A 69,337-nucleotide genomic window follows, 5' to 3' on the forward strand; every position below is an offset into this window, starting at 1 on the left:
GTGTGGGCTGTGAGGTGTGTAACATGTTAGTATGTCTGGTCAGCTCTCTGTGTGGGCTGTGAGGTGTGTAACATGTTAGTATGCCTGGTCAGCTCTCTGTGTGGGCTGTGAGGTGTGTAACATGTCTAGTATGTCTGGTCAGCTCTCTGTGTGGGCTGTGAGGTGTGTAACATGTTAGTATGTCTGGTCAGCTCTCTGTGTGGGCTGTGAGGTGTGTAAGATGTTAGTATGTCTGGTCAGCTCTCTGTGTGGGCTGTGAGGTGTGTAACATGTCTAGTATGTCTGGTCAGCTCTCTGTGTGGGCTGTGAGGTGTGTAACATGTTAGTATGCCTGGTCAGCTCTCTGTGTGTGCTGTGAGGTGTGTAACATGTCTAGTATGTCTGGTCAGCTCTCTGTGTGGGCTGTGAGGTGTGTAACATGTTAGTATGTCTGGTCAGCTCTCTGTGTGGGCTGTGAGGTGTGTAACATGTTAGTATGCCTGGTCAGCTCTCTGTGTGGGCTGTGAGGTGTGTAACATTTTAGTATGTCTGGTCAGCTCTCTGTGTGGGCTGTGAGGTGTGTAACATGTTAGTATGCCTGGTCAGCTCTCTGTGTGGGCTGTGAGGTGTGTAACATGTTAGTATGTCTGGTCAGCTCTCTGTGTGGGCTGTGAGGTGTGTAACATGTTAGTATGTCTGGTCAGCTCTCTGTGTGGGCTGTGAGGTGTGTAACATGTTAGTATGCCTGGTCAGCTCTCTGTGTGGGCTGTGAGGTGTGTAACATGTCTAGTATGTCTGGTCAGCTCTCTGTGTGGGCTGTGAGGTGTGTAACATGTCTAGTATGTCTGGTCAGCTCTCTGTGTGGGCTGTGAGGTGTGTAACATGTTAGTATGTCTGGTCAGCTCTCTGTGTGGGCTGTGAGGTGTGTAACATGTTAGTATGCCTGGTCAGCTCTCTGTGTGGGCTGTGAGGTGTGTAACATGTCTAGTATGTCTGGTCAGCTCTCTGTGTGGGCTGTGAGGTGTGTAACATGTCTAGTATGTCTGGTCAGCTCTCTGTGTGGGCTGTGAGGTGTGTAACATGTTAGTATGCCTGGTCAGCTCTCTGTGTGTGCTGTGAGGTGTGTAACATGTCTAGTATGTCTGGTCAGCTCTCTGTGTGGGCTGTGAGGTGTGTAACATGTTAGTATGTCTGGTCAGCTCTCTGTGTGGGCTGTGAGGTGTGTAACATGTTAGTATGCCTGGTCAGCTCTCTGTGTGGGCTGTGAGGTGTGTAACATGTTAGTATGTCTGGTCAGCTCTCTGTGTGGGCAGTGAGGTGTGTAACATGTTAGTATGCCTGGTCAGCTCTCTGTGTGGGCTGTGAGGTGTGTAACATGTTAGTATGTCTGGTCAGCTCTCTGTGTGGGCTGTGAGGTGTGTAACATGTTAGTATGTCTGGTCAGCTCTCTGTGTGGGCTGTGAGGTGTGTAACATGTTAGTATGCCTGGTCAGCTCTCTGTGTGGGCTGTGAGGTGTGTAACATGTCTAGTATGTCTGGTCAGCTCTCTGTGTGGGCTGTGAGGTGTGTAACATGTTAGTATGTCTGGTCAGCTCTCTGTGTGGGCTGTGAGGTGTGTAACATGTTAGTATGTCTGGTCAGCTCTCTGTGTGGGCTGTGAGGTGTGTAACATGTCTAGTATGTCTGGTCAGCTCTCTGTGTGGGCTGTGAGGTGTGTAACATGTTAGTATGCCTGGTCAGCTCTCTGTGTGGGCTGTGAGGTGTGTAACATGTTAGTATGTCTGGTCAGCTCTCTGTGTGGGCTGTGAGGTGTGTAACATTTTAGTATGCCTGGTCAGCTCTCTGTGTGGGCTGTGAGGTGTGTAACATGTTAGTATGCCTGGTCAGCTCTCTGTGTGGGCTGTGAGGTGTGTAACATGTTAGTATGCCTGGTCAGCTCTCTGTGTGGGCTGTGAGGTGTGTAACATGTTAGTATGTCTGGTCAGCTCTCTGTGTGGGCTGTGAGGTGTGTAACATGTTAGTATGTCTGGTCAGCTCTCTGTGTGGGCTGTGAGGTGTGTAACATGTTAGTATGTCTGGTCAGCTCTCTGTGTGGGCTGTGAGGTGTGTAACATGTTAGTATGTCTGGTCAGCTCTCTGTGTGGGCTGTGAGGTGTGTAACATGTTAGTATGTCTGGTCAGCTCTCTGTGTGGGCTGTGAGGTGTGTAACATGTTAGTATGTCTGGTCAGCTCTCTGTGTGGGCTGTGAGGTGTGTAACATGTTAGTATGTCTGGTCAGCTCTCTGTGTGGGCTGTGAGGTGTGTAACATGTTAGTATGCCTGGTCAGCTCTCTGTGTGGGCTGTGAGGTGTGTAACATGTTAGTATGTCTGGTCAGCTCTCTGTGTGGGCTGTGAGGTGTGTAACATGTTAGTATGTCTGGTCAGCTCTCTGTGTGGGCTGTGAGGTGTGTAACATGTTAGTATGCCTGGTCAGCTCTCTGTGTGGGCTGTGAGGTGTGTAACATGTTAGTATGTCTGGTCAGCTCTCTGTGTGGGCTGTGAGGTGTGTAACATTTTAGTATGCCTGGTCAGCTCTCTGTGTGGGCTGTGAGGTGTGTAACATGTTAGTATGCCTGGTCAGCTCTCTGTGTGGGCTGTGAGGTGTGTAACATGTTAGTATGCCTGGTCAGCTCTCTGTGTGGGCTGTGAGGTGTGTAATATGTTAGTATGCCTGGTCAGCTCTCTGTGTGTGCTGTGAGGTGTGTAACATGTTAGTATGCCTGGTCAGCTCTCTGTGTGGGCTGTGAGGTGTGTAACATGTTAGTATGCCTGGTCAGCTCTCTGTATGGGCTGTGAGGTGTGTAACATGTTAGTATGTCTGGTCAGCTCTCTGTGTGAGCTGTGAGGTGTGTAACATGTTAGTATGCCTGGTCAGCCCTCTGTGTGGGCTGTGAGGTGTGTAACATGTTAGTGTGTCTGGTCAGCTCTCTGTGTGGGCTGTGAGGTGTGTAACATGTTAGTATGTCTGGTCAGCTCTCTGTGTGGGCTGTGAGGTGTGTAACATGTTAGTATGTCTGGTCAGCTCTCTGTGTGGGCTGTGAGGTGTGTAACATGTTAGTATGTCTGGTCAGCTCTCTGTGTGGGCTGTGAGGTGTGTAACATGTTAGTATGCCTGGTCAGCTCTCTGTGTGGGCTGTGAGGTGTGTAACATGTTAGTATGTCTGGTCAGCTCTCTGTGTGGGCTGTGAGGTGTGTAACATGTTAGTATGCCTGGTCAGCTCTCTGTGTGGGCTGTGAGGTGTGTAACATGTCTAGTATGTCTGGTCAGCTCTCTGTGTGGGCTGTGAGGTGTGTAACATGTTAGTATGTCTGGTCAGCTCTCTGTGTGGGCTGTGAGGTGTGTAACATGTTAGTATGTCTGGTCAGCTCTCTGTGTGGGCTGTGAGGTGTGTAACATGTTAGTATGTCTGGTCAGCTCTCTGTGTGGGCTGTGAGGTGTGTAACATGTTAGTATGTCTGGTCAGCTCTCTGTGTGGGCTGTGAGGTGTGTAACATGTTAGTATGCCTGGTCAGCTCTCTGTGTGGGCTGTGAGGTGTGTAACATGTCTAGTATGTCTGGTCAGCTCTCTGTGTGGGCTGTGAGGTGTGTAACATGTTAGTATGTCTGGTCAGCTCTCTGTGTGGGCTGTGAGGTGTGTAAGATGTTAGTATGTCTGGTCAGCTCTCTGTGTGGGCTGTGAGGTGTGTAACATGTCTAGTATGTCTGGTCAGCTCTCTGTGTGGGCTGTGAGGTGTGTAACATGTTAGTGTGTCTGGTCAGCTCTCTGTGTGGGCTGTGAGGTGTGTAACATTTTAGTATGTCTGGTCAGCTCTCTGTGTGGGCTGTGAGGTGTGTAACATGTTATTATGCCTGGTCAGCTCTCTGTGTGGGCTGTGAGGTGTGTAACATGTTAGTATGTCTGGTCAGCTCTCTGTGTGGGCTGTGAGGTGTGTAACATGTCTAGTATGTCTGGTCAGCTCTCTGTGTGGGCTGTGAGGTGTGTAACATGTCTAGTATGTCTGGTCAGCTCTCTGTGTGGGCTGTGAGGTGTGTAACATGTTAGTATGTCTGGTCAGCTCTCTGTGTGGGCTGTGAGGTGTGTAACATGTTAGTATGCCTGGTCAGCTCTCTGTGTGGGCTGTGAGGTGTGTAACATGTCTAGTATGTCTGGTCAGCTCTCTGTGTGGGCTGTGAGGTGTGTAACATGTCTAGTATGTCTGGTCAGCTCTCTGTGTGGGCTGTGAGGTGTGTAACATGTTAGTATGCCTGGTCAGCTCTCTGTGTGGGCTGTGAGGTGTGTAACATGTTAGTATGTCTGGTCAGCTCTCTGTGTGGGCTGTGAGGTGTGTAACATGTTAGTATGCCTGGTCAGCTCTCTGTGTGGGCTGTGAGGTGTGTAACATGTTAGTATGCCTGGTCAGCTCTCTGTGTGGGCTGTGAGGTATGTAACATGTCTAGTATGTCTGGTCAGCTCTCTGTGTGGGCTGTGAGGTGTGTAACATGTTAGTATGCCTGGTCAGCTCTCTGTGTGGGCTGTGAGGTGTGTAACATGTTAGTATGTCTGGTCAGCTCTCTGTGTGGGCTGTGAGGTGTGTAACATGTTAGTATGCCTGGTCAGCTCTCTGTGTGGGCTGTGAGGTGTGTAACATGTTAGTATGCCTGATCAGCTCTCTGTGTGGGCTGTGAGGTGTGTAACATGTCTAGTATGTCTGGTCAGCTCTCTGTGTGGGCTGTGAGGTGTGTAACATGTTAGTATGCCTGGTCAGCTCTCTGTGTGGGCTGTGAGGTGTGTAACATGTTAGTATGTCTGGTCAGCTCTCTGTGTGGGCTGTGAGGTGTGTAACATTTTAGTATGCCTGGTCAGCTCTCTGTGTGGGCTGTGAGGTGTGTAACATGTTAGTATGCCTGGTCAGCTCTCTGTGTGGGCTGTGAGGTGTGTAACATGTTAGTATGCCTGGTCAGCTCTCTGTGTGGGCTGTGAGGTGTGTAACATGTTAGTATGTCTGGTCAGCTCTCTGTGTGGGCTGTGAGGTGTGTAACATGTTAGTATGTCTGGTCAGCTCTCTGTGTGGGCTGTGAGGTGTGTAACATGTTAGTATGTCTGGTCAGCTCTCTGTGTGGGCTGTGAGGTGTGTAACATGTCTAGTATGTCTGGTCAGCTCTCTGTGTGGGCTGTGAGGTGTGTAACATGTCTAGTATGTCTGGTCAGCTCTCTGTGTGGGCTGTGAGGTGTGTAACATGTTAGTATGTCTGGTCAGCTCTCTGTGTGGGCTGTGAGGTGTGTAACATGTTAGTATGCCTGGTCAGCTCTCTGTGTGGGCTGTGAGGTGTGTAACATGTCTAGTATGTCTGGTCAGCTCTCTGTGTGGGCTGTGAGGTGTGTAACATGTCTAGTATGTCTGGTCAGCTCTCTGTGTGGGCTGTGAGGTGTGTAACATGTTAGTATGCCTGGTCAGCTCTCTGTGTGGGCTGTGAGGTGTGTAACATGTTAGTATGTCTGGTCAGCTCTCTGTGTGGGCTGTGAGGTGTGTAACATGTTAGTATGCCTGGTCAGCTCTCTGTGTGGGCTGTGAGGTGTGTAACATGTTAGTATGCCTGGTCAGCTCTCTGTGTGGGCTGTGAGGTATGTAACATGTCTAGTATGTCTGGTCAGCTCTCTGTGTGGGCTGTGAGGTGTGTAACATGTTAGTATGCCTGGTCAGCTCTCTGTGTGGGCTGTGAGGTGTGTAACATGTTAGTATGTCTGGTCAGCTCTCTGTGTGGGCTGTGAGGTGTGTAACATGTTAGTATGCCTGGTCAGCTCTCTGTGTGGGCTGTGAGGTGTGTAACATGTTAGTATGCCTGATCAGCTCTCTGTGTGGGCTGTGAGGTGTGTAACATGTCTAGTATGTCTGGTCAGCTCTCTGTGTGGGCTGTGAGGTGTGTAACATGTTAGTATGCCTGGTCAGCTCTCTGTGTGGGCTGTGAGGTGTGTAACATGTTAGTATGTCTGGTCAGCTCTCTGTGTGGGCTGTGAGGTGTGTAACATTTTAGTATGCCTGGTCAGCTCTCTGTGTGGGCTGTGAGGTGTGTAACATGTTAGTATGCCTGGTCAGCTCTCTGTGTGGGCTGTGAGGTGTGTAACATGTTAGTATGCCTGGTCAGCTCTCTGTGTGGGCTGTGAGGTGTGTAACATGTTAGTATGTCTGGTCAGCTCTCTGTGTCGGCTGTGAGGTGTGTAACATGTTAGTATGTCTGGTCAGCTCTCTGTGTGGGCTGTGAGGTGTGTAACATGTTAGTATGTCTGGTCAGCTCTCTGTGTGGGCTGTGAGGTGTGTAACATGTTAGTATGTCTGGTCAGCTCTCTGTGTGGGCTGTGAGGTGTGTAACATGTTAGTATGTCTGGTCAGCTCTCTGTGTGGGCTGTGAGGTGTGTAACATGTTAGTATGTCTGGTCAGCTCTCTGTGTGGGCTGTGAGGTGTGTAACATGTTAGTATGTCTGGTCAGCTCTCTGTGTGGGCTGTGAGGTGTGTAACATGTTAGTATGTCTGGTCAGCTCTCTGTGTGGGCTGTGAGGTGTGTAACATGTTAGTATGCCTGGTCAGCTCTCTGTGTGGGCTGTGAGGTGTGTAACATGTTAGTATGTCTGGTCAGCTCTCTGTGTGGGCTGTGAGGTGTGTAACATGTTAGTATGTCTGGTCAGCTCTCTGTGTGGGCTGTGAGGTGTGTAACATGTTAGTATGCCTGGTCAGCTCTCTGTGTGGGCTGTGAGGTGTGTAACATGTTAGTATGTCTGGTCAGCTCTCTGTGTGGGCTGTGAGGTGTGTAACATTTTAGTATGCCTGGTCAGCTCTCTGTGTGGGCTGTGAGGTGTGTAACATGTTAGTATGCCTGGTCAGCTCTCTGTGTGGGCTGTGAGGTGTGTAACATGTTAGTATGCCTGGTCAGCTCTCTGTGTGGGCTGTGAGGTGTGTAACATGTTAGTATGCCTGGTCAGCTCTCTGTGTGTGCTGTGAGGTGTGTAACATGTTAGTATGCCTGGTCAGCTCTCTGTGTGGGCTGTGAGGTGTGTAACATGTTAGTATGCCTGGTCAGCTCTCTGTGTGGGCTGTGAGGTGTGTAACATGTTAGTATGTCTGGTCAGCTCTCTGTGTGGGCTGTGAGGTGTGTAACATGTTAGTATGCCTGGTCAGCCCTCTGTGTGGGCTGTGAGGTGTGTAACATGTTAGTGTGTCTGGTCAGCTCTCTGTGTGGGCTGTGAGGTGTGTAACATGTTAGTATGTCTGGTCAGCTCTCTGTGTGGGCTGTGAGGTGTGTAACATGTTAGTATGTCTGGTCAGCTCTCTGTGTGGGCTGTGAGGTGTGTAACATGTTAGTATGTCTGGTCAGCTCTCTGTGTGGGCTGTGAGGTGTGTAACATGTTAGTATGTCTGGTCAGCTCTCTGTGTGGGCTGTGAGGTGTGTAACATGTTAGTATGTCTGGTCAGCTCTCTGTGTGGGCTGTGAGGTGTGTAACATGTTAGTATGCCTGGTCAGCTCTCTGTGTGGGCTGTGAGGTGTGTAACATGTTAGTATGTCTGGTCAGCTCTCTGTGTGGGCTGTGAGGTGTGTAACATGTTAGTATGCCTGGTCAGCTCTCTGTGTGGGCTGTGAGGTGTGTAACATGTTAGTATGTCTGGTCAGCTCTCTGTGTGGGCTGTGAGGTGTGTAACATTTTAGTATGCCTGGTCAGCTCTCTGTGTGGGCTGTGAGGTGTGTAACATGTTAGTATGCCTGGTCAGCTCTCTGTGTGGGCTGTGAGGTGTGTAACATGTTAGTATGCCTGGTCAGCTCTCTGTGTGGGCTGTGAGGTGTGTAACATGTTAGTATGTCTGGTCAGCTCTCTGTGTCGGCTGTGAGGTGTGTAACATGTTAGTATGTCTGGTCAGCTCTCTGTGTGGGCTGTGAGGTGTGTAACATGTTAGTATGTCTGGTCAGCTCTCTGTGTGGGCTGTGAGGTGTGTAACATGTTAGTATGTCTGGTCAGCTCTCTGTGTGGGCTGTGAGGTGTGTAACATGTTAGTATGTCTGGTCAGCTCTCTGTGTGGGCTGTGAGGTGTGTAACATGTTAGTATGTCTGGTCAGCTCTCTGTGTGGGCTGTGAGGTGTGTAACATGTTAGTATGTCTGGTCAGCTCTCTGTGTGGGCTGTGAGGTGTGTAACATGTTAGTATGTCTGGTCAGCTCTCTGTGTGGGCTGTGAGGTGTGTAACATGTTAGTATGCCTGGTCAGCTCTCTGTGTGGGCTGTGAGGTGTGTAACATGTTAGTATGTCTGGTCAGCTCTCTGTGTGGGCTGTGAGGTGTGTAACATGTTAGTATGTCTGGTCAGCTCTCTGTGTGGGCTGTGAGGTGTGTAACATGTTAGTATGCCTGGTCAGCTCTCTGTGTGGGCTGTGAGGTGTGTAACATGTTAGTATGTCTGGTCAGCTCTCTGTGTGGGCTGTGAGGTGTGTAACATTTTAGTATGCCTGGTCAGCTCTCTGTGTGGGCTGTGAGGTGTGTAACATGTTAGTATGCCTGGTCAGCTCTCTGTGTGGGCTGTGAGGTGTGTAACATGTTAGTATGCCTGGTCAGCTCTCTGTGTGGGCTGTGAGGTGTGTAACATGTTAGTATGCCTGGTCAGCTCTCTGTGTGTGCTGTGAGGTGTGTAACATGTTAGTATGCCTGGTCAGCTCTCTGTGTGGGCTGTGAGGTGTGTAACATGTTAGTATGCCTGGTCAGCTCTCTGTGTGGGCTGTGAGGTGTGTAACATGTTAGTATGTCTGGTCAGCTCTCTGTGTGGGCTGTGAGGTGTGTAACATGTTAGTATGCCTGGTCAGCCCTCTGTGTGGGCTGTGAGGTGTGTAACATGTTAGTGTGTCTGGTCAGCTCTCTGTGTGGGCTGTGAGGTGTGTAACATGTTAGTATGTCTGGTCAGCTCTCTGTGTGGGCTGTGAGGTGTGTAACATGTTAGTATGTCTGGTCAGCTCTCTGTGTGGGCTGTGAGGTGTGTAACATGTTAGTATGTCTGGTCAGCTCTCTGTGTGGGCTGTGAGGTGTGTAACATGTTAGTATGTCTGGTCAGCTCTCTGTGTGGGCTGTGAGGTGTGTAACATGTTAGTATGTCTGGTCAGCTCTCTGTGTGGGCTGTGAGGTGTGTAACATGTTAGTATGCCTGGTCAGCTCTCTGTGTGGGCTGTGAGGTGTGTAACATGTTAGTATGTCTGGTCAGCTCTCTGTGTGGGCTGTGAGGTGTGTAACATGTTAGTATGCCTGGTCAGCTCTCTGTGTGGGCTGTGAGGTGTGTAACATGTCTAGTATGTCTGGTCAGCTCTCTGTGTGGGCTGTGAGGTGTGTAACATGTTAGTATGTCTGGTCAGCTCTCTGTGTGGGCTGTGAGGTGTGTAACATGTTAGTATGTCTGGTCAGCTCTCTGTGTGGGCTGTGAGGTGTGTAACATGTCTAGTATGTCTGGTCAGCTCTCTGTGTGGGCTGTGAGGTGTGTAACATGTTAGTATGTCTGGTCAGCTCTCTGTGTGGGCTGTGAGGTGTGTAACATGTTAGTATGCCTGGTCAGCTCTCTGTGTGGGCTGTGAGGTGTGTAACATGTCTAGTATGTCTGGTCAGCTCTCTGTGTGGGCTGTGAGGTGTGTAACATGTTAGTATGTCTGGTCAGCTCTCTGTGTGGGCTGTGAGGTGTGTAAGATGTTAGTATGTCTGGTCAGCTCTCTGTGTGGGCTGTGAGGTGTGTAACATGTCTAGTATGTCTGGTCAGCTCTCTGTGTGGGCTGTGAGGTGTGTAACATGTTAGTATGCCTGGTCAGCTCTCTGTGTGTGCTGTGAGGTGTGTAACATGTCTAGTATGTCTGGTCAGCTCTCTGTGTGGGCTGTGAGGTGTGTAACATGTTAGTATGTCTGGTCAGCTCTCTGTGTGGGCTGTGAGGTGTGTAACATGTTAGTATGCCTGGTCAGCTCTCTGTGTGGGCTGTGAGGTGTGTAACATTTTAGTATGTCTGGTCAGCTCTCTGTGTGGGCTGTGAGGTGTGTAACATGTTAGTATGCCTGGTCAGCTCTCTGTGTGGGCTGTGAGGTGTGTAACATGTCTAGTATGTCTGGTCAGCTCTCTGTGTGGGCTGTGAGGTGTGTAACATGTTAGTATGCCTGGTCAGCTCTCTGTGTGGGCTGTGAGGTGTGTAACATGTTAGTATGTCTGGTCAGCTCTCTGTGTGGGCTGTGAGGTGTGTAACATTTTAGTATGCCTGGTCAGCTCTCTGTGTGGGCTGTGAGGTGTGTAACATGTTAGTATGCCTGGTCAGCTCTCTGTGTGGGCTGTGAGGTGTGTAACATGTTAGTATGCCTGGTCAGCTCTCTGTGTGGGCTGTGAGGTGTGTAACATGTTAGTATGTCTGGTCAGCTCTCTGTGTGGGCTGTGAGGTGTGTAACATGTTAGTATGTCTGGTCAGCTCTCTGTGTGGGCTGTGAGGTGTGTAACATGTTAGTATGCCTGGTCAGCTCTCTGTGTGGGCTGTGAGGTGTGTAACATGTTAGTATGCCTGGTCAGCTCTCTGTGTGGGCTGTGAGGTGTGTAACATGTTAGTATGCCTGGTCAGCTCTCTGTGTGTGCTGTGAGGTGTGTAACATGTTAGTATGCCTGGTCAGCTCTCTGTGTGGGCTGTGAGGTGTGTAACATGTTAGTATGCCTGGTCAGCTCTCTGTGTGGGCTGTGAGGTGTGTAACATGTTAGTATGCCTGGTCAGCTCTCTGTGTGGGCTGTGAGGTGTGTAACATGTTAGTATGTCTGGTCAGCTCTCTGTGTGGGCTGTGAGGTGTGTAACATGTTAGTATGCCTGGTCAGTTCTCTGTGTGGGCTGTGAGGTGTGTAACATGTTAGTATGCCTGGTCAGCTCTCTGTGTGGGCTGTGAGGTGTGTAACATGTTAGTATGCCTGGTCAGCTCTCTGTGTGGGCTGTGAGGTGTGTAACATGTTAGTATGTCTGGTCAGCTCTCTGTGTGTGCTGTGAGGTGTGTAACATGTTAGTATGCCTGGTCAGTTCTCTGTGTGTGCTGTGAGGTGTGTAACATGTTAGTATGTCTGGTCAGCTCTCTGTGTGGGCTGTGAGGTGTGTAACATGTTAGTATGCCTGGTCAGCTCTCTGTGTGGGCTGTGAGGTGTGTAACATGTTAGTATGTCTGGTCAGCTCTCTGTGTGGGCTGTGAGGTGTGTAACATGTTAGTATGCCTGGTCAGCCCTCTGTGTGGGCTGTGAGGTGTGTAACATGTTAGTGTGTCTGGTCAGCTCTCTGTGTGGGCTGTGAGGTGTGTAACATGTTAGTATGTCTGGTCAGCTCTCTGTGTGGGCTGTGAGGTGTGTAACATGTTAGTATGTCTGGTCAGCTCTCTGTGTGGGCTGTGAGGTGTGTAACATGTTAGTATGTCTGGTCAGCTCTCTGTGTGGGCTGTGAGGTGTGTAACATGTTAGTATGCCTGGTCAGCTCTCTGTGTGGGCTGTGAGGTGTGTAACATGTTAGTGTGTCTGGTCAGCTCTCTGTGTGGGCTGTGAGGTGTGTAACATGTTAGTATGCCTGGTCAGCTCTCTGTGTGGGCTGTGAGGTGTGTAACATGTTAGTATGCCTGGTCAGCTCTCTGTGTGGGCTGTGAGGTGTGTAACATGTTAGTATGTCTGGTCAGCTCTCTGTGTGTGCTGTGAGGTGTGTAACATGTTAGTATGCCTGGTCAGTTCTCTGTGTGGGCTGTGAGGTGTGTAACATGTTAGTATGTCTGGTCAGCTCTCTGTGTGGGCTGTGAGGTGTGTAACATGTTAGTATGCCTGGTCAGCCCTCTGTGTGGGCTGTGAGGTGTGTAACATGTTAGTATGTCTGGTCAGCTCTCTGTGTGGGCTGTGAGGTGTGTAACATGTTAGTATGCCTGGTCAGCTCTCTGTGTGGGCTGTGAGGTGTGTAACATGTTAGTATGCCTGGTCAGCTCTCTGTGTGGGCTGTGAGGTGTGTAACATGTTAGTATGCCTGGTCAGCTCTCTGTGTGGGCTGTGAGGTGTGTAACATGTTAGTATGTCTGGTCAGCTCTCTGTGTGGGCTGTGAGGTGTGTAACATGTCAGTATGTCTGGTCAGCTCTCTGTGTGGGCTGTGAGGTGTGTAACATGTTAGTATGCCTGGTCAGCTCTCTGTGTGGGCTGTGAGGTGTGTAACATGTTAGTATGCCTGGTGAGCTCTCTGTGTGGGCTGTGAGGTGTGTAACATGTTAGTACAGTGGGGCAAAAAAGTATTTAGTCAGCCACCTATTGTGCAAGTTCTCCCACTTAAAAAGATGAGAGGCCTGTAATTCTCATCATAGGTACACTTCAAAAAATCAAGAAAATCACATTGTAGGATTTTTAATGAATTTATTTGCAAATTATGGTGGAAAATAAGTATTTGTCACCTACAAACAAGCAAGATTTCTGGCTCTCATAGACCTGTAACTTCTTCTTTAAGAGGCTCCTCTGTCCTCCACTCGTTACCTGTATTAATGGCACCTGTTTGAACTTGTTATCAGTATAAAAGACACCTGTCCACAACCTCAAACAGTCACACTCCAAACTTCACTATGGCCAAGACCAAAGAGCTGTCAAAGGACACCAGAAACAAAATTGTAGACCTGCACCAGGCTGGGAAGACTGAATCTGCAATAGGTAAGCAGCTTGGTTTGAAGAAATCAACTGTGGGAGCAATTATTAGGAAATGGAAGACATACAAGACCACTGATAATCTCCCTCGATCTGGGGCTCCACGCAAGATCTCACCCCGTGGGGTCAAAATGATCACAAGAACGGTGAGCAAAAATCCCAGAACCACACGGGGAGACCTAGTGAATGACCTGCAGAGAGCTGGGACCAAAGTAACAAAGCCTACCATCAGTAACACACTATGCCGCCAGGGACTCAAATCCTGCAGTGCCAGACGTGTCCCCCTGCTTAAGCCAGTACATGTCCAGGCCCGTCTGAAGTTTGCTAGAGAGCATTTGGATGATTCAGAAGAAGATTGGGAGAATGTCATTTGGTCAGATGAAACCAAAATATAACTTTTTGGTAAAAACTCAACTCGTCGTGTTTGGAGGACAAAGAATGCTGAGTTGCATCCAAAGAACACCATACCTACTGTGAAGCATGGGGGTGGAAACATTATGCTTTGGGGCTGTTTTTCTGCAAAGGGACCAGGACGACTGATCCTTGTAAAAGAAAGAATGAATGGGGCCATGTATCGTGAGATTTTGAGTGAAAACCTCCTTCCATCAGCAAGGGCATTGAAGATGAAACGTGGCTGGGTCTTTCAGCATGACAATGATCCCAAACACACCGCTCGGGCAACGAAGGAGTGGCTTCGTAAGAAGCATTTCATGGCCCTGGAGTGGCCTAGCCAGTCTCCAGATCTCAACCCCATAGAAAATCTTTGGAGGGAGTTGAAAGTCTGTGTTGCCCAGCAACAGCCCCAAAACATCACTGCTCTAGAGGAGATCTGCATGGAGGAATGGGCCAAAATACCAGCAACAGTGTGTGAAAACCTTGTGAAGACTTACAGAAAACGTTTGACCTCTGTCATTGCCAACAAAGGGTATATAACAAAGTATTGAGATAAACTTTTGTTATTGACCAAATACTTATTTTCCACCATAATTTGCAAATAAATTCATTAAAAATCCTACAATGTGATTTTCTGGATTTTTTTTTCTCATTTTGTCTGTCATAGTTTAAGTGTACCTATGATGAAAATTACAGGCCTCTCTCATCTTTTTAAGTGGGAGAACTTGCACAATTGGTGGCTGACTAAATACTTTTTTGCCCCACTGTATGTCTGGTCAGCTCTCTGTGTGGGCTGTGAGGTGTGTAACATGTTAGCATGTCTGGTCAGCTCTCTGTGTGGGCTGTGAGGTGGGTAACCAAGCAGAATCCCTGTCCTCTGTCAAATGGATGAACCCACTTAGCAAATTAGCAGCCTTGCCCCTATCTCTCCGGACACACACACACACACACACACACACACAGCGGCCGGGATGGCAAAAGGCCAGGCTTGAGAGCCTCACCATGAGGGATAGAAACATGTAGAGGCCTAAGCGGAGAGGAAGGAGAAGAAAGAAAGTGGGATGTGTAGGAGGGCAAGACAGTATGGAGAGCCCTGGGTGCAGATGTAGAGGACAGGGGTCCCCATGGAGGGACCAGCCGTGGGGCAAATTAGACCAAACCAGCATCCAGTCGGTCAGTGGGACCCAGGCAGGGGGCAGGTTCTGCCCCTGGCATGCATCCTCTCATTGGGGTCACCTAGCAGCCTGCTACACCCCCTCTAGTTCTTCTGAACATCTATTTATCCCCTTTCAGGAGAACTCAACTATCCTTTATAGGACCAGACCACAGGATGTTGAAAACAACAACTAAAGGATCCAAAATGTTGTAGCCATGGGTTACCAGACTGTGACATCAGGGCTGTGTGTGTGTGTGTGTGTGTGTGTGTGTGTGTGTGTGTGTGTGTGTGTGTGTGTGTGTGTGTGTGTGTGTGTGTGTGTGTGTGTGTGTGTGTGTGTGTGTGTGTGTGTGTGTGTGTGTGTGTGTGTGTGTGTGTGTGTGTGTGTGTGTGTGAAAGAGAGAGGATGAGAGCTTCCCCGGCCCTGCTGCACAGACCCCAGTAGCCATAGGGAACACAACAGGGAGTAATGGACGAGGAGGATCAGATTGATTAAGCGATTTTAGGAGTGATACAGCAGATTAACCTGCTAATTAATGTTTAATTTGAAGGCAGATTTAGATCAAATGTGAGAAAGCCAAGGCCTTCAGCTTGCTTTGTTCATTGGCTTCAATGTCTTGGGTCCTGGGTTATAATCAGCGTCCAAAATGGCACCCTATTCCCTACAAAGTGCACTACTTTTGACCAGAGCCCAGGGCCTTGGTTAAAAGTAGTGCACTATGTAGGGAATAGGGTGCCATGTGGGACGGTCCCCAGCTGTTGGTTTTATGAACTGTATTATTATGACAGCGGATCATCTCACTAACAACTACAGGCCCCTGCACTGCTGCCTACACATCATTAGCCATCCATCTGTCAGGATACTAACAGGTTTGCACCAACGTGGCCAATCAATGCTCACTTCACTGCATTCCTATTCACCAGAGTCGGAGGGGATACACAGCGCACCTACGCACGCACGTACGCCCACATGCACACACACACACACAACACTCTGCAGACATGTACCCAGGGCATCGGAGGGGAGGTAGAGATAAAGGGCTGGTGCCAGTAGTCAATTGGGGATTACAGAGGATGGAGGGATGGAGGGAAGGAGGGATGAAGGGATGGAGAATGTGTGAAAGCAGTGAAGTCACTCACACTACCCCAGAGGCACAGAGCCTCACACACGCAAGCAAGCACTCAGGCAGGCAAACACACTCAGGTCAAGTCACAGGAATATATGCATGCCCAGTTGCACAGCACACACACCTACATACTGTATACCAATACACACATTCTGAATGGACATGACAATATGGACCTGGAAATGAAAATAGTGGAAAATAACTTCACAAGTTGAAACGGGTGAAAACTCCATTCGGTCATTGGGAAAAACTCTATGGCAGTGGGGACAATGGACTGCGGTGAATGATCTGCCTCCCTGTGTAACCCTATCTGAGGAGGCAGAGGAGGGGGAATACACCAGTGGTTGGTTAATGGGAAGGTCATTTAGAGAGAATCCCCCAGGTAGGAGGCTTGTCCTGGCCCTGACACGGCTCGTTTGTCACAGTTCAATAACTGCCACTCCAGGGAGCCCCTGTGTGGAGGCTGTGTGTGTCTGTGGACCCATTGGCCTGGGTAGGACATGACTACACAGCTGATTTCTAGTGCTGCCTGGCCCTCCATTAGAGCCCTCACACGGGGTCCCACACGCAGACAGACATGCTCACACGGACCCTGGGCTGCAGGAATCAGTAGCCATAGCTAATAGGCTGGATAAATGTCAATTCCCATATTCATGCAGACTGGAAGGATTAGAAACTTTGAGGATGATGTACACTGTTAGAAAATAAAGCGTTCCAAAAGGGTCCTTCAGGAGAACCCTTTTGGGTTCCATGTAGAACCATCTGTAGAAAGGGTTCTACCTGGAAGCAAAAGGGTTCTACCTCCAACCAAAAAAAGGGTCCTTCAAAGGGTTCTCCTATGGCAGGGGTGGGCAAGCATTTTGGCTCGAGGGCCACATCGGGATATTGAAATTCAATGGAGGGCCGTATTTTTTGTGGGACCAATTATTTGTTAAAATCAATTTGCGGGGGCCTCCCGAGTGGTGCAGCAGTCTAAGGCACTGCATCACTGTGCTTGAGGCATCACTACAGACCCGGGTTCAATCCCAGGCTGTGTCACAGCTGGCAGTGACTGGGAGACCCATGAGGCGGCGCACAATTGGCCCAGCATCGTCCTGGTTAGGAGAGGGTTTGGCAGGCCCGAGATTTCCTTGTCCCATCGCACACTAGCAACTCCTGTGGCGTGCCAGTCGCACACAGGCTGACACGGTTGCCAGGTGTACAGTGTTTCTTCTGACACATTGGTGCGGTTGGCTTCTGGGTTAAGTAAGCAGTGTGGCTTGGTTGGGTCGTGTTTTGGAGGACGCAAAGCTCTCGACCTTCACCTCTCCCGAGTCCGTACAGGAGTTGCAGCGATGGGACAAGACTACCAATTGAATACCATGAAATTGGGGAGAAAAAATGTTTACAAAAAATATATACATATTTGTTTTTGTAAATGTCTCGCGGGCCGGATTGAAGTGCCGGACACGGCCCGCAGGCCATACTTTGCCCCCCCCTTGTCCTATAGGGACAGCCGAATAACCCTTTAAGGTTCTAGATAGCACCTTTTTTTCTAAGAGTGTAGAGAAGGGGCAAAGCTCCATCACTAAAACCCTTGGGATTATTTAGGGTCCGATGGCATTATTGGTAATAAATGAGTTGATGACAAACAATACAGAGTAGTTGAAAATGTTAACTTGTAAGCCCAATACCTCAGGCCTATCATTTTGTCAGACAGAGTGCTATAATTCTAGTGCTGAACTGTGTATTGATGGGAATGCCCTCTGTAACCTGTCTCTCTCTCTGGGTAGATAACAGTAACTAGGTGATTCCCCTGCTAAGAGAGAGAGAGAAGCTTCGGATTTTCACAGATCTTATTGATCAGGAGGACAGTGAGAGACTGAGACACCACACAGCTATCCTTTCTCACTCTGAAAATCAATAGGCTTTCATGTGTTTGTTCATCCATGTGTTACCATGTCCTCAGTCACACATGCCCAGGGCACAATTTCGACATAAAACTGAGATTTAGGTTTTGGGTCGATTTTCTGTCTAGTGGGATTTGGTGGACCTATACAGTATTTTATTGTCGGTTAATGCTTAGTGCCATGAGGAGAGCAGAAAAGGTATGTGTCTCCCTCTTGTGGTCATATTGTGAAACATTAATTTATTGTAGCCCTAATCTGAATAAAGTATGTTTATTTGCACTACCTCTTTGAAATTAGAAAAACAATACTCCATATTCCAGTGTATAAATGCAACAAAAAAAAACAGTTATTGGGGACAAGTACCTTAATGTGATACTAAGGCCTATACCAATGGGCAAAGATGTAATGAAATGAAAAATGTATCAAACGTATACATGCCTTACTATGTCCAGTCCATGGGATGTCCATTCTGAAGGATGACGCAGTCATCTTGTCATAGGTACGAGCGTAGGCTAAGCCTATTTAGCAAGTCGTTGAAAAAAATACACATCAGATGACCAGAAAATAAAAATCAACGCTCTCAATTCTTGAATCGAACCTCGACATCATTCTGCCTCTTGGTTTACCTCCCTTCCCTTTGATGGCATTTTACCTGCATGGCCCTTTTCAATAACTTGAATATTTAACCACAACATGTAGGCCTAATGTTTAAAGTTGTCCTGCTACGTTGTTTCAACTTTCAAGGTGATGGTTTATGTATCTCCCTGAGTACACCACTAGAGGTCGGTATTTGTTAGCTGTTAAAGTTCAGTTAGTTGTCTGATGTTCACAGGTGGATATGATGGCTTTTACAAGCAGCAGTTAATTGGGAAAGCACTTACTGTGTAGGCATGTCAAACATATTATTAAACATAAATAAAAAAAACTATATTTATACAGATATTAATTATAATACATTTTAATGTATTTGTTGAACCTTTATTTAACTAGGCAAGTCATTTAATTTAGAACAAATTATTATTTACAATGATGGCCTACCCCGGCCAAACCCGGACGACGCTGGGACAATTGTGCGCCACCCTATGGGAATCAGATCACGGTCAGATGTGATACACCCTGGATATAATCAAACCAATGGCTATTCTTCATGAGCAAGGGCACAATCTGTGCCCAATATAGTATGTGAATCCGTTTTAGGTCTGAAATTCTATATGATCTATTATTCAAATAATAATCAAAACTGTAGTTATCTACATATCTCAGCAAGAGGCTGTGTCTGTGGATAGTGACATCACAGGGTACTTCTTCCTCATTCAAGACCAATTCAAAGTTCAACAGTGGTATTGCAGTTATAACAGCTGAGGTATTCTGGAGTTGTCCTTCATATATATGTATATACTTTTTTTTGGATCTCAATAAGGAATCTGTTAAACTGAAGTGGTTTATGTTTTTTGGAAACGTTGATAAAGAGGATATTAACATTCAACTTTGAGGAAGTGCATGTATAACACAGAATGACTCCCTTGCTGTATAAAGATGCCTTTTGGGTAAGTTCCCTCAGTCTACTACCATTGTCTCTTGATGTCCTGCGTTGGTGTGTGTAACTAGATAGTCTGCTGATAACTCATTTAAAATCTCTCTATCCAGAAATATTAGTATTTTGTTCATTCTCAGTCATTTACAGACTTGAAAGTGTAGTGAGCCTTTTAAAGCAAACAGCATTAGGCTTCTAAAATGTGACAGTTGTCTGACAGAATATGATGTCCACAGTAACGACATGCCAATGAAATTTGGAACTGAACTGAGTGCTGTGGGAAAGCTGGAAAGGTCTGGGTTCAACTCTTACTGCTAACCCCTTAGATATGCACTGTAGGATAGGCACTGTAGGATAGGCACTGTAGGATAGGCACTGTAGGATAGGTACTGTAGGATAGGCACTGTAGGATAGGTACTGTAGGATAGGCACTGTATGATAGGTACTGTAGGATAGGCACTGTGCTTTCACCACAATTTCCACATCTGTTATATTCTGTTTAACTTGTGAGGTATCATAGTATTTTTGCACAGATGTTCCCTGAGGTGTTGTTTGCTTTGGCTCCCTTCCTGCTCACGGTGGTTATGAATTTAGCCCTCTCATTGTCCAGATAGATTTGCATCCAAGGCAACAGTTGATAATCTACCTGTCATCTTCAGACATGAAAGAGAACATATTAAATGGGTTTCTATTATGCTGTCTGCAACTAAAAGTTGTTCAAAGTGAATATTCTATGGTCCTCTGGACAGTCCTCTGACTATGTTGTCTGTTTGTAAGTACTGTAACAAGGTATGACGCAATGCACATTTCAGTGAAACGTAATATCAATCTTAAATGCTTTGTGAATTTCACCAGGTTCATATACCATGTTGTAAAGACACTAGACCCCATTCTATGGGAACCAATCCCTAAACAAGTTCCAACTTCTGTGAAATCTAACTGTTCAGTATGTGCCACTAAATACAGAGACAAACCACTGGGCAGTTTGAGTCAAACGTTTATTTTGTAACTATTGTTGTGTAACTGGATTACAACACCTCTCTTTCTCTCTCTGTAGGGAGTTGATTTCACTAATCATCAGGGCTATGAGGTTCTGATTCAGAGACTATGTGATGGCAGGCGGATGTGCAAAGATGTGGAGGAACTGCTGAAAATGAGGTAGGGTTTCTCTGACGTCATTAAAACTTCATACAAAATGTACGCAGTGATTGCACACCGAATCGGAATGTTCATACAACTCAAAGATTGGTCTACACTCTACAAAACACAGCACTTTTAAGTCTGCCTGTTTGTCTGTCTACAGGGCCATGGCAGAAGAGAGGTATGGGAAGGATCTGGTGACAATAGCACGTAAAGCTGGGGGGCAGACAGAGATCAGGTAAATGGCTGGTTACGTACATATATCAAATCAAATCAAATGTATTTATATAGCCCTTCTTACATCAGCTGACATCTCAAAGTGCTGTACAGAAACCCAGCCTAAAACCCCAAACAGCAAGCAATGCAGGTGTAGAAGCACAGTGGCTAGGAAAAACTCCCTAGAAAAGCCAAAACCTAGGAAGAAACCTAGAGAGGAACCAGGCTATGTGGGGTGGCCAGTCCTCTTCTGGCTGTGCCGGGTGGAGATTATAACAGAACATGGCCAAGATGTTCAAATGTTCATAAATGACCAGCATGGTCGAATAATAATAAGGCAGAACAGTTGAAACTGGAGCAGCAGCACGGTCAGGTGGACTGGGAACAGCAAGGAGTCATCATGTCAGGTAGTTCTGGGGCATGGTCCTAGGGCTCAGGTCAGTTGAAACTGGAGCAGCAGCACGGCCAGGTGGACTGGGGACAGCAAGGAGTCATCATGTCAGGTAGTCCTGGGGCATGGTCCTAGGGCTCAGGTCCTCCGAGAGAGAGAAAGAAAGAGAGAAGGAGAGAATTAGAGAACGCACACTTAGATTCACACAGGACACCGAATAGGACAGGAGAAGTACTCCAGATATAACAAACTGACCCTAGCCCCCCCCGACACAAACTACTGCAGCATAAATACTGGAGGCTGATATAGAGATGATATGTTTGGACCATAATACCTACTATGCACAAGTTAGCCAAAATGCTGTCATAACAGATACAAATAACATTGGGGGGACATCGGCCCAAATCAAATGTAATGTTCTTTTTTTTTCTTTAAATAATTTGCCAATACCTGGTGTGGCACGCCTGCTACTTGCTTATATGCCACAACCACTTCACAGGGAATATAATAGGTAGTCAATAGAACAATAGTGGTATTTAGAACATAATAATGATAGAGTCAGGTTTCAATGCCATTAAGTCACACATTCTAGCCCTCGTGGAATCATTTCCAACAGAGAGAGAGAGAGAGAGAGAGAGAGAGAGAGAGAGAAAATGTGTGTGTGTGCATCCTCAATCCAGTTTCCTGTTCACACAGTTAATCTTTACACCATTGCTAATAAGCCAGTCATGTGACATGGTAAAGTTGGACGAAGAGAAGAGACCAGACAAGGAATCAGTGGTTAAGGATAAACATCATAATTTACTGAGAAACGGTAGCCGCAGGATCACAGTACACTTGAAACAACAAACACTAAGTCTTGAAAACTCACTCAGGAAACAAATGCACACAGTAAACAATTCAAGCTTCTGCAAAGGACAACAGAAAACACACCTCTTAACAGGAAAATCGCCTTGGGTCAGGTTCTCGTGTCTGAGCTTGTCGGACCGTGGTCTCAATACTCCATATCACAGAGTCCACAATGCGGGAGCTGGGGATGATGGCCTGGAGTCCCTCTCCTCGTTAGAGGTATCGTGTTGGTGGGACAGGGCGCCTGCTTTCTGATTCTTGGATCCCGGGCGATAGGCTAGTGTTAAATCGAACCTGTTAAAAAACAGAGCCCACCTAGCCTGGCGAGCGTTCAACCTCTTGGCTTCTTGAATGAGCTCACAGTTGCCTACATTGTAGTTACGTTCTACTGGCGAGAAAGGCGCGTGGGTGCAGTTTCTTGTCCTCTTCGTTCTGCTGTGAAAGGACCACCCCTGCTCCGGTGTCCGAGGCGTCCACCTCTACTACAAAGGGCAGAGTAGGATCAGGATGAACGAGGATGGGTCCAGAGGTGAAACATCCCTTAAGCTCTATGAATGCCCTGTCAACCTCAGGAGTCTAGCAAAAATGGGTCTGGGACTTTAAAAAAAACAATGTCAACTTTATTTAACTAGGCAAGTCAGTTACGAACAAATTCTTATTTACAATGACGGCCTACCCCATTGACATGCGGGTTAGGACAGTGAGAGGCGCTGCCACTGCACCAAAGTTGCTTATAAAACGCCTGTAAAAATGGTTTAACCCGAGGAACCACTGGGCCTGCTTGAGTGAGGTGGGACGGGGACAGTGGGCGACCGCCTCAACCTTTTTGGGGTCCATTTGGATGCCTGTGGTAGAGATAATGTGACCCAGGAAGGAAACTTGGGATATGTGGAACTCACACTTCTCCATGTTGACATATAGTTGGCTCTGCAGGAGGCGTCTCAGGACTTGGTGGACGTGCAGTATGTGTTCTGGAAGGGTTTTGGAGAAGATCCGGATGTTGTTGAGGTAAACAAAGAAACCGATTTGAGTGTCATTGATCAATGCTTGAAAGACTGCCGGTGAGTTCGATAATCCGAAGGGCATTATTAAATACTCATAGTGTCCACTAGGGGTGTTAAAGGCAGTTTTCCACTCATCTTCCTGATTCTCACCAGATTTTAAGCATTGCGGCGGTCCAATTTGGTGAAGAATTGGGCCAACTCCAAGACGGCGGACATCAGTGGTAACGATTCTTGATCATAATCCAGTTCAGCCCTCTATAATCAATGCAAGGACGCAGGCCTCCATCCTTCTTACCCACAAAGAAGCCTGCACCAGCTAGGGATGTAGAGGGGCTAATGAAACCTGCCTCTAGCGACTCCCAGATGTAATTGTCCATGACTGCGGCTTCAGGGGTTGAGAGATAGTACAGATGGCCCTGGGTAGGTGTGGAGCCGGGTAGGAGTTCTATGGCAGTCGTATGAACGATGTGGAAGAAGGGTGGCGGCTTGCCTATTACTGCAGGCCTCAGGGAGGTCGAAGTATTCAGGAGGGAGAGTGGAGAAGTCTTGGACTTCAATGGATGCAGGAGGACACTGCAAGGCTCTTGGTGGGGGTCTTAGACATTTATTCTGGCAGTCCTTACCCCAGTCTAGTAGGTGTCCCTTGGACCAGGATAATAGTGGGTTATGTAGTGCTAACCAGGGGTACCCTAGGATAAGGGGGTTCTCAGGAGCAGTGATCAAAAGAAAACTGAGTCTCTGAGTGTTTCACCCCAGCCTGCAGTAGAATGGGCTTGGTCTGATATTCCACCTGACCGGAGCAAATGGGCCATACATTGAGGGCTTGAATCTGCAGAGGGATGGGACACTTCACGCAGGTGATTGGTAATTATCTGGTGTAGTCCTGATCAATAAAATTATATGTGGTCCCGGAGTCCATGAAGGATTGAATCTGGTGCTGACGGTTGTCCCAGTGGAGGGTTGCGAGTAGTGACAGACGGTGACTGAGAGGTAGCTGCACAGCTCGTCAGGCTCTCCCCTTGTCCTGGCGTTTCTCGTCAGCTCTGGACATATAGCACGGAGATGGCGATCCTTATTGCCAGTATTATCAGGGACTCAAGGTCCTCTCCCAGTTCCCAAGAGGCCAGTTCATCCTTGGAGTTAGACAAACCCTGGTGGAAAGCAGTTTCCAGGACCTCCGTATTCCACACACTCTTGGAGGCGAGGTTGTGGAACTCAATGCCGAAGTCAGCAACTGGTCTGGCCCCTTGGCAGATGTTGAACAGTCGGCTGGCTGCTTCTCTTCCGCCGACTGGGTGGTCGAAGATTTGTAACTCAGCAATGAAGGCTAATCTGGAGCTGCAGGATGCTGGCTGCTGTTCCCACACTGCCATTTCCCACGCCAGGGCCTTGCCCGAGAGTAGAGAGATGATGTAGGCGATCATGGCCGATCGGTGTGGAACGAGGAGGACTGTAGCTCAAACACCAGAGAACACTGAATGAGGAAGGAACCCCTTGCATCCTCCTGGGTGGCCGTCATACCACTCGGGGGCTGGGATCTTGGGTTCCCGGTGCAGGTTCCCTGGAGGAACTACGGTATCATCTGTAGCACTGGGCGACATTGGCCCCTCTTGGGTTGAGGTTGGACTGTGTTTGGAGGGAGTCGGTAAGTGCCTGGAGGGTCTCTGATATTTGGGAGATTTGTTCTTGCCACCCCAGCAGTGCTCCTTGGTGGGTTACAACATTCTTGATCTGGGTGATCTCGGCTGGGTCCATGTTTGGTGCAGAAGCTTGCTGTGACACGGTAAGGTTGGACCCAGGTGAAGAGAAGAGAACAGACGAGGAATCAGTGGTTAAGGATTAACATACTTTACTGAGAAACGGTAGCCGCAGGATCACAGTACACATGAAAAAACAACAAACACTAAGTCTCAAAAACTCACTCAGGAAATGAACGCACACGGTAAACAATTCAAGCTTCTGCAAAGGACAACAGAAAACACACCTCTTTTAACAGGGAAATCATGATGAATAAATCGGACACACCAGAGTGTCGTTAATGTCTATAGGACGGTCTCTGCTGCCCTCTGGTGACAGGTGGAACCATGACAAGTCATTGATATCTAGATACAGTTGAATGCAGTGATTTGGCAATCTGTTTATGCATACTGTGTTTAACTAGTATTTAGTATGCTACACTACCTGTTATTGATAAATGCATCATTCCTATTTTTTCAGCACTCTGAAAGCCTCCTTTGATCAACTTAAAACACGTAAGTTTATCCTGTCTACTGCATCGTTCACAACAAAGCCCAATGACAGTTTACTAAAATAACTGTTTTCTTTGACAGAAATTGAAAACATCGGGAATCTGCATATCCAGCTATCCGGAATGTTACGGGAAGAGATCAAGAAGATGGAAATATTCAGAGAGCGGCAGAAAGAACAGAGGAGGAAGGTTTGAAATGTGTTATTGAGTGCTTATTTCATTTTGAAAATCCATTTTGAAAACCTGTATTTATGAGGTGCCAGTAAATTTCAACCATGTTGTTTATCCTCGTTCAGTTTGAGGGGATTATGGAGAAAGTTCAGAAGATGAAGGTGTCCTTATACAAGAAGACCATGGAGGTAGGCATACTATTTACTCAGGGAATAACATGCTTACTTAGTAAGTCAGCTTAAGTACAGAGGTACATACACAGAGGGTAATAGAACAGTCTGAAAGTGGGACTTTATCCACACGGTTAGAAAAAAAGGTATCTAGAATTTAAGGGTGCTTCGGATGTCCCCATAGGAGACAGGTGGCAGGTTGTCTAGCATTTAAGAGCATTGGGCCAGTAACTGAAAGGTCAGTGGTTTGAATCTCAGAGCAGACTAGGTGAAAAATCTGCCTACGTGCCCTTGAGCAAAGCACTTAACCATAATTGCTCCTGTAAGTCACTGAATAAGAGCATCTGCTAAATGACTTAAATGTAAAATGAGTATCCTTTGAAGAAGCCTACGGGTTCCTGGTAGAACCCTTTTGGTTTCCATGTAGAACCCTTTCCACAGAGTGTTCTACATTGAACCCAAAACGATTCCACCTGAAAACCAAAAGGGTTCTAGCTGGAACCAAAAAGGGTTCTCCTATGGGGACAGCCAAAGAACCCTTTTGGAACTCGTTTTTCTAAGAGCGCAGTGTAGAGTTCATACCCAGAAAAGAGGAAGGCTGAAATTACACCCAGTAGACCTAGCTACCTCTCAGAGATGGGTGAGCTACCCAAGAGAGAACATACATCACAGTGCAATTCTGCAAGAGGAAGAGGGTAGGAAACAAAGTATAGACACACACACTCACACACCAACCACAGACTTTGGCCCTATTATAGTGGGGGAACTGGTAGGATAACACAGGCCTTGAAAATGAACATTTTGGTCTGCATCAATACATATCTCACCTCTCATAGTCCTATGATTTATGCTCAATTATAAACCAGATGATTAGAGCCCTGATGGCTGGTATTTCAAACCGTACGGGTATGACAAAAACATGTATTTTTACTGCTCTAATTACGTTGGTAACCAGTTTATAAAATATGAATAAGGCACTTCGGGGGTTTGTGGTATATGGTCAATATATCACAGTTAAGGGGCTGTATTCCAGGCACTCCGCGTTGCATAGAGGGTAAGAACAGTCCTTAGCTGTGGTATATTGTCCACATATCACATCTCCTCGGGCCTTATTGCTCAAATATACATAAACTTGGGCCTATTTTTGTGAGTATCATTACAGTATCATACTTACACCCTGTATAACATCCTGTATACAGTGCCTTCGGAAAGTAGAACCCTTGACTTTTAAAATTGATTAAATTGTTTTCTTTCCCTCATCAATCTACACACAATACCCCATAATGACAAAGAAAAAAACGTTTTTTACACATTTTTGCAAATGTATTAAAAATAAAAATCTGAAATATTACATTCACATAAGCATTTAGACCCTTTACTCAGTACTTTGTGGAAGAACCTTTGGCAGTGATTACAGCCTTGAGTATTCTTGGCTATGACGCTTGGCACACCTGTATTTGGGGAGTTTCTCCCATTCTTCTCAGCAGATCCTCTCAAGTCAGGTTGGATGGGGAGTTTGAGTTAAGTTTTTTATTTTTACAGGGACAGTGCACATTAATCAATGTTTCAGTAAAAGTGCCGGTTTTAGCCAGCCGGCTAATTTTCAACCGCAGTCCCTGCACAGCTATTTTCAGTCTCCAGAGATGTTTGATTGGGTTCATGTCCGGGCTCTGGCTGGGCCACTCAAGGACATTCAGAGACTTGTCCCAAAGACACTCCTGCGTTATCTTGGCTGTGTGCTTAGGGTCATTGTCTTGTTGGAAGGTGAACCTTCATCCCAGTCTAAGGTCCTGAGTTCTCCCTCGATTGGCTGGGCGGCCAGCTCTATGAAGAGTCTTAGTGTCCAAACTTCTTCCATTTAAGAATGATGGAGGCCACTATGTTCTTGGGACCTTCAATGTTGCAGAAATGTTTTTGTACCCTTCCCCAGATCTGTGCCTCGACACAATCCTGTCTCAGAACTCTACAGACAATTCCTTCAACCTCATGGCTTGGTTTTTGCTCTGACATACACTGTCAACTGTAGGACCTTATTTGACAGGTGTGTGACTTTACAACTCATATCCAATCAATTGAATTTACTACAGGTGGACTCCAATCAAGTTGAAGAAACATCTCAAGGATGATCAGTGGAAACAGGATGCACCTGTACTCAATTTAGAGTTTCATAGCAAAGCGTCTGAATACTGTTTTTTATTTTAATACATTTGCAAAAAAAATTCTACAAACATGTTTTCACTTTGTAATTATGGGGTATTGTGTGTAGATTGCTGAGGATATCCTTTTTTATTTAATCAATTTTAGAATAAGGATGTAACGCAACAAAATGTTGAAAGGGTCAAGGGGCCTGAATACTTTCCGAAGGCACTGTATAACCCTATCCTATGTGTCACGGCCGTCGTTGAAAGGAGACCAAGGTGCAGCGTGGTGAGCGTACATTTTCCTTTTATTTGTTAAATGTCGCCAACAAAACAACAAACGAAGAAACAACCGTGAAGCTTACAGGGTTATAGTGCCACTAACAAAGATAACTACCCACACTGAAAGGAGGGAAAAAGGGCTACCTAAGTATGATTCCCAATCAGAGACAACAATAGACAGCTGTCCCTGAGAACCATACCCGGCCAAAACATAGAAATAAAGAAACCTAGAAAACAAAACCTAGAATGCCCACCCAAATCACACCCTGACCAAACCAAAATAGAGACATAAAAAGGCTCTCTCAGGTCAGGGCGTGACAGTACCCCCCGCCCCCAAAGGTGCGGACTCCGGCCGCAAAACCTGAACCTATAGGGGAGGGTCCAGGTGGGCATCTATCTGCGGTGGCGGCTCTGGTGCGGGACGTAGACCCCGCTCCACCTCTGGCTCACCCCACTTTGGTAGCGCCTCTGGTGTGGGGACCCTCGCCGCTGACCCTGGACTAGGGACCCTCTCTGTGGGCCCTGGACTGGGCACCCTCGTTGCAGGCCCCGGACTGGAGGCCGTCGCTGGAGGCTCCGGACTGGAGACCGTCTCTGGAGGCTCCGGACTTGAGAATGTCGCTGGAGGCTCCGGACTGAAGGATGTCGCTGGAGGATGTCGCTGGAGGCCGTCGCTGGACGGTCCGGACTGGAGGCCGTCGCTGGAGGCTCCTGGACTGGAGGCTCCCGGACTGGAGGCCGTCGCTGGAGGCTCCGGACTGGAGGTTGTCGCTGGAGGCTCCGGACTGGAGGCCGTCGTTGGAGGCTTCGTGGCATGACTCCTCACTGGAGGCTTCGTGCCATGACTACTCACTGGAGGCTTCGTGCCATGGATCATCACTGGAGGCTTCGTGCCATGGATCATCACTGGAGGCTTCTTGCCATGGATCAGCAATGGAGGCTTCGTGCCATGGATCATCACTGGAGGCTTCATGCCATGGATCATCAATGGAGGCTTCTTGCCTTGGATCATCACTGGAGGCTTCGTGCCATGGATCATCACTGGAGGCTTTGTGCCATGGATCATCACTGGAGGCTTCGTGCCATGGATCATCACTGGAGGCTTCGTGCCATGGATTATCACTGGAGGCTTCGTGCCATGGATCCTCACTGGAGGCTTCGTGCCATGGATAATCACTGGAGGCTCTGGGATCAGGCACAGGACTCACCAGGCTGGGAAGACATACAGGAGGCCTGGTTCTGGGAGCTGGCACAGGGCACACTGGGCCGTGGAGGCACACTGGAGGTCTCGAGCATAGAGCCTGCACAACCCGTCCTGGCTGGATGGTTACTTTGGCCCGGCACGTGCGGGGCGCAGGCACAGGACGCACTGGGCTGTGCAGACGCACCGGAGATACAGTGCGCAGAGCCGGCGCAGGATATCCTGGGCCGTAGAGACGTACTGGTGGCCAGATGCGCTGAGCCGGCACCCTCCGACCTGGCTGGGTGCCCACTCTAGCCCGGCCGATTCGGGGAGCTGGAAGGTAGCGCACCGGGCTGTGAACGCTCACTGGAGACACCGTGCGCTCCACCGCATAACACGGTGCCTGACCAGTACGATGCTCGCCACGGTAAGCACGGGGAGTTGGCTCAGGTCTATAACCCTACTCTGCCAATCTCCCCGTGTGCCTCTCGGGCTTCCTTGCTAGCCGTGTTCCCTCGTAAAGATGGGCCCCTTTACCAGCTGCCTCCGCCTTCCTGGTAGCTTCCACCTGTTCCCATGGAAGGCGATCCCTTCCGGCCAGGATCTCCTCCCATGTCCAGGATCCTTTGCCGTTCAAGATGTCATCCCATGCCCAGTCCTCCTTTTTACCATGCTGCTTGGTCCTTTTGTGGTGGGTAGTTCTGTCACAGACGTCGTTGAAAGGAGACCAAGGTGCAGCGTGGTGTGCGTACATTTTCCTTTTATTTGTTAAATGTCGCCAACAAAACAACAAACAAAGAAACAACCGTGAAGCTAATCCAACGCTCTAACCCTGCCGCCCTGAAGCCAGAAATACATATTGACCTAAATGTTTGCTTAAACTGCTAAGTGAGGACAGCACCATTCACCATTTTGACATTGCATACAGTTGCATACAGTTTTACAGAGATCCAACATTGCTACTGTTTTAATTGATTGTTACATAAAACATGACACCACAGACCACTGTGGCTGCTTCAATGATGATTCCCTGAATGTCTCTTCTGTCCATCTCCAGTCTAAGAAGTCCTATGAGCAGAAATGTAAAGAAGCAGACGAGGCAGAGCAGCTTGCTGACAGGAGCACCACAGCCACAACAACAAAACAGTCTGAGAAGGTAACACCACCTCCCCAAACCCTGGAACTATACAAACACACAGCCCCCAAACAGTCTGAGAAAGTAACACCACCTCCCCAAACCCTGGAACTATACAAACACACAGCCCCCAAACAGTCTGAGAAGGTAACACCACCTCCCCAAACCCTGGAACTATACAAACACACAGCCCCCAAACAGTCTGAGAAAGTAACACCACCTCCCCAAACCCTGGAACTATACAAACACACAGCCCCCAAGCAGTCTGAGAAAGTAACACCACCTCCCCAAACCCGGGAACTATGCAAACACACAGCCCCCAACCAGTCTGAGAAAGTAACACCACCTCCCCAAACCCTGGAACTATACAAACACACAGCCCCCAACCAGTCTATACAAACACACAGCCCCCAAACAGTCTGAGAAAGTAACACCACCTCCCCAAACCCTGGAACTATACAAACACACAGCCCCCAAACAGTCTGAGAAAGTAACACCACCTCCCCAAACCCTGGAACTATACACACACACAGCCACAACACCAAACCAGTCTGAGAAGGTAACACCACTGCCAACCCTGCAATTATACACATGTAATACGCCTCGTTATTCAGTGCATTCAGAAAGTATTCAAACCCCTTCACTTTTTCTACATTTAGTTACGTTACAGCCTTATTCTAAAATTGATTCAATTATATATATTTTTTACTCATCAGTCTCTACACAATAATCCATAATGACAAAGCGAAAACAGGTTTTCATAAAATGTTTGCAAATGTATTAACAATAACAATAGAAATACCTTATTTTAATAAGTATTCAGACCCTTTGCTATGAGACTCAAAATTGAGCTCAAGTGCATCATGTTTCCGTTGATCATCCATTGTAGCGTTATACCCAAGAAGACTCTGTCTGTGATCATTATCAAAGGTGCTGCAACAAAATCCTGAGTAAAGGATCTGAATAGTAATGTAAATGTAATATTTAAAAATAAAATGTTTTTTATAAATTTGCAAAAAGTGTAAAAACCTGTTTTGCTTTGTCATTATGGGGTATTGTGTGTGGATTGATGACACAAAAAAACAATGTAATCCATTTTAGAATAAGGCTGTAACGTAACAATGTAATCCATTTTAGAATAAGGCTGTAACGTAACAATGTAATCCATTTTAGAATAAGGCTGTAACGTAACAATGTAATCCATTTTAGAATAAGGCTGTAACGTAACAATGTAATCCATTTTAGAATAAGGCTGTAATGTAACAATGTAATCCATTTTAGAATAAGGCTGTAATGTAACAATGTAATCCATTTTAGAATAAGGCTGTAACGTAACAATGTAATCCATTTTAGAATAAGGCTGTAACGTAACAATGTAATCCATTTTAGAATAAGGCTGTAACGTAACAATGTAATCCATTTTAGAATAAGGCTGTAATGTAACAATGTAATCCATTTTAGAATAAGGCTGTAACGTAACAATGTAATCCATTTTAGAATAAGGCTGTAACGTAACAATGTAATCCAGTTTAGAATAAGGCTGTAACGTAACAATGTAATCCAGTTTAGAATAAGGCTGTAACGTAACAATGTAATCTATTTTAGAATAAGGCTGTAACGTAACAATGTAATCCAGTTTAGAATAAGGCTGTAACGTAACAATGTAATCTATTTTAGAATAAGGCTGTAACGTAACAATGTAATCCAGTTTAGAATAAGGCTGTAACGTAACAATGTAATCCAGTTTAGAATAAGGCTGTAACGTAACAATGTAATCTATTTTAGAATAAGGCTGTAACGTAACAATGTAATCCATTTTAGAATAAGGCTGTAACGTAACAATGTAATCCAGTTTAGAATAAGGCTGTAATGTAACAATGTAATCCATTTTAGAATAAGGCTGTAATGTAACAATGTAATCCATTTTAGAATAAGGCTGTAATGTAACAATGTAATCTTTTTTAGAATAAGGCTGTAATGTAACAATGTAATCCATTTTAGAATAAGGCTGTAATGTAACAATGTAATCCATTTTAGAATAAGGCTGTAATGTAACAATGTAATCTATTTTAGAATAAGGCTGTAATGTAACAATGTAATCCATTTTAGAATAAGGCTGTAACGTAACAATGTAATCCATTTTAGAATAAGGCTGTAATGTAACAATGTAATCCATTTTAGAATAAGGCTGTAACGTAACAATGTAATCTATTTTAGAATAAGGCTGTAACGTAACAATGTAATCTATTTTAGAATAAGGCTGTAGCGTAACAATGTAATCCATTTTAGAATAAGGCTGTAACGTAACAATGTAATCCATTTTAGAATAAGGCTGTAACGTAACAAAATGTGGAAAGTCTGAATACTCTCCGAATGCACTGTAGTTATTGTTGTGCTACTGCAACTCAATTTCTCAGTATCAGAGAAGCCTATGAAACAGTTCCCTTTGTCACTGTTTTCCTACTACAAGTAAAACAGTGGTATAGTGGAGGAAAGCACAAGTAAACACAGTCTACCCACTTTTTTCTTTTGCCCAACAGTTCATCCACCTTTTGCAGAAAAATGCATTGAAAGAATAGGAAGTGTTACTTTTTTCACCACGACCAGCGAGCAGAGTTTACCCACCTCTTCATTTTTTCGTTAACTAGACTGGTTCTGTGAGTCTATGAGTTGGTTATAATGCAAGTAATTTACAATTGAAGGTCCAATGAAATGCTGTCAATTCCTGGAATTGAGTTATCTATTTATTAGAAATGCTTGTTCTGTGTGCATTCTGAAAATGGAGGTCTGTAGAGGAACAGAGAGTCAGGAGAGTAAAGAGAACACATCCTGATATTTTCTTCTAAAGGAGAACTGTCTCTTTTATTTTGTTGTTTAGCAGTCATGTTTTGATTCAGAGCATGACCAGTTCCTCTACTGCTGTCTTTCTCAGGTACAACACAAGGCCAAGCAATGCAGACAAGCCGTCACTGAAGCAGGTCTGAATCATACCATACAATATACTGTACATTTATTTATTGGTGATATCAATGGATGAATGAATCAATGAATCTGTAAATCCATTACGAATTTATTATCATTGATCTGATTATTTAAAAAACATGTATTTATTATGGTAATCCAAGTAAAGAAGAGCGCTTAGGATGCAATAAATGTAAAGTATTCCCTAACCTCTCTTGTGCTCCACCTGTACAGAGAAACAATACATGTTGAACGTAGAGCAGCTGGAGAGAGTTCGTCAGGACTGGGAGGGAACACACAAGGGCACGTGTGAGGTTAGAGCTCTCTGTTACACAGCAACAACTTTTCACACCCACAACTGTTATTAGCGCAACTACGACCTCACACCACAGCACACCACGCCCCCTTCCGCAGTATGTCTGAGTAGGCCTATATTTCTCAGTATAACACCCCCCCCCCCCAGAATAGACTACACTGTTAGAGCAAAAAGGTGCTATCTAGAACCTAAAAGGGTTCTTCGGCTTTCCCCGTAGGAGAACCCTTTGAAGATGCCTTTTTGGTTCTAGGTAGAACCCTTTTGGGTTCCATGTAGAACCCTTTACACAGAATGTTCTACACAGAACCAAAAAAGGTTATCCTATGAGGTCAGCCGAAGATCCCTTTGAGGTTCTAGATAGCACCTTTCTGTTCTAACAGTGTAGTCTATGCCTCTCAAAGCACAATATTGAATGTTACCGATTGAGCAGGTAAGCCTGATGAATCAGCTATTACAGTAGCTTGTAAAGCTATTTAGAGCCTGGTTACGCCTGGTTAGCCTCCTTAATGTATGCAGTCGCTTTTGAGCCAGATTGATTACTTAACAAAAATATAAACGTAACATGCAACAATTTAATTATTTTACGGCGTTACAGTTCATATAAGGAAATTAGTCAATTTAAATAAATTGATTAGGCACTAATCTATGGATCTGTGGAACACTACACGTTTTAGAGTGGCCTTTTATTGTCCCCAGCACAAGGTGCACCTATGTAACAAGCATGCTAATTAATCAGCTTCTTGATATGCCACACCTGTCAGGTGGATGGATTATCTTGGCAAAGGAGAAATGCTCACTAACAGGGATGTTAACCAATTTGTGCTCAAAATTTTAGAGAAATACGTTTTTTTGTGTGTTTGGAACATTTCTGGGATCTCATGAAACAAGGGACCAACTCTTTATGTTACATTTATATTTTTGTTCAGTGTGTATATATAGGGATAGATGATTAAGGGTTTGTACTGTATGTGTGTCTCTGCTGTTCCAGGTGTTTCAGCAGCAGGAGGTGGACCGCATCACTATCCTGAGGTGTGTCCTCTGGGACCACTGTAATCACTTCTCTGTGCAATGTGTCAAAGACGACGAGGTGAGCTCAACAATGACCACACTTCAGACGATAGGCAAATGGATTATGGATGGGTCCATGAACTACTGTCTACATTAAACTCTATTGGTACCAGTACTACACTACCTAACATGCAATGTATCTGGTGATCAACCAAAATGGATCCTATTTGTCAACCAGAACAATTTTAAATCAATGAAGCCTCTTTGAAGACTGAGCATGAATATGAGAAGTGTTTTTTTTGCAGTTTTACGAGGAGGTGAGGAATATTCTGGAGACGTGTGACATCACAGCAGATAACAACTGTTTCATAGAGATGAAGACAACAGGTTCAAGTCCACCAGGTAAAAGCTCACTGAATACAGGACAGAGCGTGAAGGGCCAGGGTTGCTGTCAACATTGGCACCAATGGCGAACACTTCTTAGAGTAATTATAACGGGTTTGTACTGTGTGTCTCTGCTTTTCAAGTGTAACTTTTCCTCTGAATAACATTTGCCATTTGAAAAATTATATGCAATACACCTCTATTGGCTAGGCTTAAGTTCTGTGGACCTCCATCGTCTTCTCTCTAGACCCCATTGTGTTTGAGAACTACTATGAGAGGGAGCCATCACCAACTGGCGACAACAACGGCAGCGCTCGCTTCGGAGGGGGAGGGGTCAGGAAAAGGTCAGCTGGCAGAACTTGGGACTCGTAGGGGCAGTTTCCTGAAGACAATCGAGGAGTAGGCTAAATTGTGTCCAGGAAACCACCCCATAGTGTTTCTATGAAACAAGCTCTATCACTTTGTAACACTGGAATAACAGTTGAATGCATAGGAATTCTAATATGGACATTGTATCACTACATTCTCATAGCTATACATCATCAACACATTCACATATATTTGAGAACGTGACATGAAAAATATTTGTGCAGATTCTCCAATCTTCTGCCACGAAACTCTAGTTCAAAGATGAGTATCAGTGAGGGTTCAGCTTCCGAGCCAGCGGCGCCAACTGTTGGTCAAACAGTGCCTGAGAGTTCAGATGGAGTGTATGCATCCATACCTGGCTTCCAGTCTGCAGCTGCCCTGCCTGCAGTGACAACTGATGAGGATGATGATGATGATACCTTCATGGTGTTTTATGACTACTCTGCACAGGTGAAACCTGCACACACAGTTACAGGTGTCAAGTTACAGGTGAAACCTGCACACACAGTTACAGGTGTTAAGTTACAGGTGAAACCTGCACACACAGTTACAGGTGTTAAGTTACAGGTGAAACCTGCAAACAGTTACAGGTGTCAAGTTACAGGTGAAACCTGCAAACAGTTACAGGTGTCAAGTTACAGGTGAAACCTGCACACACGGTTACATGTGTCATGTTACAGGTGAAACCTGCACACATAGTTACAGGTGTCAAGTTACAGACGTCGTTACAAAACTCTGTGATGCGGCTGACATGAAATATAACTAGTTGAGATATTGATGGATCATGTTTACATAAACTATTCCACTGCTCTGTATTATACTGTATGTATGTACTGTATATGAGCCATACTGTAATTCAAAGCTTCATACTTCTGTTACTACTAACAATGTGTTCCCTGTGCTCCCAGGACCCAGATGAGCTGTCAGTGTCTAAAGGGGATGTGGTGTTGGTGATAGAACAGAGTGAAGACGGCTGGTGGACAGTGGAGAGAAACGGACAAGTTGGGCTGGTACCTGGCTCCTACCTGGCCAAAGTCTAGACATAGTCACACACACATTCATGCATGGACACACGCACACACTCATGCACACAGGTACAGGGATTCACACACACATACTCATGCACACTCACCCATACATACTGTAGTCTTCAAAACCTTACTATGCGGACCCCTTTCTGCTTCTTACTCAGATGTTCTGATCCTTGGTTCAAGACTTCGGATTAATAGATTCTCCAGCAGTAGAGATGACTCACTGAACTGACTTGGAACATGAGTCATGACAGTGTGTTCCCCATTAACTATTAGGCTATGCTGCACCAGAGATTGTCAGTCTTTTCACCCAACAGGCCTACTGCATACATACAGTGATGTGAAAAAGTGTTCGACCCCTTTTGAATTTTCTCTACTTTTACACATTTTTTATACTGAATTGTATCAGATCTTCAACCAAAACCAAATATTAGATAAAGGGAACCTGAGTGAACAAATAACAACAATTGTATACTTATTTCATTTAGTTCATAAACAAAGTTATGCCCATGTGAAAAAGAAATTGCCCCCTTACACTCAATAACTAACTAGTTGTGCCACATTTAGCTGCAATGACTCCAACCAAAAGCTTCCTGTAGTTGTTGATCACTCACATCGCTGTGGAGGAATTTTGTCCCATGCTTTAACTCAGAGGCGTGTGGGTTTTCAAGCATGAACTTCTCGTTTCAAGACCTGCCACAACATCTCAATTGGGATTAGGTCTGGACTTTGACTAGGCCATTCCAAAACACATGTTGCTTTTTAGCGCTTTTCATGTCGACTTGAGTTTTGGATCGTTGTCTTGCTGCATAACCCAGATGCAGCTCACAGACAGATGGCCTGACATTCTCCTGTAGAATTCTGATACAGACCAGAACTCATGGTTCCTTCTATTTAATCAACTCATCCAGGTCCTGAGGCAGCAAAGCATACCCAAACCATCACACTACTACCATACTTGACCGTGGGTATAAGGTTCTTACTGTAGAATGCAGTGTTTGGATTTCGCTAGACATAATGGAACCCATGTCATCCAAAAAGTTATACTTTTGACTCATCTGTCCATAGAACATTCAAGAGTCTTGTTGATCATGCATGTGCTTTTTTGCAAACTTGAATCAACTTTTTGGATGATATGGATCCCATTTTTTTGTTTTGGAATTGCCTAGTCAAAGTCCAGACCTAATCCCAATTTTGATGTTGTGGCAGGACTTGAAACAAACAATTCATGCTTGAAAACCCACAAATGTCACTGAGTTAAAGCAGTACTGCATGCAAGAGTGGGCCAACATTCCTCCACAGCAATGTGAGACTGATCAACTACAGGAAGCATTTGGTTGCAGTCATTGTAGCTACAGGTGGCACAAACAGTTATTGAGCGTTGGGGGGCAATTACTTTTTCACACAGGGGAATTGAATAACTTTAATTAAATAAGTAAAATAAATATTAATTTGTCGTCATTTGTAAACTCCGGCCCTTTAATCTAATATTAGGTTTTGGTTGAAGATCTGAAAACTTTCAGTATCAAAAACATGAAAAAGTACAAATCAGAAAGGGGGCAAATACTTTTTCACAGCACTGTAGAGAATCTCAGATACCATACAGAAAACAAGTCAAACTTCCAACTGTATCAATTGTAAATATGTGTGAGGATAAAATAACTGCACTGGTCTACACCAACCTGAGAAGTGATCTACAAGAGAAAGTAGAAAAGTATCTGAATCAAGACCAACAGCTGTACTGTATTTGATGTGATATTTGATGAATAAAATATGTAATGTTTACTTTGAAGTTTCCTTAGTTTGGATACATTGAAAAGTGCTGCTTCAATTCATCAGTGAACAATAAAACATGTTTTAGTTTAAATTTAGGAGGTTTATTTCAATCAAAGTTCTTTCCTCTCCCCAATCTATTTACATGATTTTGTTTCACATTATTTTCTGCAATGCTACAAGTCTAAATATCAACTTCCGTTTGAAAAATAATACACAATGCCACAAAAACACAAAACAAAAGTGACTCCCTCAGTCCCAGACCCAATTCTTTGGTGGTTTATATCAAATTCCCAGGCAGGGTTGAATCTCAATTGTATTCCTCATGTCCTCCCTCCTCAGCTTCTCAATGCACAGATCTGAGGTTTCTCCACTTGGATCTTCTCCTCCAATGCATTTTAAAAGGGAGGCAAGGAGAGAGGACAAGGGACTCAAGAAAATACAATTGAGATTCACCCCTTCCCTTTCATACTTGGTATTAGAATGTGTGTGTCAGAAAACACCTACATATGTACCAACTTGTAACACAAAGCTCTATCTACACATGGGTCTTAGGTAACACTGGTAAAGTACCTCTACACTACATATGAATGGAGACTGGAGATGGGTTGACTGACTCACAATTTAGTGGTAAACTACAGGGTCCCTCATAGATAAAGGTACTAATATTCACATGATTAAATATTCCTTAAATACCTCCAGAGCTCTAGTCATAGGGCAAAATGACAGGAGACAGGAGTACATTCCACATATTGCACTGAGCAGTAGTTATCATCCATTGTGCCCCAAAAGGGAAAAGAAAATAGACAAGGCTGTATTTCTTGAGCTAAAAGAAAAACAATATCAATTCACCATTTAACAACTTTGGCCTTAGGCGTTCCATAGTGTCTAAAAAACAACAACATTTAAAATTAATATAAAGTTACAAAGCATGTTCAATAAATAATTATTTTCACAGATCCCCCCTCCCCCATCACCAGTGTATACCCAATAGTTATCCTGTGCAAGGTGTGCATGAGCTTACTACTGCTGAAAACTACAAATTGTGGACATGTCAGGTGAGGCTTCTTTTCTTCATTCTTATTGGTGGAGCCCTTGGTGCGGGCGGGGCCTGTGTCCTCCTCATGCGTAGGTTGCGCCAGTGACCAGTAGCTCATAGGCCGGGTCATGCCCCCTCCTGCACAGCACCACACAGGCACACAGCATCCCCAGCATCTACGGGCAGATGGAGGAGTACAACAGTATGCATAGTTAGCATTATCATCACCGCTGCACCCAGAATAAAATTTCACGTGCACTGGCCAGCTACTGAGTCTTGTTGTGAAAGACTAGAATTTCCAGGAGTCCTGCTCCTAGAGCGACAGTAGTGCAGGGTTTCTGTCCCAGCCTTGTGCCATGCCATCACACGTGATTCGATAAATTGAAGAGAACTTGGTGTGTGAAGTGAAGTTCTTCGAATGAAGGAGAACAAAATGGAGAACCAGAAGAATCATACCTACAAAAAAGGTAGAAATAAAACACAGGTCGAGGCACTCTAGTCTTCATTAACCGGGTACATTGAGCATTAACACCTGCACAATGTGACACATGCCTTCATCAGGGCTGGTTTTTAAATGCTCTTCATGCCTGGAGAATAAAGGCTCTCTATATTAAAACCCACCAGAGTGCTTCAACCTCGAGTGTTCTACCACTTTACTCCTTTTTGGTGGATATGTTTCTTCCTGATCTCCCCCATCCCAGAGGTAACCGTGGCTGTTTGGGATACCTGAAGCGTTCTACATTGTTATGACTCATGAGACTGCATTTGAACATGCATTTCATAATTACTATACATCCAGTGACTCCACAAATACATCAAGTTATCCTCATAAGGAGAAGGGAAGTGACTGGTCAGCAGAACTCATGTTGTGATGTCCCCGTAAGGTAGTGTTGAAACATTGAAAAAGTAATTTGACACAATCAGGTCAGCTTCTCAGCAGCAGCCGACTAGGCTAGAGACTCCCACTGCAGGAGGACATTACTGCAGCTCTAGTTAACATGCACCTGGTACACATGGTTCAGATGTTATTACAGAAGGACTCAAATATGGGCCTAGGAACAGTGGGTTAACTGCCCTGTTCAGGGGAAGAACGACAGATTTTTACCTTGTCGGCTCGGGGATTCAATCTTGTTTACCTGTATTGCAGCGAAGGTCAGAGCAGCCCAAATGACATACATCATGATTTCTTTCAGCTTTTTCACAACAAGAGCTTCACAGCCCTAGAGGAAAAAAGACAAATATTAAAAACGTGTGTGTATGTCAGTATTTTCTTTAGGAAAGACATGTGCGAGTCGAATGTCCAATCAAATCAAATAGATTCCCATTTGAATGCCGTCATGTGTTACGTAATGGTGTTCTAGGAGTCCCCACTGACAATTCATTGACACCACATGCAAGTGACTACAATAAATATGCAAGGAGAAATGAGGGCCTATGAAGTGAACGTTGGCTCCTTGCACAATATCCTGTTTCAGTGTTAATTTAAAAATAAATTCTGTGCCTCCATCCTTGGTACAGTAGCTAGTTAGCTATCTAGCTAACTTGATTTGCACGGTATCCAGCATTTGTAAGCTACTTGACTAGGCATTAGATTAGGAGGAAGAGGGAAGCAAAATGACTTAATCTAAATATTCCTCCTTGGTGGACATCTGTAAATTCTCTTTAAAATACAGTGAACACTTTTCAGACTCACAGGTGCAGGAAACCTTGTGGGCCGGTACCAGTTGATACAATGCTGTAAGTTCGCTAGTGAGAGCGCAATATCAAGACAACCAGGCATAGTAGAGATATGATGCGATTGAAAGACAACCTGAACCAATCACCATTCATAGCCAATTGGATTTGTTATAAATGCCATTTAGCTGACACTTTTATCCAAAGTGACTTACAGTCATGCGTGCATACATTTTACGTTGATGTGGTCCTGGGATTCAAACCCACTACCTTGGTGTTACAAGCGCCATGCTCTACCAACTGAGCTACAAAGGTCCAATTATAGACCATATTTATTTTCATTGGGCTATTTACCAGTTAAAGGAAACTCTTGGGTGTGCGTGTTCTCTCTTACCTCTGGGTAGAGGTCACCAGGCCGGCTCATGGTTCCAGTACAGTTGCTGATGTTGGGTTTACAGCAGCTGACTGGAACACTGTTGTTTCTGGACTCCTTGAACCAGCGAGTATTCCTCCAGTCAGAGTAGTTGTGAATGCCACAGCAGTGGAGCTATGACGGGGGAGAGGGTAGGAGAGAGATGGGGAGAGAGAGAGACTGCTGTAGGCACCTGCAAACTCACCTATAGTCATATTTTTTTGTTAACATGTCAGGAGAAATAAATCCAGTGGTGTTGTTCTCACCTGTCTCTGCACATAGTCGATGGCTCGGCTGGGGGCATCTGTGTTGGTGCCATTGTATTCATCATACACCTTCTGAATGGAGTGGTTCACCTGATCTTCCACCTGAGTACAAGCAACAACGTCAATGTCATCTGTGTAAGAATTGTAACATTCATATTCAATTCTAACAAACTGCATTCCCATTCACCCTTTTCTATTGCTTTTGTGTGATAAGACACTAGACAGTAGGCCAATACTAACCCTAGCTCTGTAGATATAGCCAATAACAACCACAACAACTTCTGTGACAAACACCAGCAGGAGAATGACAGCAAACTGCAAAGAGAAGAGATATGATCAATTCAATATCTAGTCCAAAGATAAGAAATTACATTTACTTGCATTATACAAATTACATTTGTATCCATGTGCATTTCAATACTTACAGCTGTTAGTCCGCAGGAGCTTTCCCGTATTGTGGCACAGCATCCAATCAGCCCAATGATAAACAGCAGAGTCCCGACTGCTATTATAATGGACGCTGGGATCAAGGTGTACACATCCTCAAAGAAGTGGTCATAGTCATCATATGTGATGAACACATAGGCTCCAATGTAACACAGAATTCCAGCTGCAGCCTAGAGAGAGGGCAGTGAGAGGGAGACAGAGCAAGAGAAAGAGTGTGGCATGTAACATCCAAAGTTTTTTGGCTTATCAGAAAGAAACCCCAATATTGTGTGCAGACAGACATGGCTTTATGTGTGTTTGTTAAAACAATGTTGGTATGTGGTCACTGGCTAGCTGCTGGTGTGTAGCAAGGGTATACTCAGTTTCACTAAAAACTTGCACAAAATATACCCTTGCCATAACTTGTCCTCTTAAGTCCGTGAATTTAGACATATGCCATTTTTGTGATAAAGTGTGACTCTGAAGTGAGTTAAGTAATTACATTTTTTTTTTCATTAATATGACCCATGTATTTACAATGAGGTAATATCTTATTCAAATAAAAAAACTACTTGAAATCTATCCCTAAATGCAATATATATTTTTATTTGAAATCCAATATTTTATAAAATATCTACAATTAGTCAATATTTAAAAAAAACAATATATTGTAACCCCTGACATTCTATTTAATTTGAGGTACTTTAACATTTAAAACTGTTGTCACTGGCAATTCATGTATAGATAGCGATTTTTATTTCTTGTTTATTATTTTACTTTAATGCTATTTTATGTTTCTTCAGAGAAATATACATGTGTAGTGATGTCCTATGTTTTTTGCTATTATATTACAATTGGGAAAAAAATAAAATAAAAGGGAATCCTCAGTCATGTAAAGTTAAGCTAAGTGAACATTGCAGCACACTATTACCAAGCACTATCAGATGTGTCTGGCTGCCGGACCCCACTTCTATCTGGAATTTTATTCCTCATCATGTCTTCTCTACTTTTGGTGGCCTTAACTTCATGTTGTTTTGCAATTATAATATTGACAAAGTTCCAGTGAAACTTTCTGCTTTTCATCGGCAGGTTCTCTTGTCATGGTCCTTAATTTATAAACACAATGTTTCTCCACACAGATATTATATATGGAATAATTGGGATATATTGTATAAAAATAACTCTGTTTTTAGAATATTGGTTCCGAAATAATATCCTATTGGTGAGCCAACTGGTAAATGCAGAGGGTCTTTTACTCAGTTATAAAGAATTCTTATCACTTTACAAGGTCCCTGTAACACCTAAAGATTTTGCAATTGTTTTAGATGCCATTCCCTCAGGTGTTGCTATGTTATTCAGGAACATGTCAAGACCTGACCCTCAGAGCCTACCTTCTGTTGACCCTGTTGACTCATCAGTAGGAAAGATTTGTTTCTCTTTTGGTCCATTCAACAACAGAGCGATACGAACCTTGTTTCAGCAGGATGTTGTATCTATCTATACCTTATGTCATGCCTTATTGGAATGGATTTATTGATAATATCTGTTGGGAAAAAAGTTTGGATGTTGCCACACACATCTACACCTACTTGTTAACAAAATTAAGGAAGTTTCCTTTAAAATTATTCATAAATATTATCCTGCCAACCACTATATGAAAAAGTTTAAGGAAAACATCAACTCAAATTGCTCCTTTTGTAATGACCACCCACCCAAACAGCATCTTTTTTGGCATTGTATGCATGTAAGAAAACTGTGGCAAGACATCAGTAGGTTTATAATTGAACACATTTATGAAGATTTTACACTATTGTGGAGAGATATACTGTTTGGATTCTTTACATACAATAGAAATAAGCAGAATCATTTTTATGTAATTAATTTCATTATTCTTTTGGCCAAATTTCATATACACAAATGTAAATTTACAAACAGAAAACCACATTTTCGTACCCTACAAAAATAAATTGAACTGTATTTTAAGACAGTTAAATGCTCTACTAACAAAAAAAGCTGTTAGAATTGTAAGTATATGCATGTCCCTTTAGGCCCTTGTGTAATTGTAATGTGATATTGTACCCCCAAGCTCGATTGTTTATTGTTTGTAATCTATGTATGCTTGTTTTCCCTCATGTGCTTTATGTATTGATTTGAAATTAATAAAAAAATTAAATTAAAAAAAAGTCTGGCTGCCGGACTCCTTGCTCCGGCCAAACTCTACGACCGTTAATTTCTTCTCGGTAATTAAAAGTATATCGCGAACGACAGAGCAGCGTAATAATTTAGTGTTAGTCGTCAGGCTACTATCAGATGAGATTGGGTGAGAGGTTAGGCCTAAACAATATGAAATACTAACTTGTTAAAACACTGATACTGCAATGAAATGTCGGGGACATCGGCGCATGGCGGCTAGGCGTTAGCTAGCAGGCTAGCTAGGTTTCTCACAGTGATACCAAATATGTTTGTCATTGTTCTCTGTGGTGATACGTTTTCTGCTAAACTGACTGGCACAAACTACAATCGTGCATATAGTCTTACCTACCGTTATGCACTCTTACATTAAATATCGCTAGTTTTCATGCAACCAATTGCAGCAGTAAATATCAGACGGTTAGCTAGCTAAAAGCTAGAGCTAACAACAATGGAAAAAGCCTGTCCAGCGCTAGCCAGCAGATCCGACACGCTTGCTCACAGCTGCATTAGTCTCTGACACCGCGAAACCGGCCCGGGATATGACTCGTTAAATGTACTTTAATCCATAGATGGGAAATGCGTTGTACTCTGAATTGTCACATTTCCCAACTGTTACACTGAGAAGATTGTATAATTAAAACTAGTAGTGGTTCTCTTCCTCAAGTTAGCTAGCATGTGGCAACAGCAGCCATTTACGGAAAGTGTCGTATATACAGGAATGCTGTCCTATCCACTAACGGGTCGGATCTGCTGGCTACTTGTCCTTGTTCTACTCGTGCTTGCAATAACAGCAAAGTATACATTTCAGAAATAATGTATATTTTAATAAACAACCTAGACAAGATGGTTGGAAAGCTCCACATATTCATTTTGTAGATAATTAACGTGAGCTAGCTAATGTTAGCAGACGCCTCTCTTTGCTGCAGCTAACGTTAGCAATTTCTGTTGCGTACTGTAATTAATCCCAACCTTGACTACCTAGCGTCAAATACATGTTTTGAAACAAGTTCGTGATATTTTACCCAGAATATTAGATTCAGAAACACCAGGACTGTCTTTGATGAAGTAATCCCACACTGGCCCATGGTTGCGCTGGAATCCAAATATGTTACTGGAATTTCGGATGGATCATGGATGTTATGATAATAAAATGGCTGTCCTGTCCGTTCTTATTATACCTCAGTGCAGTGGTAGGTTCTGCCCCACTGCCTTCTTCTTCTTCTACAAAATCGCCAAAAGAGCGGATATGTCACGTGTGCAGATGAGATCGTCAAAACAACCCGACGGTAAACTTCTTCTGTGGGGTTTATCGACGGATGGCATCCACTGTTATGGGTCATTACTGCCACCTACTGCACTGAAGTGTGAGGGAGAGGAATCCTACATAAATCCTACCTGCCAGCCCTGTTTCTCCAATAAAAAATAAAAACAATTATACTGTATCTAATGTTTAAAAAAATGGTGCTGACAGAGAGGGCTGCATCACTTCTAGTCCTTAGGAAATGTTGTAGTATTTTGTTTTTTTGTTTTATTTCTTAATTTGTTAGCTCAGAAAATCTTGTGTTATTACATACAGCCAGGAAGAACTATAAGATATCATAGCGGCATCAATTTACCAGCACCACGACCAAGAATACAACTTTCCCGAAGCGGACCCTTTGTACGAACTACCCAGGGAATTTGAGCTGATTCCAGAGGCTGACCCAAAACAACGCCGCCAGAGAAGAGGTAGACGGAGCGATCCTCTGGTCAGACTTCGGAGACGCGCACACCACCCACCGCTTCCAAGTATATTACTCACTAATGTCCAGTCTCTAGATAATAAGGTAGATTACATTAGGGCAAGGGTTGCTTTCCAGCGAGACATCAGGGATTGTAACATACTCTGTTTCACAGAAACATGGCTTTCTTGGGATATGCTGTAGGAGTCGATAATGCCACCTGGATTCTTTGTACGTCACGCCGACGGGAATAAACATCTCTCCGGGAAGAAGAAGGGCGGGGGTGTGTTTCATGATTCGTGGTGTAATTGTAACAACATACAGGAATTCATACAGGAATTCAAGTCCTTTCGTTCACCTGACCTAGAATTCTACTCTAACTTCCGCAATGTATACAAGGCCCTCCCCCGCCCTCCTTTTGGCAAATCTGACCACGACTCCATTTTGCTGCTCCCTTCCTTTAGGCAAAAACTCAAACAGGATGTACCTGTGTTAAGAACTATTCAACACTGGTCTGACCAATCGGAAACCACTCTTCAAGATTGTTTTGATCATGCAGACTTGGACATGTTACGTACGGGTGGCCTCAGAGAATAATATCAACCTATATGCTGAGTCGGTGAGTGAGTTTATAAGGAAGTGTATAGGAGATGTTGTACCCACTGTGACTATTGAAAACCTACCCTAACCAGAAACCGTGGATAGATGGCAGAATTTGCGCAAAACTGAAAGCACGAACCACCGCATTTAACCATGACTAGGATTATAGCCAAAAACAGTGTAGTTATTCCCTCCACAAGGTATCAAACAAGCAAAATGTCAGTTTAGAGACAAAGTGCAGTCACAATTCAACAGCTCAGACACAAGATGTATGTGGCAGGGTCTACAGACAATCGTGACCTACAAAAACAAAACCAGCCATGTCACGGACACCGACGTCTTACTTCCAGAAACTAAACACCTTCTTTGCCCTCTTTGAGGATAATACAGTGCCACTGATACGGCCCGCTACCAAGGACTGTGGGCTCTGCTTCTCCGTGGCCAACGTGAGTAAGACATTTAAACGTGTTAACCCTTGCAAGGCTGCCGCCCCAGATGGCATGACTAGCCGCGTCCTCAGAGCATGTGCAGACCAGCTGGCTGGTGTGTTTACGGCCATATTCAATCTCTCCCTATCCCAGTCTGCTGTCCCCACATGCTTCAAGATGCCCACCATTGTTCCTGTACCCAAGTAAGCAAAGGTAACTGAACTAAATTACTATCGCCCCGTAGCACTCACTTCTGCCATTATGAAGTGCTTTGAGAGGCTAGTCAAGGATCATATGACCTCCACCTTATCTGTCACCCTAAACCCACTTCAATTTGCATACCGCACCAATAGGTCCACTGACGATGCAATTGCCATAACACTGCACACTGCCCTAACCCATTTGGACAAGTAAGAAAGCTGTTCATTGACTGTAGCTCAGCATTCAACACCATAGTACCCTCCAAGCTCATCATTAAGCTAGAGGCCCTTGGGTCTCAACTCCACCCTGTGCAATTGGGTCCTGGACTTCCTGACGGGCCGCCCCCAGGTGGTGAAGGTAGGAAAGAACATCTCCACTTCGCTGATCCTCAACACTGGGGCCCCACAAAGGTGCGTGCTCAGCCCCCTCCTTACTCCTTGTTCACCAATGACTGCGTTGCCTCCAACTCAATCATCAAGTTTGCAGATGACACAACAGTACTAGGCTTGATTACAAACAACACCGAGACAGCCAACAGGGAGGTGAGGGCACTCGGAGTGTGGTGTTAGCAAAACAACCTCTCACTCAACGTCAACAAAACAAAAGAGGTGATCATGGACTTCAGGAAACAGCAGAGGGAGCACCTCCCCTATCCTCATCGACGGGACAGCAGTGGAGAAGGTTGAAAGTTAAGTTCCTTGGCATACACATCACGGACAAACTGAAGTGGTACACCCACACAGACAGTATGGTGAGCAAGGCACAACAGTGCCTCTTCATCCTCAGGAGGCTGAAGAAATTTAGCTTGTCACCTTAAACCCTCAAACTTTTACAGATGCACAATTGAGAGCATCCTGTCGGGCTGCATCGCCGCCTGGTACGGCAACTGCACCTCCCACAACCGCAAGTCTCTCCAGAGGGTGGTGCGCATCACCGGGGGAAAACTACCTGCCCTCCAGGACACCTACAGCACCCGATGTCACAGGAAGGCCAAAAAGATCATCAAGAACAACAACCACCTGAGCCACTGTCTGTTCACCCCGCTATCATCCAGAAGGCGAGGTCAGTACAGGTGCATCAAAGCTGGGACCGAGAGACTGAAAAACAGCTTCTATCTCAAGGCCACCAGACTGTTAAACAGCCGTCATCAACACAGAGGCTACTGCTTACATACAGACTTGAAATAATTGGCCACTTTAATAAATGGATCACTGGTCACTTTAATAATGTTTACATATCTTGCATTACTCACACCTCATATGTACAGCAGTATATACTGTGTTTTATACCATCTATTGCATCTTGGCTATGCCGCTCTGTCATTGCTCATCCGTATATTTATATGTACAGTTGAAGTCGGAAGTTTATATACACCTTAGACGCATACATTTAAACTCAGTTTCACAATTCCTATTATTTAATCCTACTAAAAAATTCCCTGTCTTGGTTCAGTTAGGATCACCACTCTATTTAATGTGAAATGTCAAAATAATAGTAGAAAGAATTATTTATTTCAGCTTTTATTTCTTTCATCATATTCCCAGTGGGTCAGAAGTTTACATACACTCAATTAGTATTTGGTAACATTACCTTTAAATTGTTTAACTTGGGTCAAACATTTCGGGTAGCCTTCCACAAGCTTCCAACAATAAGTTGGGTGAATTTTGGCCCATTCCTCCTGACAGAGCTGGTGTAACGGAGTCAGGATTGTAGGTCTCATTGATCGCACACGCCTTTTCAGTTCTGCCCACACATTTTCTATAGGATTGAGGTCAGGGCTTTGTGATGGCCACTCCAACACCTTGACTTTGTCGTCCTTAAGCCATTTTGCCACAACTTTGAAAGTGTGCTTGGGGTCATTGTCCATTTGGAAGACACATTTGCGACCAAGCTTTAACTTCCTGACTGATGTCTTGTGATGTTGCTTCAATATATCCACATAATTTTCCGTCCTCATGATGCCATCTGTTTTGTGAAGAGCACCAGTCCCTCCTGCAGCAAAACACCCCCACAACATGATGCTGTCACCACAGTGCTTCACGGTTGGGATGGTGTTATTCTGCTTGCAAGCCTCCCCCTTTTCCCTCCAAACATAACGATGGATGATCATTATGGCCAAACAGTTCTATTTTTGTTTCATCAGACCAGAGGACATTTCTCCAAAAAGTACAATCTTTGTCCCCATGTGCAGTTGCAAACTGTAGTCTGGCTTTTATGGCGGTTTAGGAGCAGTGGCTTCTTCCTTGCTGAGCGGCTTTTCAGGTTGTGTCGATATAGGACTAATTTTACTGTGGATATAGATACCGGCTGTGTGGTGACATGGTGTTTATACTTGCGTACTATTGTTTGTAAAGATGAACGTGGTACCTTCAGGCATTTGGAAATTGCTCCCAAAGATGAACCAGGCTTGTGGAGGTCTACAATTTTTTTTCTGAGGTCTTGGCTGATTTCTTTTGATTTTCCCATGATGTCAAGCAAAGAGGCACTGAGTTTGAAGGTAGGCCTTGAAATACATCCACAGGAACACCTCCAATTGACTCAAATAATGTCAATTAGCCAATCAGAAGCTTCTAAAGCCATGACATCCTTTTCTGGAATTTTCCAAGCTGATTAAAGGCACAGTCAACATAGTGTAGGTAAACTTCTGACCCACTGGAATTGTGATACAGTGAATTATAAGTGAAATAATCTGTAAAGGATTGTTGGAAAAATTAATTGTGTCATGCACAAAGTAGATGTCCTAACCGACTTGCCAAAACTATAGTTTGTTAACAAGAAATTTGTGGAGTGGTTGAAAACGAGTTTTAATGACTCCAACCTAAGTGTATGTAAACTTCCGACTTCAACTGTACTTATTCTTATTCCATCCCTTTACTTAGATTTGTGTGTATTCGGTAGTTGTTGTAGAATTGTTAGATTACTTGTTAGATATTTCTGCACTGTCGGAACTAGAAGCACAAGCATTTTGCAACACTCACAAAAACATCTGCTAACCATGTGTCCAGTAACCATGTGACCAGTAACATTTGATTTGATTTGATGATGTTCTACTTAGTATGCTCATTAAACTCAATTCCTGTGTCCCCCTCTACCTCATACTGGATCTGTCTCTTTTCCCTTTCATACTGCCCACACTATATCAACACATGCACCCCTGTCTGTTTCCTGGCAAAAATCACACCTTCCTGTTGGATGCTGTCTTATGCAATCAGCTGTGTCCATCTTGAAGCAGGTGCGGACACTAGACTGGGATAAAGGAGAGATTGAATGTATCCGTAAACAGCCAGCTGGTCTACTCATGCTCTGAGTGCGCGGCTAGGGATGCCATCTTGGCCGGCAGCCTTGCGAGGGTTAACTCGCTTAAACGTTTTACTCACGTCGGCCACAGAGAACGAGAGCCCACAGTCCTTGGGAGCGGGCTGCATCGGTGGCACTGTGTTATCGTCAAAGCGGACGAAGAAGGTGTTTAGCTTGTCTGAGAGCAAGACGTCGGTGTGGCTGGTAATCCGTGTTTGTCTGTAGATCCTGCCACATACGTCTCCTGTCTGAGCCGTTGAATTGCGACTCCACTTTGTCTCTGTACTGACGTTTGCCTGTTTGATTGCCTTATGGAGGGAATAACTACCCACCACCCAAAGCTCATGTTCCCAGCATGCCTGTAGCATCCCTTTCACAGGATGAGACACCCCATGTCCCTGTAGGTTGAGCCAATCGTTAATTGCCAGCTGCTGTCTCCTAATCTGTAATGGCATCTCCCTCATCTCCACCTGACACTGGGGAGGTCCAAAACACCCAACTACATATTCTGAGTCCTAGTGCCTGTATGACATCTTTTCAGTGAGGTCCGGGTTCCCGAACCATATGCTCAAAGTCTATTACAGATGGAATCAATGCAACATACATGGTCCTCAGTGAGGAATACACAGCCCCCCATTCCATCCCTGTCAGACAGCGCATCACATTTAGCACCTTCTTACACTTTCCCACCACTCTCTCAATGTGTTCTGCCCAGGTCAGTCTAATGTCAAAGTATACCCCAAGGAACCTAAAGACCCCCACACTCTCCAGTTCTCTCCCGTACAACCTCATCTCCCACTTTCTTCCTGGTAAAGAACATTGTCTGAGTTTCTCTACAGAGAACCAGAATCCCCACAGTAATGCCCACCGCTCTACCTCATCAATTTCTTCCTGTACTTTCCTGACTATGTATGGTACATATCGTCCCCCTTTTACTGCTTACTCACTGCCTATCAATTGTTAAACCCTCATTTATGGTAGCTATTAGTATAGGCCTTGTATGTGTGTACTATGTACAGTGTGTGTGTGTGTGTGTGTCATATTTTGTGTTTGATTGATATATTTTGATAATTAAAAGCTACTAGGCATGTTGGAGTTAATTGAAACTAATCTGTCATCTATACATTGTATCAATTCATAATGATACAGTAGCCCTAAGGAGCCATCATCTGCAAATAAAGACCTCCCAATATCCAGCAGTACCTGCAGACAGTAAACTGTTGGATACTGTATCATTATGAATTGATACAATGTATAACTTGTTTTGTTAAAACAGATGACAGATTTGTTTCAATTAACTCCAACATGCCTAGTAGCTTTTAATTATCAAAATATATCAATCAAACACAAAATATGACACACATACACACACACTGTACATAGTACACACATACAAGGCCTATACTAATAGCTACCATAAATGAGGGTTTAAAAATTGATAGGCAGTGAGTAAGCAGTAAAAGATTAGAAAAACAGACAGGAAAATGATAATTCATACCAGAAGGTGGCAGTATAACCCCTCAGTTGTTAGCTTTGACTTGCATCAGTTTCTGCACAATAGGAGACAAAATATTGATGCACACACACACAAAGCTCCTGTGAGAGGATTCCCATTGTCTTTCTCAGATCCACTGGGGGTTTATGTGTTGATTATATTCAAACGGTTAAAACCACATACCGGTATGGTCTCGTGAGTTTGCATTATAAAACGGATTAATTACCTCTACCTGACAGCCAACATCAAGGGTTTGAAATTAGACAGATGAATGAATACCTTAGGGTCTACATTATCTCTGAGGACGTGGGCTATAGCCCTTGCCTAATGCCTTTCCTTTATTGAGCTATTAAATGCTACCTAGATCCATCTATCAGTCAGCCATAGGTATTATAAGCTGGGAGCCAAATGCATTTGTGCATCATGATAACAAGTCTCTAACTTTCACCAAGAGTTTCATTGGTATTCAGAGCAAATTCTTTCTTTTTTTATCCGTTTAGGGCGGGAAATCTTGACCTATCTAACAAGACAAACTGTTACTATTTCACTCAAATTGTCCAGGAATATGCTATAATCTTTGTTTTACAAACATACATTTGAACCAGGAACAATTGTTGTTATATTGGAATCAGTTACTCATCATACTGATGTCACAAACAGAAGTGTAATGATTCATTCTCTCTCACCATCAGCATTGCAATGGCTTGACCTGTTCCTTCAGTATAATTTTATTGTGGGGGTAATTTAAACCATTCAGAAGAGGGTTAACACACACTAACAAGTTTAGGTAGTTTGTGGTGCTGGGAGTTACTGCCCCAAAATACATTTAATCCATTTCATATCTCCCTGTAAATTTAGAAAAACAAAACATCTGCCAACCCAACGTTGCAAAATTATGATTTCCTCAAAACAACTCCAAAAGCAAATAAAATTGGCTTCATACAGGATATCTTTGAGTCATCTATATGAATGTGATATCTGTGTCACTATCAAATGATATAAGGATATGGTTTACTTTCTTAATAAAGAAGCTGTCCACCCAATCAACATTAGTGCGTTAATGAGAGAAAATGACTGCTTCCTTGGCTGTCTGTCTGCCTGTTGCCCTCCTCATCATTAACCTGGTTAATATCCTATCAGCCTCCAGCTAGACATGTCAGCAGATGTGTATGTGACTGTTAGAGGAGACAGATCACTGTGTATCTTCTACCACGCAAGGAAGGCAAAACTGGGACTTGTGTATTGGAGTGAGTGGGAAGCAAGGAAAGGCCATTGAGATGACAAATTCAATCTCTCTTCCCCAAGGAGAGAAGGAGCATATGTCAGTGGAGATCTAGTGTTGGGGGCCGGCGGGCTGGACTAGCACGTCATACTCTAACTGGGGATGCCGCCTACTACTTACTCAATGACCAACACTGAAAACATTACAGTCATGTCCTTCTTAGGGCTCAGACACACCAATAGCGTTTGCTGGCCGAGAGTACTTAACACCTCGGAACGTAATTTGCGAACGCAGTGCGCACGGATGTTACCTGTGGAACCGCTTGAAAAATGACGGCAGTCAGACGTCTACAGTGGTTGGTCAAAACACAGCGCGCGGGACGATCGGCAGACAAACCCTAGATACAGATTTGGTGCGATGTGTGCGAGGCTGCGAGCTATTAGTCACGGAAAGACAATTACATTTCGATTCAATCAACTGTTCATTGCGAAATACAATTAAGACTATGATATGATGTGCTACACTGTAGCCTATACATGGGTGGGTGTTACCTCATCTGACCATTCAAACTGTTGATTGTTTGTTTATTTATTTACTGTATCCACAAATGACATCAAGATGACAATTTGAGATTTAGCATATCATTCTGAAGAGACAGCCTAATTAAATGTAAAAGCATTTCCCCAGAGGTGTCATGCATGTACATAGGCTAGTTGAGGGGCCACTGATTATAGCCAAATTCAATATCGCAGAATGAATGCTGTGTAGGAGAATGTATTCCTCCTACTCCATACTGACATACTGACGGTGTATCTGGGAGCTATGCAAGGCTAATAATAATAACACTATGCAACACATGTTACGCACAAGGGTGCGTTCTGAGCCCTCCTGTACTCCTTGTTCACCCACGACTGCGTGGCCACGCACGCCTCCAACTCAATCATCAAGTTTGCGGACGACACAATAGTGGTAGGCTTGATTACCAATAACGACGAGACAGCCTACAGGGTGGAGGTGAGGGCCCTCGGAGTGTGGTGTCAGGAAAATAACCTCACACTCAACGTCAACAAAACTAAGGAGATGATTGTGGACTTCAGGAAACAGCAGAGGGAACACCCCCCTATCCACATCGATGGAACAGTAGTCGAGAGGGTAGTAAGTTTTAAGTTCCTTTGCGTACACATCACAGACAAACTGAATTGGTCCACCCACACAGACAGCATTGTGAAGAAGGCGCAGCAGCGCCTCTTCAACCTCAGGTGGCTGAAGAAATTCAGCTTGTCACCAAAAGCACTCACAAACTTCTACAGATGCACAATCGAGAGCATCCTGTCGGGATGTATCACCGCCTGGTACGGCAACTGCTCCGCCCACAACCGTAAGGCTCTCCAGAGGGTAGTGAGGTCCGCACAACGCATCGCCGGGGGCAAACTACCTGCCCTCCAGGACACCGACACCACCCGATGTCACAGGAAGGCCACTAAGATCATCAAGGACAACAACCACCCGAGCCACTGCCTGTTCACCCCGCTATCATCCAGAAGGCGAGGTCAGTACAGGTGCATCAAAGCTGGGACCGAGAGACTGAAAAACAGCTTCTATCTCAAGGCCATCAGACTGTTAAACAGCCACCACTAAAATTGAGTGGCTGCTGCCAACACACTGACTCAACTCCAGCCACTTTAATAATGGGAATTGATGTAAAATATATCACTAGCCACTTTAAACAATGCTACTTAATATAATGTTTACTTACCCTACATTACTCATCTCATATGTCTACGTATATACTGTACTCTATATCATCTACTGCATCTTTATGTAATACATGTATCACTAGCCACTTTAAACTATGCCACTTTGTTTACATACTCATCTCATATGTATATACTGTACTCGATACCATCTACTGCATCTTGCCTATGCCGTTCTGTACCATCACTCATTCACATATCTTTATGTACATATTCTTTATCCCTTTACACTTGTGTGTATAATGTAGTAGTTTTGGAATGGTTAGTTAGATTACTCGTTGGTTATTACTGCATTGTCGGAACTAGAAGCACAAGCATTTCGCTACACTCGCATTAACATCTGCTAACCATGTGTATGTGACAAATCAAATTTGATTTGATTTGATTTGATGTATAAATATGGTAATATCAATGTGTAATCTACATGTATAAAATATATAATGTATACTTGTGTGTCATATATTTAAGCAATAAGGCCTGAGGAGGTGTGGTATAGGGCCAATATACTATGGCTAAGGGCTGTTCTTATGCACGTCACAACGAAGAGTGCCTGGATACAGCCCATAGCCATGGTATATTGGCCACACCACAAACCCCAAGGTGCCTTATTGCTATTATAAACTGATTACCAAAGTAATTAGACCAGTACAAATAAATGTTATGTCATACCCGCAGTATACAGTATATGGTCTGATATACCACGGGTGTCAGCCAATCAGCATTCAGGGCTCAAACCACCCAGTTTATAAACAGTAATTGCAACTGGGAAACTTTAATCAGAAAACATTTGAAGAGGAACAATCATAAATCAACCACATGAGACAACAATGTGAGAAGAGGTGTTAGTGTATTAGAACTACACAGCTGTAAGTAATCAAGACCCAGAGGGACAAATACATTCATGCTGTGTGAACAGAACACAAGGACAATACCTAATACACTTAATTAAAAAACATCCTAATCTAATCAATCATCTAACCTCTATTATACAGAGACCTCTTTTGACTGGGTTGTATGAATGCTTTTCAGACATTGGGTGCTGAGGATATGGCATTTATTTGTGACATAGGAGGTCACCTAACATAATGATTTAAAAAATGAAGAGTTCAAACATCAGACAGTACAGACCAGGGTAGGGGTCCATTCCAGTCAATTCAGGAAATACTCTGAAATTCCCATTTTAATGCTTTTCAATTAGAAAAATATGGAATTGGGATTTGGTTTACTTTCTGAATTGACTGGAATGTAAATGGTATTGACCCCAACCCTGGTTACAGAGCAGTGGATAGATAACTGACAAATACAGAGGCAAAACAATAGAACATCAGACATCAGACATGAGGGAGGAGTCAGACAGGTGAGGACACAAATACATCAGAGAGAACATCATTGGGTTATTTAAAAGGAATCCTAAACAGGTGTGTTCTCAGCTGTGTTTTTGAGCGTGAACAGAACGTTTGAAGTGGGTCTGAACTGAAGTGGCAGATGTATGGTGGGAGTGAGCAGACCCTGGGTGCAGACCTTACTGAATGATCAAGCACCCATAGTGTGAGATGGGGAAATGTGGCTATTGGCCACCATTTGTTCCTAACATCTACATGTATTAGATGCTGTGTGCGGTAAATGTCCATAAAACTACTTAAACCCCACACTGTCAGTTTACAGGAACCTGGATAGAGCCCCCACTTGTCACAAACCGGCTCGAAGTCCATAACAAAAAGGGAGACAATGTGGAGATAAGGAATAGCAAACATATTTATTAACTGAAGTAACGTAAATACAATTAACAATGGTGTGTGTAGTCAGTAATCAGTAGTGTAAGTGAGTGGTTGCGTGCATAAATGTGATAATGAGGGGTGTTGAAAGGTGCCAAAGCAAACAAACAAAACGGACACAACCAAAATCTAACAGTGTGTCTGCATGGAGAGAGTCTCCTTAATGAATGGGGAAGAGGTATATTTATCCCGGGACACACCCGGGCCCAGGTGTGTCCCATGTTGCTAACGACCCTCCCAGCTCCGCCCGCCAACATCCTAATAAGGAAAACAAGAGCAAAGGGAAAGAATATGGCAGACATAGTGGGAGGGTCATCACACAGTGTTCTGCCATGGCCGGTGAAGAGCCCAGATCTCAATCCCATTGAGCACGTCTGGAACCTGTTGGATCGGAGGGTGAGGGCTAGGGCCATTCTCCCCAGAAATGTCCGGGAACTTGCAGGTGCCTTGGTGGAAGAGTGAGGTAACATCTCACAGCAAGAACGGGCAAATCTGGTGCAGTCCATGAGGAGGAGATGCACTGTAGTACTTAATGCAGCTGGTGGCCACACCATATACTGACTGTTATTTTTGACACATAATTCCATTTCTGTTAGTCACATGTCCGTGGAACTTGTTCAGTTTATGTCTCAGTTGTTGAATCTTGTTATGTTCATACAAATATTTATACATGTTAAGTTTGCTGAAAATAAACGCAGTTGACAGTGAGAGGATGTTTCTTTTTTTGCTGAGTTTACATTGAGTCAGCCTTCATATGTACAGTGTAAGCCCTGTTTGTTTGTGAATGATGTATCTGTTAGCAAAGTTGAATGTATTACATGTCAACGGGCCACACTCTAGTAAATGTTTCATTATAGACGTATAGAGTTTCAGTCAAGTAAGCTACACAGAACAAATAACAGTTTGGAAAAATGTGATACCCTGCCTACAGGAACTGTCATGACTGGCAGAACATATTGGTAAATGTCATTGAAATACAGTGGGCTAATGTTATTGATTCAGTTTATAATACAATGGATTGTCTCGGGGTAATAAAGGTGAAATATATTACATTGCCATTATTGATTGAGAAGGCCAGAGATCATCCCTTCATGCAAAAAAAGGCAGATAATAAAAAATGAGTTGGATAATAAGAGATTGAATACTTAGAGACTGGACGATACTGAGAGAAATGGTGAATGTGAGTACCATATTGATTTTTTTCAGTTTGAAGACAAGATTTAAACATTAAATCATGAATATACATTATTTATGTAAGGCGCCCACATGTAGTGTTTATGTAAGTAAGTGTTGCTTGCTTCAACTTGGTTTTTAGTACACACTTGTTATATTTCCTCACATAAAAAGCAAGTTAGTTTCTCTCACTCACGCTGTGAGTACAATCTGTTGATTTCTCAGTCCTGCTATAGCCTGAGGAAAAGTGAAGCTTCTCTTCCCTGGCTGACTAAAGTAATCTGGTATAGGCCCCTATGGAATATCAGTCAATATCAGTGTTAAAGGGGGCAGAAACTGACAGAATTAATATCTATCCACTTGTACTGTTTTGTGCATTTTTAATAAACCCTGTTTCCACAACATAATGGGATTTCAATTCTCAAGGACAGAATCAAAACGTTTATTTATTAGTCAGAGCATTATGGTGATAATGTGATTTATTCTATTCTCAAGTACAGAATCTTTGTATTAAAATAAAAAAGTTATTTATCAGTCAGATCAATTTGGAGTTTTCTCTCTGTTTCTTCAATTAAAGCCTCAGGAGACAAACACATGAGAATGTAGTCAATTAGTAGACTAGTCTTCCAGTCAACAAGTAGTAATGAGATGATTTTAAGTGAAGAATGGGTCTTGTTCACATCTCTCTGTGTTATTAAATACCTTTATTGGTCTTCTGAAGTGCCTGTTGATATCATGCCTGGAATTTCACATTTTGGAATGATTATTACGATGGTATGCTGCGTTCCCCTTAGTTTTTGGTCTGTGTAGGCTATGATGTGTGTAGGCTACGAGGGGACGAGGCATTATTTTTGTCAGGTAAACTAAAGGATTCCGTTCTTACAATTCCCTGGAGTATTTAAAAAAATATAAAAAAATGCACCTTTATTTAACCAGGTAGGCTAGTTGAGAACAAGTTCTCATTCGCAACTGCGACCTGGCCAAGATAAAGCAAAGAAGTTTGACACATACAACAACACAGAGTTACACATGGAGTAAACAAACATACAGTCAATGAAACAGTAGACAAAGTCTATATACAGTGTGTGCAAAGGAGGTAGGATAAGGGAGGTAAGGCAATAAATAGGCCATGGTGACTAAGTAATTATAATATAGCAATTAAACACTGGAATGGTAGATGTGCAGAAGATGAATGTGCAAGTAGAGATACTGGGGTGCAAAGGAGCAAGATAAATAAATAAATACAGTATGGGGATGAGGTAGTTTGGGTGGGCTATTTACAGATGGGCTATGTACAGGTGCAGTGATCTGTGAGATGCTCTGACAGCTGGTGCTTAAAGCTAGTGAGGGAGATATGGGTCTCCAGCTTCAGTGATTTTTGTAGTTCGTTCCAGTCATTGGCAGCAGAGAACTGGACGAAAAGGCAGCCAAAGGAAGAATTGGCTTTGGGGGTGACCAGTGAAATATACCTGCTGGTGCAAGTGCTACGGGTGGGTGCTGCTATGGTGACTAGTGAGCTGAGATAAGGCGGGGCTTTACCTAGCAGAGACTTGTAGATGACCTGGAGCCAGTGGGTTTGGCGACGAGTATGAAGCGAGGGCCAGCCAACGAGAGCGTACAGGTCGCAGTGGTGGGTAGTACATGAGGCTTTGGTGACAAAACGGATGGCACTGTGATAGACTGCATCCAATTTGTTGAGTAGAGTGTTAGAGGCTATTTTGTAAATGACATCGCCGAAGTCAAGGATCGGTAGGATGGTCAGTTTTACGAGGGTATGTTTGGCAGCATGAGTGAAGTTAGATGTAATTTTGGATTGGAGATGTTTAATATGAGTCTGGAAGGAGAGTTTACAGTCTAACCAGACACGTAGGTATTTGTAGTTGTCCACGTATTCTAAGTCAGAACCGTCCAGTATACAGGACTTACACTCTGCAACCCTGATAAATTGTTCATACCTCAAGTATGAAAACCTTACCTCTTCCTTTTTGGAACCTTTTAATAATTTCATGTACAGTAAATGTCAAAGAATTTGAAAATATTTGTTTTTATTGAATATAAATAATTTAATATCAACAATACAACGCAGCACATCCTCAAAACGATAAATACACATGTACATTTGATTCACCCTTCATTTCAGATCCAGTGACATTGCAAATAGCATTTTGGTCAACTGTAAACTGAACAGACATGTTACAATCATGTTAAAGCATATGAGATTTGATTCCATATTGACCAAAACCTTTATAGACATAGACTGGATGACTTCATCTTGGTTATAAGGAACATTATGATAGACTTCTGCATCACTTTCTGTTGTTTTGAATGTAGCTCTCTAATATCTTCATCAACAATCCAGTCTCCTATGGGATATTAAGAGAATGCCATTAAATAATGCAGTAGACATGTATTTTCTACTGCACAGTTAAATCTCTTGTCAGACCGGTTAAGATAATGCCATTAAACAATGCAATTTTGACACAAGATAGTCTCATTATAAATTGTATAGATAAATCTATGGTCATATAGAGGTTGGTGTTGTTGATAGCTCACCTGGTTTTTAGAGCGGTTCTCTGTGTCATCTCTGAGTTGGGCTTGCAACGCGACCCTCAGCACATCTTGGAAGAGATTTCCCATCCCGTTCTGCTCCGGACTCAAGGCGACCTCGAACGCATCAACAGACTGTCCATCGGGAGACTGGAGCAGAGGGCTATCCATGACACTCTTCTTGCCCATAAAATGACCTTGGAGGTAAGAGAAAGTTATATTTTGGTCATTTGATTCTCAAGTGAAATGAAATATTTCCTAACATGTTGAAAGTCTATATTTTGAAAGAGTAAAAATAGCTTTCTGTGATAAGAGTTAACTTAATACATTGTTTTAATTAGGAATAAAAAATATATAATTGCCAGATTTTACTTTCACAATTGTATGCTGTGTTGTAGATGAGATTGAGAATAGCCTTCGCATGCCTTACCTGTTGCCCAAAGATTCCCTCTTTGATTAACTTTAATTTTCGCAACTTTATTTCCAAGTTCGGTTAAATCAAAACTCACTGAAGTGGTTACAGAAATGTAAGAAAAAAGCACAAGGTAGGTAAAAAAACCAAGTTGGCAAACGTTCAAAAAAAATCCGGACATCTCTACGGAAGAAATGGGCTATAGAACTCTCCTCCTGGACGCAAAATTTCCAAATGGCAATAGAAGCGCAGTTATTCGTGACAGACTTTCAAACCCAATCTGATGCTGCATTTATACCATGCTGATCTGGGTGGGCTCTCTTGCGTGACACCGACACGAAGTCAGGGGAATTTTATGCAGAGCAATTCACAAGCATGGTTGTTGACCAAACCCAAACTGTCAGTCATTCTCACAGTTTATATCGGTCACAACGTAATGCTTCGTGCGTAATCTTTTAATCTATAAATTATATTTGCGTAAATTACGGGCGATTAGCTCGAACAATAGGTGGCTTTAACATAGCCTATCAGTGTCAACAGCTATGTGGAAACATGTCAATGATTTCATAATGAAGTAGTCTATAGTAAACTCAATTAAGGGCACTGCAGGGGTTTAGAAGACTAATCTATAGATGAATAGGCCTATTTTGGAGAACTCTGCAATGCAACTATTGAAGTGGTTGATCATATTACAGACGGTTTTATCAGTCCGCTAATACAGCACTGGTAAAGGCACTACTTTTTTGGATAAAAAAAATAATCTTTAAAACAACAACATTTTATTCATATTTTTGTATTATTCAGATGTTTCTGGGGGTCATGCAGCAGCTCTACTAATGTGTATTATCAACAGAGAAGTCAGTATTAGCCCCTTGAGATAAATGTAAATCTTAGGAGAAATGATTGGACGTGTAAATTAGGTCCATTATCAGTTCTGCCCACAACATATCCCTTCAGCTTTCCTTACATCATGGATGCATGGCAGGAAATTCAGGCCAACAAATTGGATGCATCACAAATGGAACCCTATACATCGTGCACTACTTTTGACCAGAGCACTATGGGCTATGTAGGGAATAGGGTGCCATTTGGGATGCAAACATTATTTCCTGCCAAGACACCCCCAAGGCCTTAGTTCCACATGAGTAGCCTGACATTTGGCTGTCAGTTGTGGCACACAGGCAGTCGTGGTCACTGGACCGGGGACTCAGTCCCGCGGACCTCAGCCTCCGGTCTTAGGACAGGAGGGCTTGGACCCCAAATGGCACCCTATTCCCTATGTAGTGCAGTAATTTTGACCAGGGCCCGTAGTGTACTGATCAAAAGTAGTGCACTATGGAACCGGGTGCCCTTTGAGATGCAGAAGAGGACTTGCTGATTCTCACCCTAGAATTAAATCTGTTGAGACAGTGTCCTTTTTGACACTTCGGGGTGCTAACTGGGAAGTTAAGTAAGAGAACTAGGCCTACTACTTGGTATTGTCCCCTGTCTAACCTTTGACATCCAAGACTCCAGTCACGCTGTTCCTTCATTTAGCTTGGGTGCCGTGGGTTTGTGTGACAGAAATTAGGATATTATGAATGGACTATCAAGACAACCAAGTGCATTGGTGAAGGAGTTTGATGCAAGAGAGACAAAGTACGTTCAGACATTTGGGGCCGATTCTCAGGGCAAAGATTAAGCCTAGTTCTGGAATAAAAGCATGGTCAATGTAAAATCTCCATGAAATCCAATCAAATTGTATTAGTCACATGCGCCGAATACAACAGGTGTAAACTTAACCATGAAAATGTTAATTTACGAGCCATTTTCAATAACACAAAGGGATTAAAATTACAAATTGCTTCATTGTCCAGGACTAAACTTAATCTGTGACCGGGAAACTGTCTCTTAATAAATGAAATTACCTTGACAAGGACAATACTTGAAAGGTTGATTGAGGTCTATGGTCGAGCTGGACTCGACTCGCATGGAAGCCATGAATTTGAAGGGCTCAAGGATTAGAGGTTATTTCATCTTAAAGTGCCTGAAGGATGTGTGAAGTACCTACAGACTGAGTCAATGCAGGTAATTCCCTAGAGACCTGGAAAGTGTTGGTGTCCCCCAAACATACCTGATTAACCTTTTGATGGGGATTAGACTATGTTGGAGGGATTTCCAGTATTCTATATAAAGACATATAGGATTCACCATTAGATAAATTAGAACCGGTATAAGCAAACCACATCTAGACTGCATGTCCTTATAAGATTGTCTGAATGTGAAGTAAAACAACTTGCAGTAACTGCTGTGCTTTAAAATCCCAGTCTACCACCATCAAACCTTCTATCACTCTACATTAGCAACATCCTCCAGAAATTCAAGATGATTTTAAGACTGTGACCACCCACGGTTAATTAGAATTTTAACTCATACCATCAGGGAAACAATCAAATGAAGACTGAGCAAAATATGCCTTGATATCTGTTAATAAATAATGTATCAAATATGGTTGTATTTATTGTATTATTGTGTAACAATTTTAACGGTGTGGGAGGAATACTGTTTGGCCGCGTCTCAAGAATATTTGGATGCTGTACAGTGTTTATTGAATAAGGCCCTTTGTCAGGGTGCGTCCCAAAGCTTTAAAACTCTTGATTTGAAGAGGCAAATATTTATCCTTCATAGTAACTTTGTTTATTCTTAGTTCTTCCTCCCCACCATGAGAGCATATACAGTGTCTTCAGACCGTATTCACACTCACACCGTATTCACATTCACACCATACTTTGTTGTGTTACAGCCTGAATGATAAAAAATGGATACAATTTAGATTTTGCATCACATACCCCATAATGTCAAAGTGGAATTATGCTTTTAGACATTGTTACAAATTCATAAAAAATGTAATTCTGAAATATCTTGAGTCAATAATAATTCAATCATTTTGTTATGTATGGCAAGCCTAAATAAATTCAGGAGTAAAACTTTGCTTAACAAGTCACATAATAAGTTGCATGGACTCACTCTGTGCGTAATAATAGTGTTTAACATGTTTTTTTTAATGACTACCTCATATCTGTACCCTCATATATAATTATCTGTAAGGCCCCTCAGTCGAGCAGTGAATTTCAAACACAGATTCAACCACAAAGACAAGGGAGGTTTTCCAATGCCTTGCAAAGGGCACCTATTGGTAGATGGGTAAAAATAACAAAAGCAGACATTGAAAATCCCTTTCAGCATGGTCACGTTATGAATTGCACTTTGGATGGTGTATCAATACACCCAGTCACTACAAAGATACAGGCGTACTTCCTAACTCAGTTGCTGGAGAGGAAACGACTCAGGGATTTCACCATAAGGCCCATGGTAACTTTAAAACAGTTACAGAGTTTAATGGCTGTGAAAGGAGAAAACTGAGGATGAATCGACAACATTGTAGTTACTCCACAATACTAACCTAAATGACAGAGTGAAAATAATGCAGTCTGCACAGGGAGTTTGTTTAGGATAAAAATAAACAGAATAGAGCTAAGCACAGGCAACATCCTAGAGGAAAACCTGGTTCACTCTGCTTTCCAACAGATACCGGGAGACAAATTCACCTTTCAGCGGGACAATAATGTAAAACACAAGGCCATTGAATTAAAGTTGCTTACCAAGATGCCATTGAATGTTCCTGAGAGACCTAGTTACAGTTTTTACTTAAATCGACTTGAACAACTATGGCAAGACTTGAAAATGTCTGTCTAGCTATGATCAACAACCAACTAGACAGAGCTTGAAGAATTAAAAATAAAATAAAGTGCAAATATTGTACAATCCAAGTGTGCAAAGCTCTTAGAGACTTTCCCAGAAAGACTCACAGCTGTAATCGCTGCCAAAGGTGACTAACATATATGGACTCAGGGGTGTGAACACTTATGTAAATGAAACATTTCTGTTTTTTTTTTTTTTTCAATAAATGTGCAAACATTTTTTTAAACATGTTTTCTCTTTGTCATTATGGTATTATTGTGTGTTCAGGCTGTAATACAACAAAATGTGTAAGGGGTATGAAAACTTTCGGAAGGCACTGTATGTCAAAAGGGCAAACATCGGTTCAGAATATTGTAAAAAAAAAAAAAGAGTAGTGTATATACAGTGGGGCAAAAAAGTATTTAGTCAGCCACCAATTGTGCAAGTTCTCCCACTTAAAAAGATGAGAGAGGCCTGTAATTTTCCAGAATCCAGAAAATCACATTGTAGGATTTTTAATGAATTTATTTGCAAATTATGATGGAAAATAAGTATTTGGTCACCTACAAACAAGCAAGATTTCTGGCTCTCACAGACCTGTAACTTCTTCTTTAAGAGGCTCCTCTGTCCTCCACTTGTTATCTGTATTAATGGCACCTGTTTGAACTTGTTATCAGTATAAAATACACCTGTCCACAACCTCAAACAGTCACACTCGTAACTCCACTATGGCCAAGACCAAAGAGCTGTCAAAGGACACCAGAAACAAAATTGTAGACCTGCACCAGGCTGGGAAGACTGAATATGCAATAGGTAAGCAGCTTGGTTTGAAGAAATCAACTGTGGGAGCAATTATTAGGAAATGGAAGACATACAAGACCACTGATAATCTCACTGATAATTGCCCCTCTGTGTGTGTGTGTGTGTGTGTATATATATATATATATATATATATATATACACACACACACATGTATATACCAGTCAAAAGTTTGGACACACCTACTCATTCAAGGGTGTTTTTTAGTTTGAACTATTTTCTACATTTTAAAATAATAGTGAAGACATCAAAACTATGAAAAAACACATATGTAGTAACCAAAAAAGTGTTAAACAAATCCAAATGATTTTATATTTGAAGTTCTCAAAGTAGCCACACTTTGCCTTGATAACATCTTTACACATTCTTGGCATTCTCTCAATCAGCTTCATGAGGTAGTCACCTGGAATGCATTTCAATTAACAGGTGTGCCTTGTTAAAAGTTCAATTGTGGAATTTCTTTCCTTCTTAATGCGTTAGAGCCAATCAGTTGTGTTGTGACAAGGTAGGGGTAGTACACAGAAGATAGCCCTATTTGGTAAAATACAAAGTCCATATTATGGAAAGAACATCTCAAATAAGCAAAGAGAAAATGACAGTCCATCATTAATTTAAGACATGAAAGTCAGTCAATCCAGAACATTTCAAGAATAGTTTCTTCAAGTGCAGTCGCAAAAACCCTCAAGCGCTGTGATGAAACTGGCTCTCATGAGGACCACAACAGGAAAGGAAGAACCAGAGTTACCTCTGCTGCAGATGATAAGTTCATTAGAGTTACCAGCATCAGAAATTGCAGCCCAAATAAATGCTTTAGAGTTCAAGTAACAGACACATCTCAACATCAACTGTTCAGAGACTGCGTGAATCAGGCCTTCATGGTCAAATTGCTACAAAGAAACCACTACTAAAAGACACTAATAAGAAGAAGAGACTTGTTTGGGCCAAGAAACACCAGCAGAGGACATTAGACCGGTGGAAATATGCCTTTTGGTCTGATGAGTTCAAATCTGAGATTTTTGGTTCTAACCGCCGTGTCTTTGTGAGAAGCAGAGTAGGTGACTGGATGATCTCTGCATGTTTGGTGACCACCATGAAGCATGGAAGAGGTATGATGGTGGTTTGCTGGTGACACTGTCAGTGATTTATTTAGAATTCAAGGCACACGTAACTAGCATGGCTACCACAGCATTCTGCAGCGATACGCCATCCCATCTGGTTTACGCTTAGTGGGACTATCATTTGTTTTTCAACAGGACAATGACCCAACACACCTCCTGGCTGTGTAAGGGCTATTTGACCAAGAAGGAGTGATGGAGTGCTGCATCAGATGACTTGGCCTCCACAATTTCCAACCTCAACCCAAGAAAATAAAATCTCTTGAATGAGTAGGTGTATCCAAACTGTTGACTGCACATATATAGTGAACCAAAATACAGTGCCTTGCGAAAGTATTCGGCCCCCTTGAACTTTGCGACCTTTTGCCACATTTCAGGCTTCAAACATAAAGATATAAAACTGTATTTTTTTGTGAAGAATCAACAACAAGTGGGACACAATCATGAAGTGGAACGACATTTATTGGATATTTCAAACTTTTTTAACAAATCAAAAACTGAAAAATTGGGCGTGCAAAATTATTCAGCCCCTTTACTTTCAGTGCAGCAAACTCTATCCAAAAGTTCAGTGAGGATCTCTGAATGATCCAATGTTGACCTAAATGACTAATGATGATAAATACAATCCACCTGTGTGTAATCAAGTCTCCGTATAAATGCACCTGCACTGTGATAGTCTCAGAGGTCCGTTAAAAGCGCAGAGAGCATCATGAAGAACAAGGAACACACCAGGCAGGTCCGAGATACTGTTGTGAAGAAGTTTAAAGCCGGATTTGGATACAAAAAGATTTACCAAGCTTTAAACATCCCAAGGAGCACTGTGCAAGCGATAATATTGAAATGGAAGGAGTATCAGACCACTGCAAATCTACCAAGACCTGGCCGTCCCTCTAAACTTTCAGCTCATACAAGGAGAAGACTGATCAGAGATGCAGCCAAGAGGCCCATGATCACTCTGGATGAACTGCAGAGATCTACAGCTGAGGTGGGAGACTCTGTCCATAGGACAACAATCAGTCGTATATTGCACAAATCTGGCCTTTATGGAAGAGTGGCAAGAAGAAAGCCATTTCTTAAAGATATCCATAAAAAGTGTTGTTTAAAGTTTGCCACAAGCCACCTGGGAGACACACCAAACATGTGGAAGAAGGTGCTCTGGTCAGATGAAACCAAAATTGAACTTTTTGGCAACAATGCAAGACGTTATGTTTGGTGTAAAAGCAACACAGCTGAACACACCATCCCCACTGTCAAACATGGTGGTGGCAGCATCATGGTTTGGGCCTGCTTTTCTTCAGCAGGGACAGGGAAGATGGTTAACATTGATGGGAAGATGGATGGAGCCAAATACAGGACCATTCTGGAAGAAAACCTGATGGAGTCTGCAAAAGACCTGAGACTGGGACGGAGATTTGTCTTCCAACAAGACAATGATCCAAAACATAAAGCAAAATCTACAATGGAATGGTTCAAAAATAAACATATCCAGGTGTTAGAATGGCCAAGTCAAAGTCCAGACCTGAATCCGATCGAGAATCTGTGGAAAGAACTGAAAACTGCTGTTCACAAATGCTCTCCATCCAACCTCACTGAGCTCGAGCTGTTTTGCAAGGAGGAATGGGAAAAAATTTCAGTCTCTCGATGTGCAAAACTGATAAGAGACATACCCCAAGCGACTTACAGCTGTAATCGCAGCAAAGGGTGGCACTACAAAGTATTAACTTAAGGGGGCTGAATAATTTTGCACGCCCAATTTTTCAGTTTTTGATTTGTTAAAAAAGTTTGAAATATCCAATAAATGTCGTTCCACTTCATGGTTGTGTCCCACTTGTTGATTCTTCACAAAAAAATACAGTTTTATATCTTTATGTTTGAAGCCTGAAATGTGGCAAAAGGTCGCAAAGTTCAAGGGGGCCGAATACTTTCGCAAGGCACTGTATAAATGCAACATGCAACAATTTCAAAGATTATAAAGTTCCAGATCATATCAAGAAATCAGTCAAGTGAAATAAATGAATTAGGCCCTAATCTATGGATTTCACAACTGGGAATACAAATCTGCAACTGTTGGTCAAATACCTAAAAAAAAAAGGTAGGGGCGTGGATCAGAAAACCAATATCTGGTGTGATCACCGTTTGCCTCATGCAGCATGACACATCTCCTTCGCAAAGCGCTGATCAGAAAGTTGATTGTGGCCTGTGGAATGTTGTCCCACTCCGATTCAATGCTGTGCAAAGTTGCTGGATATTGGAACACACTGTCGTACATGTCAATCCAGATCATCCTAAACATGCTCAATAGGTGACATGTATGGTGAGTATGCAGGCCATAGAAGAACTGGGACATTTTCAGCTTCCAAGAATTGTGTACGGTGGATTAATTGCACGACAATGGGCCTCAGGATCTCGTCACAGTATCTCTGTGCATTCAAATTGCCTTCTATAAAATGCAATTGTTTTTGTCTGTAGCTTATGCCTGCCCATAACCCCATCGCCACCATGGGGCACTCTGTTCACATCAGCTAACGCCATACACTTGGTCTGTGGTTGTGAGGCCTGTTGGGATCTTTTATTTTAGCTCATGAAACATTGGACCAACACTTTACATGTTGCGTTTGGATTTTTGTTGTGTATATAAAAAAAAAAGTGCCTTCCATGAATAAGATGTGGTTGTCCCACCTAGCCATCTTAAGATGAATGCACTAACTGTAAGTCGCTCTGGATAAGTGTCTGCTAAATGACTCAAATCTAAATGTCATATTTAGCCTGCATGTAAAATAATGGCATTTTGAAAATGCACAAATCTGTTTTAGTGAAGTTATGCTTGAATATAAGACAAAACACTAGATGCATAAGTTACCAGAATGCAGGATAGAGGGTAACAGATGTCATATTTAATGTCACAAACATATCACTTGTCATTCAATATTTCAAGCAAAGCCCAATTAAAAAGTGAAAACAAATTACACAATTAACCATCTAAAATGTTGGATTCATGTTCTGAAAAAAATAAAATAAAGAAACAGCTCTTTATTCTACTTAACTTATATCTAATTTCCCTCACAAAAATAATGAATGCTTGTTTTTTTATAATGTAAACACGATCCACATTTCTAGACACAATTCAAAACATATGGTACAGAAAAAGCACCTTAATTTGACATATTCAACATAATTCTGTCTTGAAAGGCATGGTGGGGTGGGGATTTACAATTCTTCCTCCGTGGTAGATAGTTAGGTAGTCTCTTCCTCACTCCCGATGGACCAGGACGAACAGACCCAGCAGGAAGAGAACAGCGTACTGGGAAGGGGAAGAACAACAAAATACTAGTATCCCTGTTCCGAGGATCTGAAACCAACAGCTTTCCGTCTGCCAGTTGCTCTCCTACTGTTTAGTGTCTGGCTGCTGGTCAGGCCTGCATAACGCTCCTAATAAGGCTGAATTTAGTAAACAATTCATAAAACCTTAGGTGATTTTCCTTCTAATGATGACGATG

The 69,337-nt window shown here is 43.5% G+C and overlaps 4 protein-coding genes across 5 annotated transcripts in view; 1 reads left to right on the top strand and 3 right to left on the bottom strand.

Annotated features, from left to right (window-relative positions):
- Positions 1-18,294: 18,294 nt before the first annotated feature.
- On the top strand, positions 18,295-37,562 carry LOC110526640 (proline-serine-threonine phosphatase-interacting protein 1). Of its 2 annotated transcripts, none has more exons than XM_036981011.2 (14): positions 18,295-18,794; positions 19,839-19,939; positions 20,085-20,159; positions 24,599-24,633; positions 24,712-24,818; positions 24,926-24,988; positions 29,631-29,729; positions 32,641-32,686; positions 32,904-32,983; positions 33,974-34,072; positions 34,299-34,395; positions 34,625-34,721; positions 34,971-35,196; positions 35,655-37,562. In XM_036981011.2, the coding sequence occupies exons 1-14, from the start codon at positions 18,762-18,764 to the stop codon at positions 35,784-35,786; spliced, it is 1,290 nt and encodes a 429-aa protein (XP_036836906.2). In that variant the 5' UTR covers positions 18,295-18,761; the 3' UTR covers positions 35,787-37,562. The 2 variants fall into 2 exon arrangements, with proteins under 2 accessions (XP_036836906.2, XP_036836907.2); XM_036981012.2 differs by having other exon boundaries at positions 18,314-18,794; positions 35,001-35,196.
- A 70-nt stretch (positions 37,563-37,632) lies between these two features.
- On the bottom strand, positions 37,633-44,919 carry LOC110526641 (tetraspanin-3). The gene is made up of 7 exons (XM_021607786.3): positions 44,583-44,919; positions 41,367-41,558; positions 41,182-41,256; positions 40,942-41,043; positions 40,658-40,810; positions 39,726-39,809; positions 37,633-38,765 (listed from the first exon to the last, which is right to left on the bottom strand). The coding sequence occupies exons 1-7, from the start codon at positions 44,643-44,645 to the stop codon at positions 38,673-38,675; spliced, it is 762 nt and encodes a 253-aa protein (XP_021463461.1). The 5' UTR covers positions 44,646-44,919; the 3' UTR covers positions 37,633-38,672.
- A 14,327-nt stretch (positions 44,920-59,246) lies between these two features.
- On the bottom strand, positions 59,247-60,491 carry LOC149983105 (bombesin-like). Its single transcript, XM_090239218.1, has 3 exons — positions 60,204-60,491; positions 59,780-59,970; positions 59,247-59,589 (listed from the first exon to the last, which is right to left on the bottom strand). The coding sequence occupies exons 1-3, from the start codon at positions 60,364-60,366 to the stop codon at positions 59,533-59,535; spliced, it is 411 nt and encodes a 136-aa protein (XP_090095344.1). The 5' UTR covers positions 60,367-60,491; the 3' UTR covers positions 59,247-59,532.
- An 8,221-nt stretch (positions 60,492-68,712) lies between these two features.
- The window catches only part of LOC110526644 (signal peptidase complex catalytic subunit SEC11A), an 8,237-nt gene continuing 7,612 nt past the window's right edge, over positions 68,713-69,337 (bottom strand). The window contains exon 6 of the mRNA XM_021607787.3: positions 68,713-69,141. Within this exon, the coding sequence (XP_021463462.2) occupies positions 69,091-69,141 (51 nt within the window). The 3' untranslated portion in view covers positions 68,713-69,090. The remainder of the gene's footprint in view (positions 69,142-69,337) is intronic.

This window comes from Oncorhynchus mykiss, chromosome 6 (assembly GCF_057628025.1).
Source record: "Oncorhynchus mykiss isolate SJ-2025 chromosome 6, ASM5762802v1, whole genome shotgun sequence".
Classification (NCBI taxonomy): Eukaryota; Metazoa; Chordata; class Actinopteri; order Salmoniformes; family Salmonidae; genus Oncorhynchus; species Oncorhynchus mykiss.

Excerpts from the sequence above, each read along its gene's own strand:
- LOC110526640 (XM_036981011.2), top strand. The coding sequence starts at position 18,762 with ATGACTCCCTTGCTGTATAAAGATGCCTTTTGG. Across the intron at positions 19,940-20,084 it reads GAGGAACTGCTGAAAATGAG|GGCCATGGCAGAAGAGAGGT; the intron begins GTAGGGTTTCTC and ends GTCTGTCTACAG. Across the intron at positions 34,722-34,970 it reads GGGGGAGGGGTCAGGAAAAG|ATTCTCCAATCTTCTGCCAC; the intron begins GTCAGCTGGCAG and ends ATATTTGTGCAG.
- LOC110526641 (XM_021607786.3), bottom strand. The coding sequence starts at position 44,645 with ATGGGCCAGTGTGGGATTACTTCATCAAAGACAGTCCTGGTGTTTCTG. Across the intron at positions 41,559-44,582 it reads TTCTGAATCTAATATTCTGG|GCTGCAGCTGGAATTCTGTG; the intron begins GTAAAATATCAC and ends CCCTCTCTCTAG. Across the intron at positions 41,257-41,366 it reads GCTCCTGCGGACTAACAGCT|TTTGCTGTCATTCTCCTGCT; the intron begins GTAAGTATTGAA and ends TTCTCTTTGCAG.
- LOC149983105 (XM_090239218.1), bottom strand. The coding sequence starts at position 60,366 with ATGTCCGGATTTTTTTTGAACGTTTGCCAACTTGGTTTTTTTACCTAC. Across the intron at positions 59,971-60,203 it reads AGGGAATCTTTGGGCAACAG|GTCATTTTATGGGCAAGAAG; the intron begins GTAAGGCATGCG and ends CTTACCTCCAAG. Across the intron at positions 59,590-59,779 it reads AGAACCGCTCTAAAAACCAG|GAGACTGGATTGTTGATGAA; the intron begins GTGAGCTATCAA and ends AATATCCCATAG.